The 65,825-nt window shown below is 31.1% G+C and overlaps 9 protein-coding genes across 14 annotated transcripts; 5 read left to right on the top strand and 4 right to left on the bottom strand.

Moving 5' to 3' along the window:
• Positions 1-2,543: 2,543 nt before the first annotated feature.
• Positions 2,544-3,191, bottom strand: LOC112492262 (uncharacterized). Its single transcript, XM_025075411.3, has one exon. The coding sequence runs from the start codon at positions 3,189-3,191 to the stop codon at positions 2,544-2,546; it is 648 nt and encodes a 215-aa protein (XP_024931179.2).
• Positions 3,192-5,163: 1,972 nt separating this feature from the next.
• LOC107423504 (probable beta-1,4-xylosyltransferase IRX10L) lies at positions 5,164-7,946 on the top strand. Its single transcript, XM_016033072.4, has 4 exons — positions 5,164-5,612; positions 6,406-6,794; positions 6,875-7,116; positions 7,257-7,946. Exons 1-4 carry the CDS (start codon positions 5,507-5,509, stop codon positions 7,768-7,770), a joined length of 1,251 nt encoding a protein of 416 aa, XP_015888558.1. The 5' UTR covers positions 5,164-5,506; the 3' UTR covers positions 7,771-7,946.
• Positions 7,947-13,738: 5,792 nt separating this feature from the next.
• LOC107423511 (uncharacterized) lies at positions 13,739-15,226 on the top strand. Its single transcript, XM_016033081.4, has 4 exons — positions 13,739-14,145; positions 14,314-14,372; positions 14,771-14,888; positions 15,022-15,226. Exons 1-4 carry the CDS (start codon positions 13,889-13,891, stop codon positions 15,098-15,100), a joined length of 513 nt encoding a protein of 170 aa, XP_015888567.2. The 5' UTR covers positions 13,739-13,888; the 3' UTR covers positions 15,101-15,226.
• Positions 15,227-15,545: 319 nt separating this feature from the next.
• On the bottom strand, positions 15,546-19,600 carry LOC107423507 (chromophore lyase CRL, chloroplastic). The gene is made up of 9 exons (XM_048477367.2): positions 19,023-19,600; positions 18,861-18,910; positions 18,404-18,464; positions 18,269-18,304; positions 17,926-17,976; positions 17,503-17,595; positions 16,218-16,322; positions 15,954-16,046; positions 15,546-15,848 (listed from the first exon to the last, which is right to left on the bottom strand). Exons 1-9 carry the CDS (start codon positions 19,221-19,223, stop codon positions 15,708-15,710), a joined length of 831 nt encoding a protein of 276 aa, XP_048333324.1. The 5' UTR covers positions 19,224-19,600; the 3' UTR covers positions 15,546-15,707.
• Positions 19,601-21,629: 2,029 nt separating this feature from the next.
• Positions 21,630-24,046, bottom strand: LOC107423506 (succinate dehydrogenase assembly factor 2, mitochondrial). Its single transcript, XM_016033075.4, has 5 exons — positions 23,783-24,046; positions 23,477-23,587; positions 23,230-23,356; positions 22,114-22,182; positions 21,630-22,019 (listed from the first exon to the last, which is right to left on the bottom strand). Exons 1-5 carry the CDS (start codon positions 23,911-23,913, stop codon positions 21,873-21,875), a joined length of 585 nt encoding a protein of 194 aa, XP_015888561.2. The 5' UTR covers positions 23,914-24,046; the 3' UTR covers positions 21,630-21,872.
• A 3,305-nt stretch (positions 24,047-27,351) lies between these two features.
• LOC107423516 (methylenetetrahydrofolate reductase (NADH) 2) lies at positions 27,352-33,969 on the top strand. Its single transcript, XM_016033090.4, has 12 exons — positions 27,352-27,522; positions 28,599-29,031; positions 29,118-29,178; positions 29,290-29,372; positions 30,146-30,319; positions 30,931-31,104; positions 31,213-31,313; positions 31,439-31,550; positions 32,571-32,651; positions 32,737-32,914; positions 33,109-33,443; positions 33,582-33,969. The coding sequence occupies exons 2-12, from the start codon at positions 28,627-28,629 to the stop codon at positions 33,663-33,665; spliced, it is 1,788 nt and encodes a 595-aa protein (XP_015888576.1). The 5' UTR covers positions 27,352-27,522; positions 28,599-28,626; the 3' UTR covers positions 33,666-33,969.
• Positions 33,970-35,200: 1,231 nt separating this feature from the next.
• On the bottom strand, positions 35,201-38,173 carry LOC107423505 ((+)-neomenthol dehydrogenase). Its single transcript, XM_016033074.4, has 4 exons — positions 37,930-38,173; positions 37,004-37,262; positions 36,669-36,863; positions 35,201-36,159 (listed from the first exon to the last, which is right to left on the bottom strand). Exons 1-4 carry the CDS (start codon positions 38,019-38,021, stop codon positions 35,764-35,766), a joined length of 942 nt encoding a protein of 313 aa, XP_015888560.2. The 5' UTR covers positions 38,022-38,173; the 3' UTR covers positions 35,201-35,763.
• A 6,102-nt stretch (positions 38,174-44,275) lies between these two features.
• On the top strand, positions 44,276-48,052 carry LOC107423500 (uncharacterized). Of its 6 annotated transcripts, none has more exons than XM_016033069.4 (5): positions 44,276-44,429; positions 45,291-46,149; positions 46,734-46,895; positions 47,012-47,257; positions 47,698-48,052. In XM_016033069.4, the coding sequence occupies exons 2-4, from the start codon at positions 45,298-45,300 to the stop codon at positions 47,255-47,257; spliced, it is 1,260 nt and encodes a 419-aa protein (XP_015888555.3). In that variant the 5' UTR covers positions 44,276-44,429; positions 45,291-45,297; the 3' UTR covers positions 47,698-48,052. The 6 variants fall into 6 exon arrangements, with proteins under 6 accessions (XP_015888555.3, XP_015888557.3, XP_015888552.3 ...); XM_016033071.4 differs by having other exon boundaries at positions 44,280-44,429; positions 45,288-46,149; XM_016033066.4 differs by having other exon boundaries at positions 44,420-44,559.
• Positions 48,053-59,261: 11,209 nt separating this feature from the next.
• LOC107423512 (uncharacterized) lies at positions 59,262-62,520 on the top strand. The gene is made up of 4 exons (XM_016033082.4): positions 59,262-59,439; positions 60,158-61,010; positions 61,690-61,851; positions 61,970-62,520. The coding sequence occupies exons 2-4, from the start codon at positions 60,165-60,167 to the stop codon at positions 62,198-62,200; spliced, it is 1,239 nt and encodes a 412-aa protein (XP_015888568.2). The 5' UTR covers positions 59,262-59,439; positions 60,158-60,164; the 3' UTR covers positions 62,201-62,520.
• Positions 62,521-65,825: the final 3,305 nt, after the last annotated feature.

Raw genomic sequence — 65,825 nt, 5'->3', positions numbered from 1 at the left:
TTCAATTCTTGTTATGGTTTTATTTTGATTTTATTTTTTTTAAATGTTTAAACAAAAAAATTGAAAAAAAAAAGAACAGGCGACGCATTTGTTGAGGAATGCGTCGCCTGTTCTTGTATTTGGCGACGCATTGTTTGAATAATGCGTCGCCTAACACTATATTAGCCAATGTTTGCTATATTAGTACATATAAGTGATTTGGCATAGTGGTGTGGATATTTCCTGAGAGTGTATGAGGTCTTGGGTTCAATTCTTGTTATGGTCCTGTTTTGATTTTATTTTTTTTAAATGTTTAAACAAAAAAATTGAAAAAAAAAAATGAACAGGCGACGCATTCAACAAATGCGTCGCCTGTTTTTGTATTTGGCGACGCATTGTTTGAATAATGCGTCGCCTAATACTATATTAGCCAAGTTTTGCTGTATTAGTACATATAAGTGATTTGGCCTAGTGGTGTGGTGATTTCCTGAGAGTGTATGAGGTCCTGGGTTCAATTCTTGTTATGGTCCTATTTTGATATTTTTTTTAAATGTTTAAACAAAAAAATTGAAAAAAAAAAAAGAACAGGCGACGCATTTGTTGGGGAATACGTCGCCTGTTCTTGTATTTGGTGACGCATTGTTACAATAATGCGTCGCCTAACACTTTATTAGCCAATTTTTGTTGTATTAGTACATATAAGTGATTTGGCCTAGTGGTGTGGTGATTTTTTGAGAGTGAATGAGGTCCTGGGTTCAATTCTTGTTATGGTCTTATTTTGATTTTATTTTTTTTAAATGTTTAAACAAAAAAATTGAAAAAAAAAAAAAGAACAGGCGACGCATTTGTTGAGGAATACGTCGCCTGTTCTTGTATTTGGCGACGCATTGTTTCAATAATGCGTCGCCTAACACTATATTAGCCAATTTTTGCTGTATTAATACATATAAGTGATTTGGCCTAGTGGTGTGGTGATTTTTTGAGAGTGTAAGAGGTCCTGGATTCAATTCTTGTTATGGTCCTATTTTGATTTTATTTTTTTAAATGTTTAAACAAAAAAATTGAAAAAAAAAAGAACAGGCGACGCATTTGTTGAGGAATGCATCGCCTGTTCTTGTATTTGGCGACGCATTGATTCAATAATGCGTCGCCTAACACTATATTAGCCAATTTTTGCTGTATTAGTACATATAAGTGATTTGGCCTAGTGGTGTGGTTATTTCCTAAGAGTGTATGAGGTCTTGGGTTCAATTCTTTTTATGGTCCTATTTTGATTTTATTTTTTTTAAATGTTTAAACAAAAAAATTGAAAAAAAAAAAAAGAACAGGCGACGCATTTGTTGAGGAATACGTCGCCTGTTCTTGTATTTGGCGACGCATTGTTTCAATAATGCGTCGCCTAACACTCTATTAGCCAATTTTTGTTGTGTACATATAAGTGATTTGGCCTAGTGGTGTGGTGATTTTCTGAGAGTGAATGAGGTCGTGGGTTCAATTGGTCTTATTTTGATTTTATTTTTTTTAAATGTTTAAACAAAAAAATTGAAAAAAAAAAAGAACAGGCGACGCATTTGTTGAGGAATGCGTCGCCTGTTCTTGTATTTGGCGACGCATTGTTTGAATAATGCGTCGCCTAACACTATATTAGCCAATTTTTGTTGTATTAGTACATATAAGTGATTTGGCCTAGTGGTGTGGTGATTTCTTGAGAGTGTAAGAGGTTCTAGGTTCAATTCTTGTTATAGTCCTATTTTGATTTTTTTTTTTAAATGTTTAAACAAAAAAATTGAAAAAAAAAAAAAAGAACAGGCGACGCACAATCTTATTGGTGCGTCGCCTGTGGGTCGCCTGTTAAACGTATAACAAAAAAGAAAAAAAAAAAATCAACCTCAGTTATGTTGCTCTAATATCTTTATGGGTTATTTGTTGTTAAATTAAGATTAATTAAAAAAGAACTAAAAAATTGATTTTTTTTTTAAATGTTTAAACAAAAAAATTGAAAAAAAAAAAAAAGAACAGGCGACGCACAATCTTATTGGTGCGTCGCCTGTGGGTCGCCTGTTAAACGTATAACAAAAAAGAAAAAAAAAAATCAACCTCAGTTATGTTGCTCTAATATCTTTATGGGTTATTTGTTGTTAAATTAAGATTAATTAAAAAAGAACTAAAAAAAAAAAGTGGAGGAGAGAACAGGCGACGCACAATCTATATAGTACGTCGTATATTTATTGAATTTTTACTGACGCATTAACTTCAGAGTCGCGGTTTTGTTTTTTCAGACGTGTTTGTTTCGTAACGTCGCTAAATAAGTGTCGCTAGATATCAATTTTCGCGTAGTGTTTTTATGTAACAATTATTGTCCAAATTCTAATCCCCTATCCCAACATATATATAAATATTTTTTAAAAAAAAAAAAAACATGTTACATTTAATCCCAATAACAACACAAAAAAAATTTGGTAGCAAAAGTAGAAAAAAATTTCCACATTTTTTTTTTTTATAAATAACAAAATAAAATATAGAAAATAAATTCAAAATTACTTAATATTCTAGATCTAGACTAGCTACCATAATGTGCGTCTACAAAGAGGACAAGAGCTATTTTGATGAAGCCACACGGCAATGCAGTTTGGGTGATAAAGATGGTTACAAGGAAGTAAACGAATCAACTCATCAATACCATCACAACACAACTCTTCCAGGCAAACACTGCAACACTCATCGCCAAATTCTCCATTATTATTCTTCACAACCACCTTCTCATGCAAAATCATGTTTAACCTCGAAACGTCGATTATCACATCTTCTTCTTCATCCTTGTTACCAATCACTTCCAAATATGCTTGGATATCGAATCCCATACTTGAATCCTCGCCCACAACCGACAAAACTGCGGCGGTGGATACGACTTCGAAAGCCAGTCGATCGATGGCTACAGGAGGGGGATTTAAACGGTAGGAGCGTAGAATGTAGGTAAGATGGGACCGACAGAGATTTGGAGATTGAAGAATATGGGAAGGGACGTAGGCGTAAATATTTTTCTCAGGTACAGCTGAATATTGATTCTCAGACTGTTGAAGATCAAGACGATCTGCAGTGAGATTCCATAGCTGATGAACTCTGAACTTCTGGTTGAATATGATGAGGAGTTTGGCGTTGGAGAGAAAACCTGGAATATGCCTTCCATGGACGCTCATATTCACAGCCGCCATTGATATGAAGATATCGAAAAAGAAGAAGAAGATCAAAAGAGATACTTATTCTTATTATCACAGGTCCGCGTTAAAAGTACGCGCGCCATTGCATCTCTCTTCGTGTCCCAAGTTATAATTTGGAAAGCTTATAGTTTCCAAATTTATTTTATTATAATTATTTTTAAAGTTTTAGGGAAAAAAAAATGGCTTGAAAAAGACAAAAAAACAAGTTAATTTCGGAAAAACTATCAAAAGTAATCTGTAATATTATTATTATTATTATTATTTTTTAGAACTGAGAATGGAGGTTAAGTTAAATCATGCCAAGATATTAATTTGGACAAGAAAGAAACAAGAAACTTAATTCAAAGGAAATAATATATATGTAGTATTAGGTTTTGTTTGGCCCATATGTTTAAAAATCTGATTTATGTTGTCGAAAACAAAAATTTGCTCTCTAAAACGAATGGTCACTTTGAATTGTTTTTAAAGATTTGAAAAAAAAAAAAATGTGAAAGAAAAATTTGTTGGTACAAAAACTCTCTCGGTTGCCATGTTTTCACCACACAAGATTCCAACAATTTTTTTTTCTTTAAAAAGGAAACAATTTGCCAGATTTTTAATTATAGTTAACCTCTTCAATTATTCTTTTTTTTTTTTTTTTTGGTCCTCTATACTATTAATTTTCTATCAATTAAGTTCATTCCTGCATTTTGACGACATAAAAATTGATGCAATTAAATGTGCACAAGTCATATAACTATGTTAGATATTATTTCATTATATTTTATTTTACTTTGACCAGCATACAAGACTAATATTGCTAAATTTATTGTGGAAAATTATATAATTAGACTAACCAAGGAATATAATATATATATATATATATATATATATATTGAAAAGGAAAGGAAAAGAAGTAGTTTAGAAGGTAATTTTAAAAGGTTTTGTAGTTACCCTTCAGAAGTTCAGATTCATAAAATGATTTTTTTATTCTCTATTTTGAGAACCATCCCCAGCGAAAAAAAAAAAAAAAAACTTTTAGCTAAAATTCAACTAGAATGTTCATGTATGTAATATATATATATATATATAATATTAATACAACAGATAACAACAATCAAACAGAAATGCCATGCAGCAGGTCAATATATTAGTTAGAAGCTAACAAGGCAATAATAAGGGATATCAAAGAGGGACACCCCAAACAAATTGAGAAAAAATAAATAAATAAAAGGAAGGCCTTGAAATGCAAATAAATTAAAAGCTTGAAAAAAAATATAATATATTAATTAGTTGGAAAAAATAAAAATAAAAAAACAATTTAAAAAGGCAACATGTGCGGTGGTTGTTGCTGGCAGTGTGGAAGGTGATATATGGTATTAGAGATTTCTTCTCCGAAAAATATTTCTTTCATCTTTATAAATATTTAGATTTTGTTAGTCATGCTTATTCTTCCTAATAGGTGGTTACAAAAATTTTGTTAAACAATATTATATTATATATAAGTTTATATGCCATTTTTTTTTTCTAACCAATAGTTTAAATATTAATTTTATAAAAACTTAACAATTAATATAATCTCATTTCACAATTTGTATGCCACCTGATGTGAGGAAAAAAAAAAACACATACTCCTTTTTAATTTGATGTAATATAAAATTTGTATATAATTTTCCCACTCGACAATTTTTAAATCCTCTTCTCGACGGCAACCTTTTCCACTTTCATATTTTTGAATAGAGTAATTTTGTCATTTTATACTTTTAAAAATATGTTTAAACGGCCTTTTCAAAGAGGGGGAAAATAAAAAAAATAAAAAATAAAAAAGAAGAAGAAGAAGAAGAAGATATTTTAGACATTTAAAAACATTTAAAAAGCTGAAATTTTGAATACTACTTAGAATTGAAGGTTGGTGCACAATTTTTCATTTTTATATTTTTTTTTATTTCAAATTTGGTGTGTGTACAAATAAATAAATAAAATAAAAGGTTAATTAGTTTTGGTTAGTAGGGAATGAGAAGGACTTCCCATCGAACCCCGACTCGTAGTCAGAAGATCAAAGAAAGAACAATACCAAACGAAAGAAAGAAGCTCCTCCTATCTGTCGCTGTCTGAGATCTGAGCTTTGCTTTGCCTTTTCTTACTTAATTTGTTTATTCATTCGGATTTTCAAAATACTAATTAAGCTTGTTCATTCTTCCTTTCACTATTTTTCACTACCTTAATTCTTCTTTGTCTTGTTCTTCTTCTTCTTCTCCGGATTTTCAGAGACAAATAAGTTTGATATCCTTAGCAATCTTCTCTTTCTACTGATTACCCACTTCAGTAAAATGAATATCTGCAACTGGGTTTTCTTTGCCCTTCTTTTTTCTGCCTTTGTTTTGGCAAGTGCTGCTGTGGAACATGGCCGGGCCCAACCGACTGAACGAATTTCAGGTGAAATTAGAATTTTCTTTCTCTCTCTCTCTCTCTCTCTCTCTCTCTCTCTTTTTTCCCTTAATTCTATTTCCATTTTGTTGATATAATTGACTTGGGTTTTTGTTTTTCTTCAGAATTTTATGGTTAACTTTTGGACTTTGTTAAATTCTTGATTTGGTTTTCATTTTTGTGCTTCAATTGTTTGTTTCGCTTAGGGGCTATGCTTATTATTGTTGGGTAGGGATGTTTCGATTTTAGGATCTGCTCTTTAAATTGAAGATTTAGACATGTACCCTGATGAGTTTTGACTTGGCTCTTGTCGTCTGAATTGTACATTCGAATCCCAAATATGGTCCAATCAGTGTGTCTTCTTAGAATTCTTTGACATTTTGTCTTGTTAGGATTTGAAGGAAGAACCTTTGGTCATTAATCCATGAACATTTGATATTCAGAAATGATTTCTAGTGAATAGAATGATATCACCAAATTGGGTTATTCATACAAGTTGCGATTTTAGGCAAGCTACTATGCTTTATCAGCTGGAGTCTGAAAAGTGATTCAAGTAGTTGTTGAATTTAGATTCAAGAGTAAGCAAAGTTAAATTTGGGATATAAACCTTGTCTTTAAATTTCATTTCTAATATGTTTAGTTTTCCAAAATTCCTGTGGGTTTCTTGGGCTCTATGTTTGTAATGCTATCTTTACCGTCAAGAGAAAAATTAGAAGTATTTGAAAACTATTGAAATTTAAATTTTCCTGGAAATTGAATTCTGGGAGAACATTATGTGTAACTGTTAGTGTTTGAAATGCAGGTAGCGCTGGTGATGTCTTGGAAGATGATCCAGTGGGAAGGTTGAAAGTCTTTGTGTATGAGCTTCCAAGCAAATACAACAAGAAGATTCTGCAGAAGGACCCGAGGTGCCTGACCCATATGTTTGCTGCTGAGATCTTTATGCATCGGTTTCTCTTATCTAGCCCTGTTAGAACCCTTAATCCTGAAGAAGCTGATTGGTTCTATACCCCTGTATACACCACGTGTGACCTGACACCAAATGGCCTGCCTTTGCCTTTTAAGTCACCTCGGATGATGAGGAGTGCAATCCAGCTTATATCTTCAAACTGGCCTTATTGGAATCGGACAGAAGGGGCAGATCACTTTTTTGTTGTGCCTCATGACTTTGGAGCATGCTTCCATTATCAAGTAAGGAGCTTGGCTTTCTTTGTAGAATCATTCTTTTATATCTACTTTTAATTATTTCCTATTTTCTCTTGTCATTGTAGGAGGAGAAGGCAATTGAAAGAGGAATTCTGCCCTTGCTTCAACATGCTACCTTGGTTCAGACTTTTGGGCAACGGAATCATGTTTGTTTGAAAGAAGGCTCAATTACCGTTCCTCCTTATGCTCCCCCACAGAAAATGCAAGCCCACCTGATTCCTGAGCAAATTCCTAGATCAATCTTTGTTTATTTCCGAGGCTTGTTTTATGATGTGGGAAATGATCCAGAAGGTGGTTATTATGCAAGGTAACCCTTACTACTAATACCAAATGTAGAAGTCACTATAAAATAGGTTTCTTCAGTTCCATGTTCTAATCGGTAATTTTAAGATAGGATAAGTTCATGTCAAGTAGCCTCTAGTCTAACTTTATTCTATGACATTACAGAGGTGCACGAGCAGCAGTGTGGGAGAATTTCAAGGACAACCCGCTTTTTGATATTTCAACAGAGCACCCTACCACATATTATGAGGACATGCAACGAGCTGTGTTCTGTTTGTGCCCACTCGGCTGGGCTCCTTGGAGCCCTAGATTGGTCGAAGCAGTGATTTTTGGCTGCATTCCTGTAATCATAGCGGATGACATAGTTCTGCCTTTTGCTGATGCAATCCCATGGGAAGAAATAGGGGTGTTTGTAGATGAGAAGGATGTACCAAACTTGGACACAATACTCACATCGATCCCACTTGATTTAATCCTAAGGAAGCAAAGATTGCTTGCCAACCCTTCAATGAAGCAAGCAATGTTATTCCCACAACCTGCTCAACCCGGAGATGCATTCCATCAAGTTCTGAACGGACTTGCTCGAAAATTGCCCCATGACCGGAGCATTTACTTGAAGCCGGGTGAGAAGATCTTAAACTGGACTGCAGGTCCAGTAGGTGACCTGAAACCTTGGTAGCAGGTTACCTCATGTATCTGGGGTGTGATAGGAACTCTCTTTCATTGTATCCCTTAGTCCTGCCTCCAAACATTACCAAAAGATGTTGTTGTTGTAACTGAGGTGCTGACTTTATGGAATTGTAAATGCCGTTTTAGCCAAAAATGAATCCATTTTTACACATTCCTTTTTACACAGATCTAGGTACGTTCTCCTGTATTTACCTTTATTTTACTTTGGTTAGTTAGATACAATTTTTCTCTTGGCTAATGTGGGGGTGATAATTTCAGTTGAAGGCATTTCCATATCACCACTTACCTAAGGTAAAGTAAATATCAGGGCATATATATATATATATATATATATATGTATATATTATTTTTTCCCATAAAAGTTAATAAAGAATAGTATTATGTAAATTTTGGGGATCTGTTTGTACGATCAAAATATTTCTAAATACATTGTAGATAATAGAATTGTTAACTTCTAATTTTAATTATTACTGCTCTATATCAGCTAAGCCTTGTTAATTAAATTACAGAACTTATTACCCTGAAAAACCAAAAAACCATGTAGCCATGAGACCACCCGAAAAGTTGGCTTGCAAAAACTGTAGAACCGATATTATACATTTTGGCTCTTTTAGAGACAAACAATATTATACATTTGAGCTCTTTTAGAGACAAACTTAGATGGTTTTCACCTAGAAACTAAAAATATAAATAAATAAATAACAAAAGAAACTTAGATGTCAATAATCATTAATATTAGATTTGGAGTTGAAAGACAAGAAGACAGAATCAATATATTTATATAATGTTGGGAACCAAAAAAAAAAGGAATAACGTGTATATTCAGCTTGACAAAGGAAATTTTAATTGGCGTGTCGATCTTGAAAGGCTAAGTTTGAATATTCTGGTTCTCTTTCTCCTTTGTGTGGACTTTGTTGTGGAAGGTCTTGTGTATTAATCAATCATCATATATGCCTTATATTTTCAGACAAATCTTACCTTATTTCTTATTCCCATCAGAAATCCAAAGAAAGAGAATATGGGCAACTTTTAAATATATTATATCTTATTATGTTCGCAATGATAATGTATACATAATGAAAATAAACGAAAAATAATTAATAATATTTTGTATGTGAATTATTTTTAATTTAAAAAAATAAATAATTTTTTGTTTCTAAAATTTGAATAAAGTTTGCCAATACACGGCTAAGTTAAAAATGTCACATACTTTAATAAAAAAAATAAAAAAATAAATTACAGTTTCTAATATACATATATAACTAACATTTTTATACTCTGTATTTCTTTTTTTTTTCCTTCTTGTTGGTAATTAATACAAAATCTACAAACATAAACTAAAATTATTATTCAAAACTAAAGAAATATAGAGCAAATATTCAAAGCAATTAATCCAAACGAGGTTTATGTTATTGAAAATTAAATAAATTAAGAAAGAAAAACACAACAATCTACAATAGTTCACCAGCATACACAGATTAATATTTCTATAAACAAAAATTTCCTAAACCAGCTTGGCCTTCTTGATAGGGTGACATGTCCCAAAACCAATCCAACCATTCCACTTCCATATCCAAACACTACTGGTTTCCAACCAAAGCCATTTCCTGATTCAACCTCGCTTTGGTCAGAAATTGGTGTGTCCATTTTTTCATCTTTCTTAGACAATGAGCCAAATAGTCCTGGATTTTCTTCAAAAGATGAATTTGAAAATGTATCAAACTGTCTTCCTTGTGGAATTTGGCCTGCAAGCTGATTCTGGGACAGGTTTAAATACTCTAAGAAGAAATGTGAGATATGTTAATTCTTCAGGGATTCTACCAAAGAGCTTGTTTTTCAAAAGAGCTAACAGTTCAAGGTCACTTAGATTTCGTAGAGATGATAGAATAGTACCAGTGAAACTGTTGCTAGACAAGGTGAGCACGATTAAAGACCGAAGATTTCCTGTAGTACTTGGAATTTCTCCGTTTAATCTGTTATTTGAGAGGTCAATGGACATCAAGATGGTTAAGGTCTTGACAAGCATTTCTAGCCTCTTATTCATCACCGTCATTGGATAGTGCTCTGTATAATAGTTGGACAAATAACCCATATATTTCAAGTGTGACATATTTGCATTTTCCATGCCACTCCAATTTCTAAAGTATTCTGATGATAAACTTCAAACTAAAATTATTGAAAGATAGATCAATGATACGCAAGTTGACAAAACCTGAAAACTTATGAGGATGCCATATTGGACTATGAAATTTATTTCCTCCCAACACAAGAACTTGTAGATTTGGCAAATTTTGTGACCAAAACGGGAACGTCTCACTTATTCGATTGTGTTCAAGATTTAGAACTTCTAACTTGCTACAGTTGATCAAAGTCTTTGGAACTTTTCCTTGTAACTTCTTGTTTCTTTGGTCCAATGTCAACAAACTGTTCATGCTTTCATGTAAACATCTGTATAGGCTTCCATGAAAGTTGTTACCCTGCAGGTTCAATACCTGAAGTGAACTACCAAAGCTTCCCATCCATTGTGGAATGGTTCCATCGAAGCGATTCCTAGACATGTGGAGGACTTAAGATTAGTCCAGTTACGAAACAACTGGTGAATTCTTCAGGTCAAGTTACTTTCCAAGATGTAAAAGTAGGATATGAACGGTGTTGGAACTTAAGTGAACCTTGCAAATTGTTGTGAGTCAAGTCTAGATAGCTCATCAATTTCATTTTCTCTATGGAAACCCATACCCAATTTGGTATTTGACCTTCAATTCTGTTACAGGAAAGATCTAATGACTCTAATTGATCTTGGGTCTTTGAGGAATTTGAGAAATTCAACAATGTTGCATGAAAACAGAAGCAAGTCTTGAAAATTTGGAAGTTCAGAATTTATGCTTAATTCTGTTATAGACAGACCACTGAGTGAAAGGGAAAGAAAATTTAAGCTTGCCTAATTTGAAAAGTTTCAATTGTTACAATCAAGGTTAAGAAATGTTAGGTTTGTCAACTTGAACACTGAAATTGAGGAAGAAATCCAGTAAGAATATAGTTACAAGACAAATGAACATAGTGTAACTAGGGAAACAACTAGGGAAACAGAAAGATTTTCACCGGGAATATGCCATGTAAACCACAACCACCAAGAGCAAAAGATGTCAAGGAAGACAAATTTGCCAAGGATTGAGGTATTGAAGATGAAGTGTTAACTTGTTACGAAGTTTCCTTGAGGTTGCCATGTTTTCGGTGAGATTAATGAAATCTACTTATTTGAGATATAAAAGACCAGTTGCATCATTACTTTCAAAAGAAGAGACTTCAAGGGAAACGAAATTGGTTAAACAAGAGATGATGGGATGCTCCCAGAAAACATAGAAAAAGAGAGGTTGAGATAAGTTAACCTTGAAATCCCACCGAACTTAGAGGGGATCGGAAAGAAACTGAAGTTGTTGAAGGCAAGGTTGAATTTTTGAAGGTGATGCAACTTAAACAAGCTGCTGTTAGAACCCAAAGTCCCTTGAAGCCTACTGTTTGCCAAGTCCAAACCAACAATTTGTCCTGTTTTCTTGTCACAAGTAACACCATCAATCCTTATCAGCAGCATACCAAGACTTCATCTTTGGATAATAGGTCATGAAAATCGTCATAGGAATGGTTTCCATACACAGAACGATGGTACTAGTAACAACTGAAGTTGGGTTTATGAAATGCAAGGTCTTGTTTGAATTGCAACAGAGCTGTGCCTTGATCAGGAAGGCAATGTGTTTGAATACTTGTAGAGGAAGTGGAGGTGGAATTAGAAACATTAATGGAAGAACACGAAACAGAGATGAACAAAGAAGAGAAATTTAAGATCATTATAAGGTAAAAGCTGAACATATATTACGTATATATATATATATATATATTGGAGTGTTGCAGGAATTAAAATGTTATGAGGCTTTATATATACACATAAATTAATCCTAATTTCGCAATATTAATATCTTTATTTTATAGATATGGTTTTCTAGGGGCCTGCCGTTTGGAATTGGATGGTATGGAATGGGAAAAGGTCCGTGCTTTCGTTTTGCCGTGTAGAAGGATGGTAATTACCAGCGTTCATCATTGATTTTGATGAGAGAAAGGATATTAAGGAGGTATTTCTTTGTCTTAAATATGACTTTTTCCTTTATATATATATATATATATATATATATGTATATATGTACATCAATTATACATATTCTATTCTTTTTGGAAATTATCTTATAATATAATGGAATATGGTGATCAGAAGTGAACAATATTATTTTTCACTGTCACTACTAATGATCTATTATCAAAGATACTTATTCTAAATGGAAGATAGTTGTTAAGATAAAAATTATTTTATATATATATATATATATATATATAGAGAGAGAGAGAGAGAGAGAGAGAGAGAGAGAGAGAGAGAGAGAGAGAGAGAGAGAGAGAGAGAGAGAGAGAGCGTAAAGTCCTTAAATTTTTTTTTACTTATATACAAACACTTTTTATATTAAGTAAAGTACAAATGACATTTATTTGATATGCACAATTTAATTCTTCCAATCGTGTTTTTCTCTATTTATTTATTTATTTTTCTATATACAAAATAATTTTGTATAACTTTTTTTTTTTTTTTTTTGGGAACGGTATCAAATTTGTTCAAATAGTAGATATGATATATATGATATTGTTAAGATATATATGTTGCCACACACTTTTAATTATCATCTTAATGAATATAGTGTTTTTTTTTTTTCTTTTTCTTAAAATTAGTTGATACTTTGTACTACATATTATGCTAACACCTGAACTTAGAATATTGGTTCTATATATCTTTTTTATTTTTTATTTTTTGGGTCCGGTTCCATCTATTTATACATAATCTATTCTTTTTTTCTTTTTTTTTAAACTATATATTAAGCCTCTGAAGTAAATTTATGGCAATTTGCTTGCAAAATTGAATTACAGAGATTACTTTCATCCATATAGCTTCTAAAAATTAGAAAGAACAAACCTCATGCAATGATCATGTAGGAGTACGTTATCTTATTATAGAAAAACAAACACATTAGAAAAGAGAAATATGATTGAAAAAGTAATTAATTTATGCATATAAAATAAATGTCATTTATGTTTTAAATAAAAGTTTAGATATGATTATAAGAATTCTTTTAAAAAGAACAAATCTATACCATTAGATTAAATAAATTTAAAGATTAGGATTGTTTGTCAAAAGTATCTATCAAGAATCTTTGTATGGGAAGCTCCAAACTGGTGATTGTAAATTACAGTTTAATTGATTGTATTCATAAATTACAGCTTGATTGTATTCATAAGGGAAAATTTTATAAAAAAACATGTGCACAAAAAGAGTAACATTAAAATGAAAATAAAATATAATTCAATTGAGTAGTTATACAATAAGTCTTACTATTTGCCACTATTAATAATAGAATATCATATATTTTAATTGAAATATTTAATTTTATTATTTTGTATACTAAATTTTTAAAAATAAATTCTTTTAATTATAAGTATTTAAATTATCATTTGATATGTTTATCTCACTAATAATCATCTATGATGGAAAATAGCATTTTATTTCCACAAATGCAAAAGCATTTATGCCAAAATCAATAAAATTCGTTCATGTAATTCTTCCAATTTAAACAAGTGAAGGTACCTTTTGTAATTTTATTTATTTATTTATTTATTTATTTGGTTGGTAGCAGGTAGTTTATATTTTAAATGGGAGGTAAAAACATATCAAACTCACAAATTTTACAATGTAAGAGTGAAAAGTTTACCACCAAACCAATCTTACTTAATAATAGTCTTTCTAAATTTGGGCATCCATAGATATTAGAACACAACCACAAAATATGAAATATATAAATAAAAAAGTAATAAAAAAAAGAAAAAGTACATAAAAAAGGTAAGGGATATAAACCAAACAAAACCTTAGTAAACCTTAGTATTGTGTGGGGAGTGTGAAAGCCACGCTTGCACCTAATAGTTTATGACCCTCTGTTTTCTCTTATCTTCTTATATCTTCTTCTTCTTCTTCTTTCTTCCTTAGCAGCTAGTTAACTAACATACAAATCACAATCACAATGGCCCTGCAACTGCAGGCAACCATGTCAACTACAAAAACCGTACCACGATTATCTCTTCTAGCTCCGACCGGCAATAATGCCGGGCTCCGAGCACCCTCCGATGGTTTTGCTTTGAAGTCTTCCTTCTTCTCTCCTTGTGCTAACCTGTTAATGGTGTCTACTCACCATCAACAGGCCTCTATTGCTTCTGCAGCTCCCAGGTTCTCTATGCGTGTGGCTTCCAAGAAGCAGGCCTATATCTGCCGTGATTGCGGGTACCATATATATAATATATAATATATAACATATAATACTTCACTTTTTACTTAATTCCCTTTCTTTCTTTCTTTTTTCCTTAATAATTTTTTCTATTTACTATGAAATATTGAAGGGAAAATTAATAAAGATCTGGTAATTTTATGTATGTATATATGTGTCTGCAGGTATATATATAATGAGAGAACACCCTTTGAGAAACAACCTGATAACTATTTCTGCCCGGGTAAGTTTGATTTTTAATTATCAAGTGTTATATTTTATCATCAATCAAATGTAACTAATGCATTTTATTAACACACTATATCATCTTTGGGCATCTTTTCTTGTAAAACTTCAATATTAAATTTTAAATTTTTAGTGTTAGTTAATTAAAGATTATTTTTTATTGGCTTGTTTGTCATTAAACTTGGGAAAGTTATATATACAAAAAGTAAGTTGTATATGTTGACTTGGAAATAATATATGAGGAAAGTGCATGGTTTGTTTCAGGAGTGTGTATTGCAAAGACTAAAAAAAAATTTATATTTGTTTTTGTGAAAACTAAGAAACTCAATTGAATTGAGGATTAAATGTAAAGATTTTGATTATTAAGTAGGCAATAATTTTAATTTTGTGCTGCAGTTTGTGGAGCTCCAAAAAGGAGGTTCAGGCCATATGCACCTGCTGTGACCAAAAATGCTAATCAAACAGATGTGAGGAAGGCACGAAAAGCAGAGATTCAGAAAGATGAAGCAATTGGGTAACTATTTTATTTATTAATCTCCATTTTTATATAATATATGTATATATTTCTTCCTATATGACCAAATTTTATAAGGCGGAGAAAATTTAAATTTTTGAATTACTAAAAAATAGTCATTGAACTGGTGCAGGAAAGCATTGCCTATTGCAGTTGTGGTTGGAATTGCTGCACTTGCTGGGTTATACTTCTACCTCAACAATACATATTAAATTGAAATTTGTAGAAACTCCTTTTTCCACTTTTGGAGTGGATGAACCAAAATTTTCTTCTAATTTCAATTTGTGTAGGACAAAGATCAATTATATTTACTCCAATTTTTTGTTTTCGTCTAAAAACCCCTAATATGGTCCTGGTTTAATAGAGAATAGGCTACTTTTCAAAGATTTACAATATAATACTTATATGAAGGTTATTGAATAATTTTCAATTAATTTTTTAATGTTAAAAATTTTATCAGATGAATCCTTAAGGAATAGAAACAAATTTGATAAATTTAGAATACTTCCTAGAAGGCAAGCTCAAGTAATGCCCATTTCAATATAAAAAAACACTAGTTCTTTGAATCAAAATATATCTCACTGTTTACCATGTCCAAAAAGAAAACAAAAATCCTCACAGTTCAGATGTTTTCTTGAACGTATATACTTGAACCCATCTTTAATATGCTATCAGATAATATTTATTGATTGTGAAGTATAACTTGTGAACAATTCTACAAACCAAAATTGATGAGGCATAGAAGGTAATTCACACTGAACATAAACCAGTAAGTTTGAGGTAAACCAATTTACATGCTGCAAAAATACTAACAAGTGTTCAATCCTGCAAGACGAATGAACCCTCTATTCTTTTCTCAATGGATTGCTGAATAGGGAAATTGAAAGGAGAAAACATGTCATTATTACTAGAGGCCGGCGCAGGCTTGAATTCGTAAGGACCTTCCCTTGGTCCCCAAACCTATAAACACACAAAAGCAACTTAAATTACCACCAAATCAAAACTACTGCTGCCAAATAACCATCAAGGTGATTTAATTAATGTATCTAGATTAGAAAATTTTACATGATTTCCATCATCGTCATAGCCCCTCTCCCAGATGTGTATCTCATTATTTTTCAAAACTGAAACTTCAGAAGTACAGTGGCTTGCTCCACTCTGTCAAAAAGAAGAAGATACTGTCAATGAATACTAGTATTCCAACCCATCAACATGCCACTGAATCAAGCTAAATATGATATGTTCCCTCAAATATTTCTATATCAGAAACAACAGAAGTGAAAGGAAAAAGTAACTGGGAAAAAATAGATTAGGCTCAAAGGCGATTACCCATGAATTAGGAAACCCTTCAGGTGGAGTTGAACCTTCATATAAACAGCGTTTCCCACGGTCACAGCGTTTAAGATATATGGTTGTCAAATGTTCAGCAATGTCCTGTAATCACAAGAAAAATAGATGATGGGTTTTTCCTTTTCCTTTGATAAGATTTGGATCTTCTGAAATTCAAATGAACAATATTAAAATCCAATCACAAAATGAGATCAGAAACCTCACAGACAAGGTCAGTATAGGCTGGTAAAATTACATCAAAATCCAAGGTTATCAGTATCCCCAAATTAAAATATCGAGCTCAAAAACATCAAGCCAGGTACTTCATGGGTTTGATTGAGCCATAAGAAATTGGTTCTCCACAGTAGTTAAGTTTTAGTGAATCAGTTCAATCACCACAAAATTTATATTGAGGTTCATTAATGACAGAAGAACAGATTTTGGCATAAGCTGAGTATCTGGTGAGTTCAACTTCAAACCAACGTTTACAAACATTTCTCTGACCAAACTCCACAGTACTCCAGACATATATTCATTTCCCTATATTTCTTAAATTAATAACACTGTGCTGCTTTTCATCATATAAACAAAACAGACAAATTTATTAGTGATGAAGACATGCAAGCAGGACTAAAGCTGCAAATGAACTACACAACAAAAAAGCTTTTTCAAATTTTGCACAACTTCCAATATTTTATATCATAATGCCTTGAAGACATTATTGTCTCCTTTCCTATTCATTCATATACTCCGAAAGAAGAGGATAAAGGTTATGTGAAAGCAAAAAATTTAAAAAACATTTAATTTCATATTCCAAAAGTCATTTTATCAATAGATGATTTTAAAGTGATTACTGTGTCTCTGACTCGCCAACGCCATTGCCTAACCTTCAATATTTAATGTAGTACCATCTAAATAACATAGTTAGAGTGGGTCACAATCTTCTGTCACTCCCTGCTCCAAATTTTTAACCTGTACCATCTCAATTAATGTCTTTCTTTATCCTGTCTACATGTCCACCCACTCTATGCTTTGGGATTGTCGTCTCATTTAAAGAACTCTTAAATCATCTCACATGACAGAACATTTTCTATTTTTGTAAGCCTTACGTAAGTTAACAACCAATCCAGAAATTCAAAATACCATTTCTTAACATGAACTTTAAACTGAACAAGCACGCATCAGAAAATAGATAATGTGTCCAATAAAGGAAAAAAAAAAAAAATGAATCTCCTATAATGCCTTCCAAAGCAAAATAATGAATTTGAAGTGACTGAATGCTTACTCCAATAACTTCTTCAGGCAGTGGGCGCTGGTCCCTTGGGCGGTCACAGAAATTCTTGTACTCTTCTACATCTCTAATGGCATATGAACTTAGCTGCCAATTGAAGAGAAGTCAAACTATAGAATAATATTTGAGTCCATAAACAGATAAAAGATATGCCATCACCATGATAAAAATGAAAGTCTAAAACAAAACTTCTCACTTAAATTGAATGGAAAGCAACAGTTACATCTTATACATACATCACCAACTACCAACTGCTAACAAACAGGAGCAGTAATGGAAGTTCTAAGTAACATGTGAACATACTAAAAGGAGAAGCAGTTTCCAACAATCCGACTGACAACTAGAACACTTTTACGAAAACATGGAGAGGAACAAAATGCTTTTCAAACTTCAAAGTAAAACAGACTAAGTTCTCACCTCCACATCACATTTCAACTCTTTTGGGCAAGGCTTCACCATATAAAATCTCTGCAACCAGAAAGCAGCCTCAATCAATATATGTAAGAATCATCTATATATGCAATCTAAAAGCTTAAATAACAGCTTCATCCGTTGAGAAATTTCTGGGAAAATTCAGTCAGGATTAAGAGATGCTTCCATACAAAGGAGAAAATGACAAATTCAAATAAAAAATTCAGGGGAAGCCTAAAAGAGAATGAACAAAACACATTAGGAACAGAGAATTGAGAAAGGTGAGAGCAAAAAGGATTGAGAAACCAAGTTAACCGTGTTTTGCAACCATTTACGGTAATCTGCATACCTGCCGAAAGGGCTTCTGAGGAGTTCTCCTGAATGCCTACCAACAGAGAGAAAATTTGTGAAGTATAATTAGGCATATAATCACTGTTTACTGAAACATAAAAAAACTATTAGATAAAGAGTGGGTCCCACTCACTTGTTCAAAATATAAAACCTTTGAACCATCAACCATCTCTGCAGCTGGGCATGTAAGCATTCTACAGAAACATAAAGATGAAGCTATAACACATGGTTTTTCATTGGCACTAAAAGAGACCATCTTAGTATGTCAATGCTTATGAGAGCTAAGGACATCAATTATCACTTAGGATCAACACAACATCTAGAAAAATGGTCCTTGGTTTTTGGTAGTGAAGTCAGCATATAACTTACTTCAAAAACAAATGCAACAAACTGCTACATCAGAATATGATAACAATTTACTTTCAAATTAGCCCCAATGCAGAATGTGAAAAAGCAATCAAAGTAGTCAACAAAAATAATACATACATATATATATATATATATATAAAATTGAATACAAAGGCATAATAATCACACACAAAAAATAAAAAATAAAAATAAAACTTTTTGATGAGGTATAATAAGGGTACCTGATATTGAAGTAATTATCAGGATCTCTGGATGCTTGCTCCGTTGAAATCTATCCCCAAGAATTTTTTTTAAAAAAAATGGATACCCATATTAATTATTTTGTTAAATATAATTTTTTTAAAAATAATTAAAGAAGAAGGAAAAAAAAAGAGAGAAAGTGCCTTTTCGCCAGAGAAAGAGCGAGCAACGAGACGGGCATGGTCCCAGCGAGTAGTGGACTTGGTGAGACGCTTCAGCAAGAGAGCACCTCCTAACAGAACAAGGCTCTTCATTACCAACCCTCGAGCCGCACTCCATCCCCCAGACGACGTCGGATTGGAGTCGGAGTTGGAGTTGCTGGACTCCGACCCACCAGTAACCATAATTTTTTTATGTAAAAAAATCCAACTTTATCAATTTTTTTTTTAATTTTCAGCACCGAAAAATACCCAATCCCACACTTTTATTACCAACTAAGCTTACCACTACTTTCCTCTTCGTCTTCTTCAACCATATCTCCATTTCCCTCTCTCTCTCTCTCTTCTTTTTTCTCTTTACCCTCTGGAAATATATATATATACTGAAAGCAAAGAAAAGCTGAAGACTGGGATTTTCCCGAGAAAACTACCACAGAAAGGAAAAAAACAAGACTGTTTTTTCTTGGGATTGAATCGGTGTTTTTTTTTTTTTTTTTTGAGTGTTGATGTTGAGCAGAGCAAGTGAAAAAGAGACGGGAGTCACTTTGATTTCTTAAGGCTTGTCACGTGTCCCGATGGCCTACTGTCGAATTGAGGAGATCGATTTTGTTTCTCAAATTCTCTTCCAAAAAAAGATAATACGGTAAAAAAAAATTCTCAAATTCTCACCTTTTAATTAACAAATAAAATAAACTATATTTTTATTATAGTTTAGTTTAAAAGGACTATATTTAATGTTTTTATTGATGTAGATAAAGATAAATTTACATTTGCAATTTTAATTTTCCCTTGGTTGAGATAAATTTTATATCAACTATTATCTTTTTATTCTCATTTATTACTTTTCCAGTGTTATTTTTTCATATTTTATTTCACACACTAAGGTCCATTATGAACTATTTTTAATAATTCTTTCTACTACTGCATTTTAAATTTATTTCTAATTTATAATCATTTTTTAACCTTTTTTTTTGCAATCATTTTATTATCTTTACTTTTCTTTCAAAAAAATAATGAAAGAAAATACTCCCAATCTATTCTATCTTCAGACTCCATACATACATAGTTTCTCCAAAATTCTGTCTTTTCACTTGTTTGATTTTGATTTTGGATAAGCTAAACTCATGCTATTATTGAGCTTGTATAAAAGACAAAAGTAGAGGCATGTGAAGAATTGTTTGTCATTTGATATTTGCACATCAGCTTAACGAATCTGAAGCCATAATGATTATAAAAATGTTTAGAAGATTTTCCAACTCTGAATCAGCAGCAGGATCACCAATTTATATCCAAATGTTAGTTCATACCTTGATAAGAACATAGATTTATACTTCGTTAAATAACAACAAAACCATAAGCATTTTCTTGAGGTTATTGAATTTTGTGGAACCTTGAATGTATGTCTATAACAACCTCTTTTATTTTTTTATTTTTTATTTTTTTGGTGAAATAAATGTCTATAACCCCCTACCTAGCAGGTAGAACAACTCTTATCAAGTCAGTTTCTTATACCCTGCTTCATTATATACAATGAAGATGCTTAAAATTCCTCCCTTATACTCCTATGAAGAGAGACTCAATTGAGAAAATTAAGGATCTTGTGAATTCGGGATAATGTTTCCAAACCTAGATGTTGCAATAGTATATAAATCAGGAATATAATAGTAACAGCAAAGAATTATTGAGAAATTCAATTCCAATGTCTACTAACAGATTTGGTGTCCAAAATTGTGACAGTAATGGCAGTGGTTGCAACTCCTAGCGTCTTTTATATGAATAGGCACTTCCCATATACTCCAATCAGCTTACAGATGATTGGCAACTAAAGAATAGGCAACTAAAGACTAACCATATACTTAAACTGGATAAAATATAAAGCTAGAAAACCATTTTCTGGTTTTAAATACATTAATTTGTTAAGAAATGTTGTTTTCAGGACCAAAAACAGCTTTTATTTCATGTCCTGCCAACCAAGCTATTAGCCTCTTTTTCTTTTCTTTTTCTCATTTCCCAATTCAGTTTAGATGTAATTTTGCAAGCAAACAAAAACCTAAAGTACAGCAAAGTTTAAAACCATGATAAGGCAAAAACCGACAGCAAAACTAGGCAAGTGATAAATCATACGTATTGGGAACACAGATTGGCAACCATCTTTAATGGCCAAATGGATAGAAGAACAACCTTCAGCCATAAGACATTGAAGCAAAAATCAACATAATGAACACAAGACAGTGAGGGAGTTTCACAGCTATCCTTTAACCCTACCCACCAGGGATTCACCAATGTATCCTCCCTTGCTACTATAACTCTCAAGGTTCCATTTCCATCTAGAATTACTGGTGAAATTTAGTTCCTCCCCAACAACTTTGGTGTCTCCTCTTTTCTTCTTAAGTTATTTGATGTTTTTCTAAATAAATAATATTATATATATATATATATACACACACACACACATATAAAAACAACAAGAACAACATTATAAAACTTTTACGAATAGTTTTATAAGAATTTTTGTTCTATATGAGAGTTGATCTCCAAAGGCCTAATATTCTTGATAACCTATTTTCCATAAGAGAGAGTGAGAATAAACAATAACAAAAACATAATGTATACTCTTCGTATGTAATATAGATTGAAGTCATGTGATGTTAAGAATTAATACTACAATATATTACATTATGAACAACTAATTTTGAGAAACGTCTCAAACAATACCTCCATAGCTACAACTTATTTGTGAACAAGCACATATTGCAAGGAAATATGATTTACTGTAACAAGCATTATTCATCCCCTTTTACAAGGGAAAAACTAACTTATAATGCTGAAAGCATACTATTGGTTTCCCATTACAGGGCTATCTCGACCTTTCTTAAAATCATCCCATCCCCTTACCCATGGCTGACCTGGTGTTGCCCGTGTCTCAGGGGATGCGTGGGTGTTAAGGTTTTTCATAACCTTGTCGCGAACTGCTTTAAAGACCTAAAACAGCAAAGAGTTTGAATGAGAATGGACACGGAAAAGTGAAAAAATAAAACACAGAGATAAAAAGTTCATATTTTAGATTATATCTCACGGGATTAGTTTCAATTGGCTCAGGGGGTTGCTCCTGACCAGTCAGCCATTTCCAAAGATCTGGGTTTTCCTGCATAACAGAAGCAAAAAACTTGAAAAGGGACTCAATAAATTAATTAATCTCCCTCCTTCCCATTATTCTCCTCCTTGTTATTCTCGGACAGTCAAAAGCTACTGAATACTTTGGAGTCCTTACTTCTCATTTAGCTCACCAGCCACACTTTTTATTTAACTTTTACCAGGGGCATAATAACAATGTTGCAGTGGGTCAAATCACAATGTTGTTAAATTGCATTTAACCAACTAATGAAAATGAAACTTCTCTGTATCTAAAGAGTAGCAAAACCATAGTGTTCTTAAATCCGAAACTACGAGCTAAGAAATACTTCAGTGTCCTATAAACAGACAAATGATTGGTGGATGTTGTATAGGTTGACCTTCCAAACTAAAAAGATATATGCAAGGTGAAAACTTAATTGAATAAATCATAACTGGAGGATGAAACCTAAGTGATGCTGAATGTTCTTTTTTTCTCTTCCTAATACAGCTAAATTGTTAAAGGTAAGATACTCAGTTGGAACTTCATGTTTATACTAGTTTCTCTATACACAAGGAAAAAGAAAATTTGTGTCAAATCATTTTTTGCCAAATTCAATACAGAAGTATTTCACCTGATGCAAACTGAGAGATTAATATACACAACTAATAACTCTCATTCGAAACTAAGAGAACCAGTAATACCACAATGGACGGATGTAAACAAGTATAACATCAGAATTTGTCATTTTTCTGTCAGAAAGAAAAACAAAACGAGACCAGTGTTTCTTTATACAGGAATTTTTTTTTTTTCTTTTTTTATATGTCTTCGAAATATTGATTTGCGCGAGCTTCCAGACCGCAATGCACTTATATTATATATGCATTAGCCATGAAAACTGAGGCAGTTAAATTAATATGCATTTTATAATTTGTCTCCCATTAATTCAAAAGTACAAGTTTTACATGATGTAAAGTGGAATATGCACCTCAACGTCATCAACTACCTCCTATAAAGCTTACCCCTAATATATACACATATTTATAATATATAATGCAAGAAACAGAATAGTACAGTTACCAGGTCAAGGACATGGCAAAGAGCTTTGATTCCTTTTTCATCCATAGAGTGGATATGCTCCTCCACCCATTTTCCCAGAACCAAATCCAATTCCAGAAACCCACGCTGTCTGCTCCTGTATAGTAGCCTACTCCCACCCCCATCCAAAAAGAAATCAAAACATGATCATCAACATCAAAATCCAAAAACCCAAAACGCAATTTCCAAATATTAAATAAATAAACAGAGCAAATAAAAAAGAAAATACTTGTTGAATAGGCGCCTCTTGCTCTCTTCGTCTGAGAGATCGATAGCCAGCGGGTTGAAATTGTTCGAATAGAAACGATAAAACCCAGCATTTACACAACCCAATTGTGGCCTGGACCCAAAAATATAAAAAATAAAATAAAAATAAAATAAAAATAAAAAAAAAAAACCAAAAATTGCAAACCCACCTAAGAAATTTAGAATTTCATTGTTATTTTCGACTTCTGTTTTATACTTATACTTTTTATCCATGCATAAGAAAAAAAGATTAAAAAAAAAAAAGGGAAGAAAGGGCATGAATGACCACCGGAGCAGTGTCTCCATGGGAACAAAAGAGGAAGCTTCGGCTGCTGTTGCTGCAATGGAGGTGCGGTGGATCGCGGCCGTCGATTTTAGAAGTCGATCGACGGTCATCAACGCCCTTCTCAAACTCGCCATTTTTCTTTAGTCGGAATGTGAGAGAGAGAGAGAGAGAGAGAGAGAGAGAGAGAGAATGCGAAAGCCGTCGTGTGCTTCAAGTTTAGAATCAGGCACTAACCATAAATGACAACGGCATGTATATATGGGCCTCTGTTAGGCTTTGTGTTGAGCCTTGAGTTTGTCCCTCCTTCCTTCTTCTTCTATTGGTGAGCTGTGGCCTGTTTTTGTCCTACGTGGCATCAATTCCAAGCATAAGTTCTTTTCAAAATGTTTGAAGAATTCTTTTTTTTTTTTTTTTTTTTGATAAAAGAATTCATTTATGTATATTGTACAGCTCCTACCTACCCATTTTAGTTTTTTTCTTTTTTTTTTCTTTTTTACATTAATGATAAAAAATTTGAATTTCTAATCATTACTGTACAATAATAAATTTATGGATGAATTATTACTAATTTTTTTTTAAAAATTTTGATATTTATGATTTTAAAAAGTTTTAAATGATTTATTTATCTATATATATAAAATAATATTAATTTAATATTATTAAAAAATTATCATATAATTAATTATCAAAATTTTAATAAAAAAATTTAATATCTATAGCATTTTACTGTATTATTTTATTTATTTTCATAAGACACCTATCAATTTTTATTACATGGTCAATCAATGAAAAACCAAAAATGACACGTTTTGTTATCAATATAAACGTGTATGCGCCATGATCAATCAATAAAAAACCAAAAACAACACATTATCATCGATATAAGCGTTGGCCGATTCAATATAGGCCTAGTATCCTCAACTGTATTTATATATACATATATAATATATTCTTAATTATTTTTTAAAATCATACTTTAATTTAAAAATCATAAAGATTTTTCATACATAATTATTAAGCTAATACAGCAATTTACATACGTGACCATTGCATTCAAAAATATATTCCATTATACAATAGTGCCCCGTAAGCTAAACTTATAAAACAAGATTAACACAATTATTATGATATTCCGCTTGTATTAAAATTCAAATACCATTCACTTTTTTTTTTTTTTCCACCTTATAGTAAAAATGAAAGAATTCAAACTATGAATAAGATTTTTATTCATAGATACAATCAAACTTTAGATAATACAGTAAGTGCTATATGGTTATTGGCATCTAAAAATTGTTTGATCCTTATTTGAAAAACTTTTAGATTTCTTACCTTCTTTAATAATTTCTTCATCCAGTTCATTTCATTTTATGTGTTTGCGCTAAAATGCAATACATCACCATAACATATTTTTTATCATGCCCATGCCTTGGCAAAATCATGGTGAGAAAAGTAAATGATTAGTTAGAAAACATGCATCTAAACTTTCACATAAAAGAACTTCATGTACACTTCAGGACAAGCACCCAAAATGTAGAATAGGATGACCAAAAAAAGGTTATATATAACCAAACACATTTTTTTTAAGCACTTTTTAACAAAAGTTTTTGATGTAAAAACATTATTAAACATATTGATGGATCTATTGGATTCTCAAAAACAACCTAAAATAAAATTCATAAAGTATGCTCATCTTCTAACAAGATTTAATTTATAAAAACAGGCCAACTAAATAGACAAAACTTGAAGAGTGCAGCCTTTGGCCCCATTCTAGATTGTTAATAAAAATGGACTGCATCCTTCCTGCGTCAACTAGTACTAGAGAGAATGATGTAAGAACATTATTGGATAAGAAAAACTTGTATACAACGATGGTGCTTGTTGATGCAAAAAATCAATAATTACAATTGTGTATCACATTTCATCATTAATGAACTCATAATACATGCAGAATTAAAAAAAATTTAAAAAAAACATCGTTAGAAAGCCTTTAGGAAATACCGATGTAGCACTGTTTAAAAACCCTTTGACGGTCAAGTCAGAAGACAAAGTTTGGATGCCAAAAACTATTCTGCACTGGACCATAAGATCAAATAAAAAGATTAGTAGAGTGATTAAATATACTCCCACACTATTTGATAACTTTTGTGATGCTTGTAAAATAAGTGAAAAAAACACCGTTAGAAGGCCTTCAAGGCCAGCAGTGTAGCACCAATCAAAAGAGAGAATTTAAATATCAAAAGCTATATTAGGTTGCACATTATGTTGTATCTTAGTTGAGATACATTATGGTGTACTTTATAGTTTATGCATAAGGTTTCCTAAGGGATAAAAGAAACAGGCTCCATTCTTAATGATCTAGACCATAGGGTCAAATAATGAAACTAAGAGTGATGAAATGTACTCCGTTTTATCCCTCATCACTTCTATTAATAATATGCAATGATAAAATAAATATGTAAGCTTTACAAAATATTTTTTAAATGTCATTTCATAAATATTTCATTATACAATATTATTCATGTAATAGTTATATATAAATTTTTATTTTGAACAAATGAACAAATCTATGTCGAAATTTTTATAAAGATCTGTGAAATCTTTCTTAAGATTTATCCATATTTTTGCAAGATTAAACATAGGCCTAATTTTTGGGATATAGTCTATAGGAGTTGATATGTTTTTGTTTCATTTTATTTATTTATTTTTATCTTCCTACATCAAAATTTTATTTTTAAAAAAATACAACCAAAAATGAATAATAATAATAAAAATAAAAATAAAAATAAAACGGTACAAAATACTCCGTAGTAGTATGGTAGTAGTAGTTTAACAAACAAACAATTGTCGTAGCAAGAGAAAAAAAAAAAAAAAGCATTTGGATATTGAGTTAAAATCATAAAATACATTTTTGAAATTAAATAGGAATATTTTAAATATGAAATACAAATACATATATAAAGGAGAAGCACCTTAACATTACGTTCTTCCAATCAAAAGAATCACATTTTTCATTTTGTCAAACGCATTGCGAGTTTTCAATTTTTTTTTTATTTTTTTGTTTTTGTATCTTTCTTTTAGTGCTTTTAGAAGTTTGAAAAACACTACCAAATATGCTAATAGATTACTAAACATGAACTAGAAGTTTGGAAAACACTACCAAATACGTTATTAGATTACTAAACATGAAGAAATTCTTCTTCGACTGACATGCTCATTATTCTACTTTTTGCCCAATAAAAAAGTGATACAACCTGATTTACCAAAAGGGCAAAAAACAGAGAACTGATAAAAGCTGAGTTTCGTGGAATTGGCCTTAAAAAAACAAAAAAAAAAAACTCATTCATTCAAATCTAAAACAGATTTCCAATTTCCACGGTGTCGGTTTGCGGAAAGCCCACATCCATGTGTCAACATCGTCCCCTACTCCCAGTGGCCCCACTTATGTTGGGTTGGTGGGTGGGACCCACATCACCAACCATACCATACCCCTGCCCAAAAGAATGGAAACGAGATACAACCTTGAGACTGTGTTTGGTGAAGTTGGATAGAAGTGGAATTAAGTTTATTGTGTATCAAATTCTCACTCACAACCAATAAAGTTGTTTTGCTCCTCCAACCAACCCACGCTCGCATAAATACTCGCTGTCCCAAAACCAAAACCTGCCATATTGCATTTTTGGATCCAATCTTCTTTCCTCTCTCTCTTAAGCATTTTGGATCAAATTCTTCCTTCCTCTTAACTGGTACTCACTCCCTCTCTCTCTCTTTTTCTCTTTTATGAACTCGAAGCTTTGTCCATTTTGCAACTTTTTTTTTTTTTTTTAATCTGGTTTTGTTCTTTTGTAATTTGTATGTAATTTCCCAGATCTGTTGTGTCTTTCACATTCATCGAGTTCAGGAATTGTTTTTAGTTATGTTGGTATGTTCGGGTTCCAGTTTTGCTAGTTGAAAATCTTTTATCCAGTGAGAAAACTATAAATGGACGTATGCAGAAGTATGTATGCTAATGGAAATGACAAATAACGTTCTAATTATGGCGTCTTTTGATTTAAATCTTTGGAAATTTGACATTTTTCGATCTGGGTTGTTTTTAGCGTGGCTTGTTTGTTTGCATATTAGCTTAAATTTAACTTTTTTGGTGCTGATCTGATTCTGGGTCCATGGACGGAGTTCCATTAATGTGAGAACTAAGTCCACATTGTTTGGGAAGCTAAAGAATGTTGAATTTAAAACAAAAGGAAGTCGAGAATTGGTTAGTTGAATGAGTTGAGATTTATGAAAGTTGAATGAGTTTCTTAAGTTACCTGAAAATTATCAGATGTTAATAGCTGGTGTCAATATCAATTCTTATCTTCTGATCAATATGAATTCTTATCTTCTGAACTTCAGAGTTTATTGGATCTTTGACTGTTGGCTTAAATCATGTGTATTGGGAAACAAAAGATGATTAAGATTAAGATATATGGATGTAAATTGCTGGATGTGTGTTTCTATATACCCACCAACTCACACACACACACACATATGTTGTTGCTATGCATTTTGATCTCTTTCTCATGATATTTATTGCCTCTAAACAGCATATTCTGAAAAAGTCTTAGCCACAAATTTAAACTGGCCATCCTTAGATTTTTTTTCTTTTTTTTTTTTTTTTTTTTTTTTTTTGAGAAGTGGCCATCCTTAGATTGGTTGATATAACTTTAGCATGATGTGGGTTAACGGTCTTGTGTGTGTTCTAAACGAACTATACCAATTTGGAATTGTGAAAAGATAAATAAAATTCAGACCATGAAAACCGCTAATTCATATTTTTCCTTAGATTGGATAGATAAAATTGATAAAGAGAAATGAAGGTGATAGAGAAGATCCAAGATGCATCATTGGATGAGAAGAAGGTAGTTTTCTCGTTTGAATTCTTCCCTCCAAAGACCGAGGATGGGGTAGACAACCTCTTTGAGAGGATGGATCGCATGGTTGCCCACAATCCAACCTTCTGTGATATCACCTGGGGTGCTGGTGGCTCCACTGCTGATCTCACCCTGGACATTGCCAACAGAATGCAGAATATCATCTGTGTGGAGAGCATGATGCATCTTACCTGCACAAACATGCCTGTGGAGAAGATTGACCATGCCCTAGATACAATTAAATCCAATGGCCTCCAGAATGTCCTTGCTCTCCGAGGTGACCCCCCTCATGGCCAGGACAAGTTTGTTCAGACCGAGGGCGGGTTCGCTTGTGCTCTTGACCTGGTAATTTTCTATGTACATCTTATAAACTTGATGAATATTCCAATGGTGCTAATAAGTAATATTAATTTGTTTGCTAGTTTTTGTAGGTGAAACATATCAGGGGCAAGTATGGTGACTACTTTGGAATAACTGTTGCTGGTTACCCAGGTTTCTTTACCTTTACTTCTTATTTCAAATTTATTTGGGATTAAATTTTTTTCCATCTCAAGTAGTAATCATCCCTGCTGTCTGTTTACATCTCTTCCTTTTCCTTCTCAGAGGCACATCCAGATGTGATAGGAAGTAATGGCGTGGCTTCCCTAGAAGGATATCAAAGCGATCTTGCATACTTGAAGAGAAAGGTCCTCCTACACTTCTTCATTAGCCCCTTTCTGACCTTATCTCTCTATTATTTAATGTTTTGTATTTTCCACAAGCATTGCAATTGCAGATTGATCTAAGTGCCACTTTTGTTCTCATCAAGTTATAATATAAACCAGTTAATTTTTGCTAGAGAAGAATAAAAAGGAAATAAGATAAAGGAAAAGGCTTCTGTAACAGAGCCCTTTTCCTCCTAAAGCTAGTTCTATGAGATGCATGTAGATCTGTCCTGAGTCTTGCCTTGATGCCTCCTCAAGGTGGCCGAAAAGCTCACTCCGAATGTCTTTTGACTTGGAATTGATGAACTGGAATGTGACATCCATTATACTTCTGTTATGTCATATTTGATGCTATATTAAATCCTTGCAATGAAAACTTTCATTCTGCATGTCCATTCTAAAACAATGCTGCCTCCACCACCTCCTAATATGTTAAAATAGTATTCTCACATACATATGCATCTGTAGCCTAGAAGTAATTGGTTTGAGCATTGCAATGCTTCTTTAGATCTTTTTCCCCTTCCTTTTCTCCCATACGAAAGCCAAAGCACCAAAGTAATTTGGATGAAGACAAATATTTATAGCAGGGAATGATAGTCTGAAATGTTGTCCTACCTTATTAGGAATGTGTCATTAACATTGCATCAAACATTGATTGAAGCAGACTTCTGAGTTTCTTGATTTGGCTGCTCTCTTCTTTCCTATACCTTTTAAATCATCTGTTAGGTTGTTCTGATGATATGATTTGTTTGTAGGTTGATGCTGGAGCAGATTTAATTATCACTCAATTATTCTATGATACTGATATTTTCCTCAAATTTGTGAATGACTGTCGCCAAATTGGAATCACTTGTCCCATTGTTCCCGGAATTATGCCCATCAATAACTATAAAGGTTTCCTACGCATGACTGGTTTTTGCAAAACGAAGGTATGCAAATTTCTACACATTAACCATTTGTTCAAATGGTTGTGCTGATGTATCTACTGTATTTATTTTGTTTTTCGATTTCTAACGAAAGAAAGATTCAGAGTTAATGCTATTTTTGTCCAGTTTGTCCATGTTGCATCACTTGGTTTTGCTAGCAGCTAGGTTAGTTACCACTCTATGATTGATTCACAACAAACCAATTTTTGACTCGTAGAACTTCTTGAGTGAGGACTGGGAAAGGGAGAAGATGACACAAAATGTACACACCAGCATAATGTGGAAAAAAAAAAAAAAAAAGAAAAGAAAAAGAAAAAAGATTTAAAAAAAAAAAAGAGAGAGAGAGAGACCTTTCTTTTATTCTCCGACTCAGAGTGTATTGATGTGAATTTAGAGATGTAACAGTTATCAAATTCTTGAAAAAAAATTGTCTTACATAGGAAGAGTTCCACTTTCATAACTGATTCATGGCCAGTTCAGTATCTGCTATTCAACTGCTTTTTTTGGGTTGCTCTACAATTTCTGCTATCTTTTCCCCTTTTTTCAGAAGGGGAATTTTGATCTTTTACTGTCTGATCATATTGTATAATGTTTATGGTAATTATATGTTATAGATACCGGCTGAGATTACTGCTGCATTGGAGCCTATCAAGGACAATGAAGAAGCTGTAAAAGCATATGGGATTCACCTTGGAACAGAAATGTGCAAGAAGATTTTGGCGCATGGAATTAGAACTTTGCATCTTTACACTCTGAACATGGAGAAATCTGCACTGGCTATTTTAATGGTTTTTTTCTATACTTGTTACTATGACTTGAGATATGTATAATATAGGTTGCAATGTTTAATGTTTTCTGATACATGTATGTCCTGATAAAGAAATTTAAATTGGCAGAATCTTGGATTAATTGAAGAGTCTAAAATACAAAGGCCGTTACCTTGGAGACGTCCTACAAATGTTTTTCGAGTTAAAGAAGATGTTCGTCCAATATTCTGGTATGCAATCCCTGAAGCTTCAATATTCTTAACCAATGATCAGTACTAGGTCTACGGTGCACTGTGTAACACTGAAGTACATGAAACATTGCAATTATTCTAATCTTTCCAACAATTTTTTGTAGGGCTAATCGCCCAAAGAGTTATTTATCAAGGACTATAGGTTGGGATCAGTACCCACATGGTCGATGGGGAGATTCTCGTAACCCTTCGTATGGAGCACTTTCTGATTATCAGGTGCAAGTTGCTGAACTTTTATTTTTTTATTTTTTTTTATTTTTAATTTCTAAGCCTCTAGTATATTTAAACTTCCTTTTCTTATAAGTATTTGAGTTGGAGAAATAGTAGATCTATCAATGGATTTTGTAATTCAATTTATTATGAACCAGAGAGCACCAAATTTCCTACGAGAAATATTTTTACAGACAACCATTAGGACAATTTGCTTGTGCAAATTGCATAGTTAATCAATTAATAACCTCATGACATTATCATTTTCTATTGTTTTCACAACCTTATGTTGGGATATTCTTAGAACAATGCCCATTTAGCTTAATTGCTTAATAGCAAAACTTTTATAGGGATGAGTAATCTTTTCTGGAATCAAGGCTTGAGTCCTGATTTTAAATCATTATATTTCAAACCATGTTTCTGGTTTAAAAGTATTTGGTTGGTAATCAAAATTGTTAACGAAAATCAAATAATATCAATAATTAGACCGACCCTCTTGAACCATCTCAAGTGAAATGCTATAATCCACTTATAAACCAAGTTATTTCAAAATGAATTGATTAAATTTATAGCATAATATATACAGTTGGATCCATTAAAGTTGGTGGCCCCTGCCATCTTTAACTAAATTAATCGTTAAGAAAGAAATAATTCTGTTGGTGATTTGGTATGTGGAATTCAAGATGATGGCTTGTGAAGGATCTTGGTTGGCTAATAAAGTGGCTTATAGCTAGTATGGATCTTAACATAATATTTGCGCCAATTTTCATGGTGGATAGAAGCAAATTTAGACAATCAGGTTCCATTAAAAAAATTGCTTGTTAAACCTTTGGTTTTAAGATAAGATAGATACACATTGCTGTTGCATAATGGATTTTTTTTCAAATAAATGGCATTTCTTTAGTTTGTTGCTTTTTCCGCTTTGCATTTTGAAATCCATTTCATTTTGTTGAATTGAAGTTTTCTATCACTCATTTTACTTATTAAGAGAGCATGTCTTATTTCAATTTGTATTTGTTTCAACAGTTCATGAGGCCACGTGCTCGTGGGAAGAAATTGATTGAAGAATGGGTGACACCCTTGACTAACATTGATGATGTTTATGAGGTATTTTTGTCATTGCAGAATGTGCCATGGCCTTTCTCTGTATCGCTCTGCTAAAAATAAACATGTTGATATTGTTTTCTGTCAGAAATTTAAGAAATTCTGCCTTGGAAAATTGAGAAGCAGCCCCTGGTCAGAATTAGATGGACTTCAACCAGAGACAAGGATCATAAATGATCAGTTGGGAAGAATTAACACAAAGGGTTTCCTTACCATCAATAGCCAACCAGCAGTAAATGGGGAAAGGTCTGATTCCCCGGTTGTTGGTAAGTAATTAGTATAAGAGAATGTGTCTGAATTTGTTTGCATTTAATTTATAAATTGTTCAGTTTACTGTTGTTCGATGCTTAATGATAGAGTTAGATATTGGCAATGGTTTGATATTCATTTGACACCTGACCAATTTTAACTTGATTCAGCACAAGCATTTAGATTTTGATATGTATTATTTGTTCTTCAGGATGGGGGGGGCCAGGAGGATATGTTTACCAGAAGGCCTATCTAGAGTTTTTCTGCTCCAGGGAGAAGTTGGATGCTCTTGTTGACAAATGCAGAGCTCTCCCATCTCTAACCTATGTGGCTGTAAACAAAGAAGGGAGTTGGTTATCCAATATCGGTCAAAGTCAAGTGAATGCTGTAACATGGGGAGTCTTTCCAGCTCGTGAGATTATTCAACCAACTGTTGTGGATCCTGCCAGCTTCATGGTGTGGAAGGATGAGGCTTTTGAAATCTGGTCCAGGGGATGGGCTCGTCATTACCCCGAGGGTGATGCTTCCAGAAAATTGCTTCAAGAGGTTGATTCTGTTTCAAACATGTCCCATATTCTTAATTGTTTTTTGATACACTCCTTTCATTGCGTACCTGCATGTGCAATCAATGAATTTACAAGGATTTAGTTTAGTTCTAACTCTACCGTTTTCTTACTTTTGCAGATAGAAAATGCCTATTTCTTGGTCAGTTTAGTAGATAATGACTATATCAATGGCGATCTTTTTGCTGTTTTTGCTGACTTCTGAGGTAAGCTGCCTCGGTCTGTTATTGCACTTGCGAAGTCGGCACAAGTACTCAAAAATGGTGCTTCTACAGCTAGTTGAATTATAAATTTATTGTTACTGCGATGTTATAATAACAGAGTGGGATCATGACACCTCCATGTCCTATTTCAATCTCCTCTTGGCAACATCTTCTTAGGAACCAGCACAAATAGCTATATTTCTATATATTGAATCTTTTGGTTATTTGTTGTCATTGTCATTGTATTTTTTATCATTAAAACTATTTTATTGTACTAATGGCTGTGTTGGATTGTCCAATTTGTTACTTGCTGTCTAATGTTGCTACTGTTGTGCAGATATATTGAAATCACTATTGAAAATTGAAAAAAAAAAAATAATAAATCTATATATATAGATAAATAGATGGATAATATTTCAATGCAAAATCTTAGTCCTTAAAGATTTAATATTGAAACGGTTTACTGATCATGTTGTACTCTACCTTTGAGCATTTTGATGCATACAATGATTTTAGTCTAAACTCTAGACAGTCCATGGAGCTCTTCACGTTTATCAGGGACCGAGAAATTTGGACAAATAAAAAATTAAAAAAAAAAAAAATCCACATTTTCTCAAGTTCCCAAAAATCAAAATCTGGCTCCTGTCGTTTGGCTCAACAGCTTCAATAACACGAGATGATACTGATTGCGTAAATAAAAAAACACTTAAAATTTATTTTTTTGGCCACATTTAATTCTTAATTTAAACACAATAAAATATGCAAAAATATATCCAGTACGGAATTTTCTAGCCCTTAAAACGCAGTTGTATGTGCCTGAGGTTATGCTAGATAAAATTGGACTTGTATGTCTGCAATCCAAGGTTTACATGTCCAATACTCTATTTTGGGGTTACCTAAAACCTAGCCTGAGCGACCCCAATTTTCCTGAAAATTTGTGGAGATAATCTAGCATATTATGCGAATATCAAATCTGGAAACTTTTAACTTCACAACTATTATGCATGGGGCCAGGAATAGTTTCAAAAATTATGTACTTTAAACAAATATTCCTCAAGTTTATTCGCTTTTAATTAATGCTGTAAATTGAGTATATGATTCAAAATTTGCAATCTAATATGCTTCTTCATCAGAGAAACACAGAAACATGACATTTGCATGTAAAGGTTTTGAATTTATATTTTTAACAAACAAAATCTTGTACCAGGAAACACTTCTTTACCAACAAGTTTAAGCCTTTTGAATATCCAGGAATTTTCTAACAAAGTAGTTTTGCCGCACCCAGATTACACAATGCAAGATTCTATCACTTCACACTTTTTTTTTTTTTTTTAAATTCTTTTTTTCTTTGTTTTTCGCTATTGCAAATCTATTATCATCTTCATTCTTTCCCTTTTCTGTTATTATTATTTTATATTTGTTCTCTCTGTTTCTCTCCCAAAGCTTTTCTCCTATTCATTACTTCTAATAAGTCTAATTATGCAGTCATAGAATAGCCTGAGGCCTGACACCATCGAAGAGGATAAGACAACAATAATAACCATCGAACTACAAATAATAGATTTTCCTACCATTATTAACTTTGTTAATCACAAAATCCGGAAACAATGACCTTGCATCTAATAGAACCTACTTTTCTTCGAAACTTCACAAGTTAAAAGATAGCTCTTCCAACATGATAGAGAAATTGTTCAAATACAAAAGAAAATTCACTTCGTTTCACAGGTAAGCCTGAGCAAAACAAACCAAGGCATTATATCACTGAAGGGAAGACTCCACAAATATAATATAGCCTTCATTTCCCAATCACTTGTGCTGGTAGGAACTAAAACTGATGCTTCAAAGTAAGCTGACTTCTGCTGGAGTGTGATTTCAAGTGCTTGAAATAACATTTTTCTTGAGATCAAAGAAATTGGGAATCCATCATTTCCAACTCCATTCCCAAAAATTAGTATAATCTGGCTCATCTTTTGAATGAATCCACGAGGCTCAACCTTTTACCATTGCTGCTGTTTTAGGACAATCTTTACTTGTGTTAAAAATGAAAAACAATACAATTGATTCTCCAAACTTCATACTAGTCTTAAGCCAGACCAAATGCTAGAATCTTACTTCACGTCTCTCTGCAAAAAACTTTCCTGTTATTGCCTGATCCGGAAGTAACACAAGCCATACAGCAGTATCAGCTCCTTCTTCAGCTGAGATATTCCCAGCAAAACCTGTCATAGCAGTCTTCACCCAGCCCGGGCAGTAGCAGTTGATATAAATCTTTTGGCCTTCTGGCCGTTCAGATAGTACCTTTGCCATTACCCTGGTATAAGCATTAACTGCAAGTTTTGATAGTGAATAGTCAGTGAATGTTTGAGGCCAGCCACCTGATTCCCAAGTGCCATCTTCTGCTTGCTGTACGAAACTATTTACAATCTGGTCGATCGTTTCCTCGGTAAGCGAGTCTATATCACTTAGTTGTTGTCTTATAGTCACATCTTCAACTCTCTGTCAGTTAAATCATGATTAATATTGATATGAAGCAAAAGTGTGTAAAAAGAACATTCAAGCCAAAATAAATTTTGATTGGTACATTAATATCAATGTATTATAGTAAAAATGGAATTATACTACAAACATTATACACCATTCACAAACAGTCTACTGTACTAATGAAATTAGAAGAGAGATGAAGAGAAGTATTCTCAGCTGCTTTATCCAAAAATATCAACCAAAAAGGGGGTGAATGACAGTCCTGCAAGGTCTAGGATTTTTTGATAATGATTGGATAGCCCATAAAATGGTAACCCATCTAGAAATTCAGCATATCAAATGCAGGGACTAGAACCATGCATAGTTGAGCAACAAGAGAAGGTAAAAGGGTTGTGATTTCCCCTTAGAGGAAAATAAATAGAAAAGTGCTCAAAAAGATACCTACTTCACTTCAGCCATAAACCAAAGAGGCAATTTACTCACAAAGAAAAATTGAAATAAAGTAAGCCAAAGATTTAACTTACATTTCTTCTGCCATGTATCCTACCCAATCTGGAGCTGACACTAACAATACGAGAACCAGCAGCAGAAGGTTTCATCAATGGGATCATAGCTTTAATCATGTTCTTGGTTCCATAATAATTTGTTTCGATAACTGTCCGTGCATGTTCAACAGAATTTTCATTTCCGATATTGAAATTAACAGCTGCATTATTTATCTGGAAAATTTATAAAAATATGCATTAAAATTAGCAACCCTATGATTTCACATAGAAATGGAAATAGGATTGGAGGCATTAGATGAACAAATTTTTGAAAAATCGACTAGGACCAGAAATCTAAGATATGGACAACCTACCAGAATATCCAAACCACCATAATTTTTCTTTAACCAGTCAGCAAAATTACTCATAGACAAAGGGTCTAAAACATCAAGTTGATGGAAGAAAACATTAAGACCACCTTCTTGCAAGACCTTTGCTGCTTCAAGCCCAACATTTGTGTCTCTGGATGTCAGTATGACTGTCAACCCATGTCCTGCAAGCTGCCTAGAAATCTCAAACCCAATTCCCCTATTTCCCCCAGTTACTACAGCAATGGTTTCTGCAGACCACCACCTACAAACATAGCTTTGTCATTGACCCACCAAAAATAATAAATAAAGGAATATTGCACCGTTAACAAACAAATATGAAGAATCTATTGAAAACGCACTAGGGTATCCAAATCCAATCCAAACCCACCTTATGAAGCTAAATTTGGAGCAAGGATTCGACTATAGAAACGAAAACAAAGGAGAGAAAAGGAGTTCCATACTTGTTTTCTATAGAGAAATATACATTATATTCTTTCATTTCCAATAAGTTAAATATCATTTTCTTCACAAATTTCTCATAAACAAACAGCGGAAACTCAAAATGATTACTTTTTTTTTTTTAATTTTTTTCCGTACAGAATGAATTTAACTTCCAAACAAACATGAAAAAATAAATCCAGCAACAAATGGGCAAAAGGGTATCAAAATCAAAATTCAACCCAACACAATAAACTCAAATTACAATGTAGAAATTGAAGAAATTAAGGAACTTGAAGAAAAATAAGAAAAAAAAATAGTAACTAAATTAAAATTCCAAACAAACATGAAAAACTAAATCTATAAAAAAAAAAAAAAAGGGGGAGAAGGGTGTCAAAATCCAAATTCAACCCAATACAACAGACTTAAATTACAATGCAAAAATTGAAGAAATCAAGGAACTTGAAGAACAATGGAGAAAAAGTAGTAACCTTTGGTGATCGGAATAGGGTATGGTCCTGAGGAGGGAAATCTCTTGGCGTCTCTTTTCTCTTCGCTCCTTTGCCTTTTCGCTTTTCCCCATTCTTCCTCTTGGTTCTTTCTTTGTGACTCAGAGAGAGAGAGAGAGAGAGGAAGAAGAAGAAGAAGAAAGACTCTGAAACTTTTTACCACGTTAAACAAATGGATGTGAGAGAGAGAAGAGAGAGAGAGCACTATGTTACCGGGAGAAGGTGATGCTCCCGGTTAGCCACGTGACCATGAAAGAGCGAAAGAGTTATGAAGTTGACCGGTTCCAATGGGGTCAGGTGGGAACAAGAAACCGGATGCTGACACGAATTTACAAATTGATTTTTTCCCTCAAAAAAAAATTTATAAATTGATTTTATATATGTGGGCTGTAGTAATTTGAGGTGGGTCACGTGATGAAGAACTTTTCTTTCAAAATTCACCCAAAAAAAGAATTTTTATAAGAAATAAATTAGCAAATTAAAGCGATAGAGTAACTCTACAATATTGAAAATATTAAAAGTATAGTTAGTTAAATACAATAAAAAAAAAACATAAATATTATGTATGTATATAAATTATTTTATTTATTCAAAAATATGGAGCAAAATCTAATAAAAAAATATGAGTTTATAAATTTGATACATATGTTTATAATAAATATAATTAAAAAATATGGATATATATATTAAAGTTAGTTATTTTTAGTATACTTTATAAAAATAAAATTATTGGTAAGATAGTAATAGTTTAAAACATTAAAAAAATAAAAAAGGTAAATAATAGAAAAAAAAAAACAAAGACTAAAATGAAGCAATCTGTTATATACAAATTTTTTATTTTGTCATAAAAAATAATTGAAAATATTTATCTTTTAAAAAGAGTACTTTTTTGTTTTTTTTTTTTTTTTTTTACTTGTATAATATGGCAATACTTAAAATTTTTCTCTTCAAAAAAATGCCTTTTTTTTTTCCCCCATAAAATTGAAATTGATATGGAAAACGAAAATATGTATAAATGCATATTATTTGCCAATTTAATAAATATAGGTAAAAGGTGACATGTAAATTATGTTTTTATTTTTCCGGTGAATATGTAAATTATGTTTTGATGTTAAACTTATCAGTTCGTTATTTTTATTAATATAACTTTTTTCTTTCTCTTCTTATATTGGAACTAGGTGAAAGGATTCACCTGGACTTTTGTAAGAGTAAGTAGTATATCAATTTAGTTTGACAGGTGGTTATTAGAACAATACAATTACATAAAAAATTAAGATAAATTATATAATTGGTCTTTAAACTGTACTGTTATTTATATATTAGTTTTTAAATAATTGTTTTAGCATTTTAATTCTTAAACTTATCAAAATGTTGTATTGTTAATTTCTGGATATTATTCTGTCTAAAATCTATTATTAGATGTACGTGACACGCACGTGACTTTAAATAAAGTGTAAGTCTCTGTTCGCATGCCTTTTAGGTGTTAATTTGTAATATAGGACATTGTTTGAAGATCATTTATAATATTAGACATAATTTAAGGATTAAATATGTAATCAATTCATTATTGATAATATATATTAAAAAATAATATATTCTTTTAGAAAAATATTAAATAAATATTGTTTGTTAAAAAATGTCAAAAATATTATTTTGTTCAAAAAAGTTTCTTCAAATTATAGTTTGTTCACAAAACTATTACAGATAATATTTTGTTAGAAAAATAAAAATACTATTCTCTTTCCAAAATGATTAAAAATAATATTTTCTTCAAAAAATATGAAAATTAGCATCTGCTTAAATAAATGAAAATAATATTTTCTTAATCTATACTAAAAAACAATATTTTCTTAAAAATTGTGATATAATTAATTTTAATAATTAATTATATTTTCACCAAAAATTGTATTATTAAAAATATTAAGATTAATATTTCTTAAAAAAAATATTAAAATTAACATTTTCTTCAAAAATTGAAAATAATACTTTCTTCAAAAATATTAAAAATAATGTTTTCTTAGAAAAAATTTAATAAGAAAAAATCAATGTTAATAATATTTTCTCCAAAATTTGAAGAAAATAAATGTTTATTTGGTCATTTTTTTGTTTTCTATTTTCAAAATAAAAAATAAAAAAATAGTTTTCTTGATTTGGAAATATAAGGAAAAATACGGGGCCTTTGACAATCCAGAATCTTCAGCCCGTAATGGTCCCCCCATGTGCTCAACTTGTTAGGACGGTCTTGGGTATTCGGCCATTTGAGTGATTCTATATATTGGGCATGTTCGTTTGGTCTTGAACTTTGGATCCACAGGCAGTTTTTGGGCATTGGGGCCCATTTAGGTGTTCCCGAGCTCTAGTCCTAAGAGTAGACATGGATTGCATTGGTTCGATTTTGAACTGAAGTATAACCCAATCCATACATATCGATTTTTCTAATTTACAATCCAAACTAAACTATTAAAAAATTAAATCCAAATCAAACCAAACCATTTATGATCGGTTTGGTTTGGATTGATTGATCGGTTTGAAACTTATTAATTTATAAATATATAATATAAATAAAAAAAATTTCAAATATAAAATATAAATAATAAATTATAATTATCCACACATAAAATACAATTAAAATAATACAACATAGTCTATAATGAAAAATAAAAAAGAAAATGTAGCAAATGATACACATTATACACTTATTAAATAATAAATATTAATGTCATCATCTCACTCCTATAAAATTAAATTAAAATTGTTAGAACAAATAATGTAAAATAATACATTCGTCAAAATTCATTCACTCAAGAATCAATGCATAATTTTTTTTTTAACCTTAAAACTTTGGTAAATCATAAGTTAATCAACGTTGACAGGTTCACTAATTTTAGTTGATTCTGTAAGCTCTACGAAGATTAAAACAATAATATTAGCAATAAATTATATTTAAACATTTATATATATATATATATATATAAGTAACAATTGGATACAATATATATAGATATATATATATATATATATATATATATATATATGATGGGGATGTAAAAAATATATATATATTATGGTGATGGTGATGGACTAGTGGTGGGCGGTAACAAAGGTAAATGTTTAGTTTAGGGTTACAACTTACAATTTGATTTGGGATTTGGGATATGGGGATGTAAAAGAAAAAAAAAAAAATATATATATATATATATATATCAAAAATCAATATATAAAAATGGAAAAAAAAATTAAAAATTAATATATAAAAATGAAAAAAAATACTAAAATTAATATATAAAAATGAAAAAAATAAAAAATATATAATTTTTTAGTTATATAATATATTATTTGGATTGGATTGGATTTATATTTCCAATCCATAACCAATCCAATCCATACAATTTATAATATTTGGAACCCAATCCAATCCAATTAATGTAAAAATCCAATCCAAACCGTTAAAAATGGATTGGATTGGACGAATTGAACGGGTTAAATTGGATTTTGCCCACCCCTACTTAGTCCTGCTTGAGTAGTTTTAGGCCTCAACCATGTTTGTGTGATCCCAGGCGTCAATCTTATTGTGTGGTACCAAATTGGTGATTTGGAGAAATATGATTATTTATTAAAGTTAATAATATTACAAGTTTTCAAAAAACATTATTTTTAATATATATTGATAAAACATTATTTCATTTATTTAAGAAAATGCTAATTTTCATATTTTTTGAAGAAAATATTTTTTTAAATTATTTTAGAAAACATATTATTTTTAAAATATAATTGTAATATTTTTGTGAACAAACTATAATTTGAAGAAATTTTTTTTTGAGTAAAATAATATTTTTGATTTTTTTTAACAAACCAAAATTTTTAATATTTTTGAAAGAATGTATTATTTTTAATATATATTATCAATAATTGATTAATTACATATTTAATTATCAAATTATGTCATGTCTTACAAATTGATCTCCTAACTATATCCTATGTTATAAATTAATCTCTAAAAATGCATGTGAAAAGATAAAAAATTTATTCTTCATTTGAAGTCCATGTGCATGTCACATGCATCAACGGTAGATTTTGGACGAAATAATATTTAGAAATTAACGATACAAAGTTTTAATAAATTCGAAAATTAATATATTAAAATTTTTGTAGCGACTGTTTTATAAATAGCAATATAGTTTAGGGATCAATTATATGATTTATTTAAAAAATTATCTAACTAACTTATCAATAATACTTCTTAGGGTCAAAAATGATTGTTAGCAAATTAATTCTTCAAATATTAAATTTTAGAAATCAATTTTCTTCAAACATTGGACATCTTCCAAAGAAGGCCTAATGTTTAGTCACATGCATCATTTTTTATTTCCTTTAATTACTAAATGCATGATAAAGGTTTATTACTTTATTTAGTTAAGCATATCTCCAAGATCAATTATGTATAACACAAATATATCTAGAAAAACATAAGTTATATTTAAAAATAAAAAAATTGCTATGATTATGGACCAGCATAGTAGGACTGCTATTTTAATATATCTATAAAAAATATAAAACTATGAAATTGAGTACAGATATTTAATATATCAATCAAATATTAAACTATGAAATTGAATTGAATAGTTAATTGCTTGTGATTGAAACATTTAAGTCATGTTTCGGATAATTTTTGCTTTTTCTTTCCTGCCTTTTGTTTTTCCGAAGAGCTTTCTAAGAAATTATTATTTTTTATTTGCTTTGATGGAAAACTCTTTCGATGGCCTGAAGCTTTTGAAGAAAACATATAGATTTTGTATGGAAATAAATTTTCTTAAAAAAATTGACATGTTCCAGACTAGGTTTATTTTTTAGTCACATGCATCATTTTTTTCTTTGATTATTAAAGTATGATAAAGGTTTATTACTCTATTTGATTAGACATATCTCTAAATCAATTATATATAACACAAAAATATGTAGAGAAAGTAATGTATATTTAAAAAAAATTGCTTTGGTTATGGACTTGCATAGTTGGACTGGTATTTCAGTATATCTATCAAACATAAAACTATATATGAAATTGAATAGCATAGTAGGACAGATATTTAATATATTATCAAATATTTAAACTATGAAGTTGAATTGAACAGTTAAGGTCTTAGTTGGGATAAATTTTATTTTTGCTTTAGCTTTATTTACTTTTACTTCTGTAGAGAAGCTTCTTAAGAATTTTAATTTATTTGTTAATTTTGGTTAAAATCTCTTTTGAAAGCTCAAAAGATCTTTAGAAAACTGTCCAGACTTTTTCACAAACTACTAAGTCTTAAAATTAAGCTGGAAGTAATTTCTAAAAGGTACTTCAAACAAATTTAAAAAAAAAAATATTTCCTATTACTTTAATAATAAATAAATGATAACCATTAATTATTTGTCAAAATACAAGTAATGCTTTTTACCCCAAAAAAAAAAAAAAGGTAATAATACGAATAGGGGATGAAAAAAATCACAAGAAAATAGATATAGAAAAGCCAAAAAAAGTGAAATAAATTTTTTAAAAAAAATTATAAGAAATCGAAAAAGTAACATTTCAATAGTAAAACTAGTAACAAACCATATGACATTTTTAATATTCGAATTTTCAATTTTAACATTTATATTACTTCTGACATTTAGAAAAAAAAATGTATTAGTAGTCTAATATAAATTTAATTAAATATTAAAATTCAATTTGAACAAAATAAATTCAATATCGATCAAACAGTCCATAAAAAAATTGTGATAATAAAATTATAAAAATAAAATAAAATTATGATGGTAAAATTATTAAATTGACTTAATATCAATCTTGTTATTACCATGGAATTCCAAAATCTATAACAAATACTATACTACCTAACATTGATGCTTCTAATGGATATCAAAAAAAAAAAAAAAAAAATGTTTTTAGTGGATGTCAAGGATTTGTATAGAACACCAAAGACTTACTAAAAAAATAAATTCAGTTTCTAGTTCTATTCGTCATCAAAACAAGAAATTCAACAATTATCAACAAAAAAAAAAAAAAAATCAATAAAAATTAAGCGAATAGGAAAAAGTACCACTCCAAGAATAAAACACAAAAAAGAAAAGAAAAATCAATATATATATATATATATATATATATACAAACAAAAACAACCAGCTCTTATATACTAGAGAAACAATTAGAATAGCCTTTCTAGTTTCAACACCAAAAAAAGAATTAAAAAAAAAACTCACTTTATATATATTTTCACGTTATGGCTGAGCAGAGGAAGCTATAGATTTTATTGGATAGAGAATTGAAAAAATTCTTTGAAAAACGTCAAAATGAAATGAAATTCAAAGGATGATGTAAGCACTGCTCTCATTCCCTGGAAAATTCCACCACACTTTTGTTTACGCATATTGTCTTATATATACAATACCACCAGACCCAGTTGTCGCACACTCGCAGTGGCTGTAGCTGGTTTTCATTTGTTTCGGTGGGTTCATTTCCATTCATTTTACTGTCCTTTTGTTTATATGGATAATCTAAGCTCCTCAGTCTGCATCTCACAAGCTTTGGGACATGAAGAGTTCAGGATAACCTAAGCTCCGTCTCTCATAAGAAAGGCACTTATAGACACATATATATATATATATATATATAGTTCTGGCTTCTGGGTTATTATATTGTATCATTTCCTTTTGTCTTTCTCAGCTTTGATTTTTGCGTAGAATTGTATTTTTGTGTGCTTATCTTTTTTTTTTTTTTTTGTTTTTCCAAACCTCTTATGGTTGTGAAAGACAATTCTTGTATTCTATAATATGTTCGTTGTATGAATCCCTATTCTATAATATGTCGGTTGTATGAATCCCTATTGTTCATTTGTTCTTCATGGACGTTGATTGGTTATGATATTGTCTGGTGACTGATAACTTGGGGTAGATTTTCTGAATATTTCTTCACTTTCCCACTTAGTATGATCTTTGAGCTTTTATTACTTGAGTATGGAATTTCATTTCAGCGTAGGAAGTTTGAAGGCTATGAAATTAATAGTAACAATATTAGAAGTTTAGAAAAAACAACATTAATTATTCTTTCAAATTCTACTGTCTCACAAAATTTTGGATCCACTTTTTTGAAAACAAAACCAATTTGTAACTGTCAAAATGATATCTATTATGTTAGCATGACTTATGATAATTCAACATCTTATTGAAGCTCTACTGCGTTGTGTTCTAATATATATACTTGCATCCACTTTCTGACAGGACGATAATAACTTTATACTCAGAGGCAGAGTTTAGTGTTTGTTAATTCCAGAATTTTAGTTTTAACTAGAATGTTCTTATAATAGCAGGTGCAAAATGCTTGAGAGTTCTAGAATTTGGTTGGTTTCCTCAATAATATTATTATTGGGATTGACCATACCATGTTCATGTTCTTCGCTGAAAAGCATAATCAAGACGAAATCTGCAGTTTTCTTGTCCCCAAAGTTTGAGTTGGAACCTGGATCAGTGGCAGACAAATATTATTACAACATTGATTTCCCAAGAGGTCATATTGCCCTCAAAAGTTTTAATGCTGAAGTAGTTGATGAAGAAGGAAATTCTGTTCCTCTTTATGAAACTTATCTTCACCATTGGGTTGTTAAGAGGTATTATCACCGTAAGAATTCCTTAGAACCAGAGGGCCCTCCTTTAGTGCATAACCATACAGATTTTTTTATGGTAAGAAACAATGGATTATGCCAGAGAAATGTTCTTGGACATTATTATGGAATTGGATCCGAAACACGAAGAACAGCAACACATGTTCCTGATCCTTTTGGGGTTGAAGTTGGTAATGCTGCAGAAATCCCTTCTGGTTATGAGGAGAAATGGTTGCTCAATGTTCATGCCATTGATACTCGCGGTGTTGAAGATAAATTGGGATGCACTGAATGCAGGTGTGATCTGTATAATGTTTCGAAGGACGCAGATGGACGACCGTTGAGTCCGGAGTACAAAGGAGGTCTTCATTGTTGCTATGATGATACGAGGTGCAGGATCAGTGAAGGTTTTGGTGGTGGCAAGAGAGGTCTCTACCTGAGATATACTGTGAAGTGGGTTGATTGGTCTGATTCCATAGTTCCTGTTAATATCTATATTTTCGATGTCACTGATAGTCTGAAGGCTTTGAAGGGTTCGACTATGCAGTCTGCTGAATATAATTGCCAGGTAATAATATGTTAAGAGTTGCTGTTTGAATTGATGTTTATTCTCTTACTTTTACTTTTTCTTACTTCTGTAACAAAATATGTGAAAATATGATTAGATTTGGATACATTTTTGTTGCATCCATTTTCTAGTAGATAGGATATATATCATTTGAATGTTGGTTATGCTTATACATGTTTTGGTGAGAGTATTAAAGAAAAAAGCCAAAAAAAAAAAAAAACAGAGAATTGCTGATGCTCCTCAGAAATTTAATAGACTCTTCAAAACTTTTCCAAAGGTTAAGCACATTCAATTTCAGTGACTCTTCCTAATCCCACATCAGTTCACCAAAGGAACCTTTTAGTAATTGAAATGCAGTTCATCTTAGATTTTCTGGATAATTGATAATCACACAAACACATATTATGCCATTAAGTGCTTCAAAAGTAAAGAGCAACTTCTGAGTCTCTTTAAGTTTCAAAAATGGAAGAAAGGGAATCGAATTGGAACTCAATTCAACCAAAGCATACCATAACACATTGTTGACAGGCTTTTTGCTACTTCAATCCTCACTGTGACTGATCCAATGGTTTTCTTTTGCACAGATCGAGTATGACGTCGAAAAATCTTGCAGTCCAAGTGGCAGGACTAGTAATGCCTGCATTGACACCAAAAGGACAAGTCTTACTCTCCCTTCTGGGGGATATGTTATCTATGCTGTTGCTCATCAGCATACTGGAGGAATCAGTTCCACACTATACAGACAAGTAAATTTCTTTCTACAAACATTCATCAAAATCCTGTCAGAAATTTTCATGTAACTGCATTGTAAAATGAGGAGTTTAATGAAGTTATTCGTTCTCCAATGATTTTGTTACTCTAGGACGGACAAACAATATGTTCATCATTGCCAATTTATGGGAACGGGAACGAAGTAGGAAACGAGGCTGGTTACATAGTTGGAATGTCCACTTGTTATCCTCAACCAGGCTCTGTCAAGATCAATGATGGGGAGACTCTGATTCTGGAATCCATTTACAGCAGCACACAATCACACACAGGATTAATGGGGCTGTTTTACATTCTGGTTGCAGACCAACTGCCAAAATCCATGCTTCCCTTCTATTGAGTAAGATTTTTTTAACTCCTGAGATTTGAACAATCATTGCTGATACCCTACATCTGAATAATTCTTCATTTAGCACTCTTCAAGTTGATTTTGACTGAAGTATGCTTATGCAATGTCTATTTTCCCCTTCTATATCAAGATAAATTTAAAATCGTTACTCTTATTTACATTATAATAATGTATACTTAAAAAAACCATTTAGCAGTGATTGCATTTTATAAAGTGACTTCCCATATAAATAGAAAAGTCAGATGAGGTTGGTTTGGTTGGTAAGTTAATGTTCAAGACATAAGATGAAGGGTAAAGTTTTAATTTTTATTTTGATGTTGAAGGGCAAAATAGACTTTTTATAAACAAAGTTTTAATGAATTTCATTAAGCACCCTTAAAAAAAAAAAAAAGCTTAATTATGGTCTAAAATGGCATGCATTGATGGTTTAGCGGAAATTGATGTATCTGCTGGATGTTACGTTGGCACACAATCGATATATGGGGGGACGAGTACTCTTAGGTTTGTGTCAGCTGCATGAATCTTTTGCTCTCGTGGAGGTATACTTTGGCGTTTATTGAGCTGCGTTCGTGGGGATTGTATATTTTTATCTTGGTTGGATGTGGTTTTTGTACTTTCTTTGTGTTTGTACGTATCATCTGGTACTCTTTTTCATTTAAAAGGTTTTCCTTACTTTTAGAGTTTTATTTATTTTTTTATTTGTGTGTCTTGTAAGACCTTGATCGTATTTTGTATTAATTTTTATTTCCTTGTTAATATATTAGCTTGTTCGTTTCACGTTTTCAATTCGGTGCCAATTTAATTGGGATTCTCTGATACCTATTGCTCTCAGGCCACATTTTCTGTTACACAATCTAGGAAGTATTTCCAGGGGCACTAACAGATTTCCGAGAACTATTATATAATAAAATTTGATTATTCTTAATTTATGGCATTGAAAGATGCACACGTATTAATAATACAATATCTTTTACTATGTTGTAGTCCAATTAATTAGAGTATTTACTAAAATAATTTTTGTTTTTTAACCCTAAATTTTGAATTTATAAAAAAATGAAGATAAAATAAAAAACATGGTTATGTTAGGATTTAAACAACTAGAGTAATAGAAATCTAGAAAAACGAATCAACAAAAACAAATGAGTAATAAAACAAAAACAAAATTATAGCAACTAACTTTCTTATACTTAAAACTTGTCAGTATGAAATTTCATTGCCTAATTATTGTAAATAATTGATTATTCTTTTTTAGGATGGATAGTAAGTAATTAATTGTAGTTGATGTTATTTCTTTAATTATTTTGTATAAGTCAATATTTTTATATACCTTTTGGATGGAGAACAAATCATATAACAGAATATTATTTGAAATTCCTAGTTTCTAGATGGTATCAAAGCATTGAGTCTAAAAAACATTCATTTAAGAATTGTAGTTTGAATTTCACAATTCTCATCCTGAATGAAAGTTCTAACTCAAACTTTTTTTTTTTTCTTCTTTCTTTTTTTTTAAAAAAATTTGAATTAAAGGTTTTTTTTTTTTTTCTCGAAATCCCTATCTTGAATATCATATTCACTGCATATTCATTTAAAGTGTTCATTCTTAAAAAACATTCTAGTGCAAATCAAATTTGAATTCTGAATCTTTTATCTTGAATATTGTATCCACTTATTTCTTATTTCAAATCCTCAATCGATCATCGAATTAAACTTTAAATCCCTAGTCAAATTCTCATATAATTTTTTTGAAAGCTTGTTTATGATGATTAATCCGAGCCAACAATAACCATCATCTAGATCCTCCAAAAAGGGAAGCTATAAAGAACTTGGAAAATTCGTTGAAATGATATCTGGCAGAACACCATCCGATGGAAAATGATTCGGCAATTTGGTATATTTTTATTGTAATGAAACAAATCATTCAAAAAAAAAAAAAAAAAGATGTTATAAGATTATTGATTATCTAGATTGGTGGAACTTCACTGAAAAACCCCAAAAGCATATAGGACAGATTGCTGCAACTACTACTCAGTTTGTGGAAAATGTCAAGCATCCAAATATTGTCAGTAATGTATTTGCTTTTTCTACAAACTTTAAGAATAGTACATGGATTACTGATACAGGTGCATCGATCATATGGTCAATGATTCAGGCTAGTTACCATCTATTTTGACCTTTTTTTAGTTTGTCATATCCACAACCAATGCTAGTATCTTTTTTGATTTCTCGAGAGGGCCCTGTAATTTTATCAAATAATCAGAAGTGATGGAGTGAACAAAGCTCGAGAAACTATTTGGTTATGGCATCAGAGATTAGGACATTTGTCTTTTAACTATTGTCAAAAATTACAATCTAATATGCTTTTGAAAGTAAGTGATTCCAATTTTCAATGTGAAATTTGTGAAGAGCCACCAAATTTCTTATTTATCAAGCCTTAATAAATGCTCAGAACCTCTCATAGTTATTCATTTTGATATTTGAGTTCCTACAAAAATCCCTTCTTTTTCTCAAGCTCGACATTTTGTTACTTTCATTGATCAATGTACACAGATGACTTGGATTTCTATTCTTAAAAATAAGTGTGATGTATGTATAGCATTTTAAAAATTCCATGGTATGCTTGCTACTCAATACCAAAAGCATATTAAAAGTTTTCTAATCTAACAATGGCGGAGAATTTATGAAGACATCCTTAGGAAAGTTCTTGAGCCATTGTAGGATTCATTACCAAACCTTTTACATCTATATTCCAGAGTAGAATGGATTGGCATAAAGGAAGAATTGACGGATTTTAGAGGTTGTTCGTGCTTCTTTGTTTGGCATGAGCATGCCTTGATTTTATTAGGGAGAGTTGGTGAAATCTGCTATATACCGCATTAACCGAACACCATCTAGAGTCATTGATTTCCAAACTCCAAAAACAGAAGATGCAATTCTTACTTTCCATTCCTCACCAACCAAATATCGAACCACAAATTTTTGGTTACATAGCATATGTTGATCATCACAAAAGTCAGCGGAGTAAATTGGATCCATGTGCTAGAATGTGTTTTTTTATTGAATATTTTGATTTTCAAGAAGGATATAGATGCTATGATCCTCAAACCAACACGATACATGTACCCTTGAATGTCTCAATTCATGAATCAGAGCCTTACTACTTAGGGAGAGCTTCTATATCTTCTCTTCATGGGGAGAACTATAATGAAGAAAACATATTAAATGGTAATAATCCAGTGGTGAACTTGGAGTTTGTGAAAGGTTAGTGCAAAGTATCTGCAATGAGTCTGGAGGCTTAGAATCTGACAGTATTTTATCCAGTGCTATTGGAAGTGAATTCGAATTGAATCTGACAATAAGCCACTTAATGAATCCGATCTTAACAATTGATCTAGAGGTCATGAATATGGCAACGTGCCATAAATTGACTTTGATGTTGACAAGGTCCAAAATCTGATGTTCCTAATGAATCAAATGTTCCTAACATTTATGAATCCAATTTTCTTAATTTATCCGACCAAATTGTAGAATTGCTATTGTTGTCAACACTAACAGAAGATTCTACCCAGAGTGTTCTTTCTTGCTAACTTTAAATCCCATTTTTAATGAACCTAATAATTTACCTATAGTTACAGGAGACATGGCACCTAATATCCACAAAGAAAAAACATAAACTTGACCTCAAATCCAAAGCTAAATACCCTTAGCAATCATGTACAAATTATAGGTTGTCTGAATCATATACATTGATTATTAATTATTTATTTTATATGCATATTTTTAATAGTATGCAGAATGCATTGGTAGATCGGAAATCGAAAAAGATAATGAACTAAGAATGGAAGTTTCCCCATTATTATTCAAAAAATAAATAAATAAATGGATGTAGATGAATATTCTGGTAACATTGACAAATATAAAAATAAGGTTAGTAAAAAGAAAAAATATATATATATATATATATACAGTCCGTTTATGATGCGGACAGTCTTCGTATGGATCACAGTATTGGTGATAAATTTTCATAGTATTGGTGACGATTTTCTAAAAAATCATCGTTAATACTATAAAAAATCATCACTAATATTACAGTCCTCATACAGACTGTCCTCAGCATAGAATTTCCTATATATATATATATATATATATATATGCAAAAAATACAAAACGGATTATCAAAAACTTTTGCTTCTGCTTCAATAGGCAAGATCAATACAATCACGGAGGAGATAATGTTCCCGATCAGTGATGTGACGATGACAGATATAGAATTACGGAGTTGACCAGTGCCATTGGTTCAGGTGGGCAGAACTGACCTGATGCTAACACGAAGTCACAGATTGATTTTTTTTTCACCCAAAAAAAAAAAAAAGAAATTATAAAATGATTTTTTCACGGACCAAAAAAAAAAAAAAAAGAGAAAATTTACAAATTGATTTTTTATAGGTGGGCTGTAGTAATTTGAGGTGGGTCACGTGATAAAGAATTTTTCTTTTAAAATTCACCCATAAAAAAAAAATTCTTTAAGAAAATAAATTAGCAAAATAAAGCTATAGAATAACACTGCATTGTTAAAACAATAGTCTGTTAAATATGATCCGGCAGGAGTATATATGTGTATAAATTATTTCTATTTGTTTAAAAAATAAGGAGCGAAATTCGACTAAAAAATACATAGAGAGTTTATAAATCTGACACATAAGTTTATAATATATTATAAATTAAAAAATAGGGAAAAAATATGGATATTATATATAAATATATATATATATATATATTAAAATTAATTATTTTAATGTGGCTTATAAAAATAAAACCATTAGTGAGATAATAATAATTTAATACATTAAAAAATTTTAAAAATAAAATAAGAAAATAAAGAAATCGTTTTTATACCCAATTTATTTTATCATAAAAGAGAAAAATGATTAAATATATATATATATATATATATTTTAAAAATACATACTTGTTTTACTTGTATAATATAGCAATACTTTAAATATGTGTTTTAAATATGTTGCTTTTTTTTTTTTGGGTAAAATTGAAATTGATACTCGAAACAAAAAATATGTATTATGGGCGAATTTATTAACTATGGTTAAAAGTAGAAAGAAGGTGACTGTAAATTATATTTTTATATTAAACTTGTCGGTTCATTGTTTTTATTAATATAGACATTGAATCGGGGATTCACTTGGACATTTTTGTAGGAGGAAGTAGCATGTTATTGTAATTTGAGAGGTGATTATCATTAGAACAACCTAATTGTGTAAAATAATTATCTAAATAACTTATCAATAATACTTCTTATGGGTAAAAAATTATTGTTACCGAATTAATTCTTCAAAAATTTAATTTTGGAAATCAATTTTCTTCAAAAGTTGGACTCATTCCAAACAAGGCCTGTTGTTTAGTCACATGCATCATTTTTTTATTTAATTATTAAAGATAAGATAAAGGTTTACTATTCGTATCTCCATATCAGTTATATACTATTGGAGAAAAATATAAATCGAATAAAAGTTCATATTTTATAATTTTAAATTTTTAAAATTAGTGGTAATTCAACATGGTATCAGAGTTAGAGATCTAAAAGGCTTTGACTTCGAAACTTAACAACTCTATTTAAAAATAAAAAAATAAAAAAAAATTGTAAGGACCCAAAAAGAGCAAAAAAGCGGGCCTACATTTAAAGGGAAACATTGAAAAAAAATATAAATAAAATAAAAATTCATATTCCATAAGTTTAAACTTTTAGAATCAATAGTAATTCAACATACACCAAATGAAAACACGTTCTATAAAATTAAAAATTTTAGAATAAATGGTAATCCAATATACACAAAACAAACATATGTAAAAAAAAAAAAAAAAAAGTTATTAAAATAATTTGCTATGATTATGGGACCAGCATAGTTGGACTGATATTTTAATATATCTATCAAATATAAAACCATGAAATGAAACTGAATGGCATAGTAGGACAAATATTTAATGGATATGGATCTTCTGTCCCAATCATGTCATATCAATAAAAAATAGACATCTCGTTAAAATGTCAACTAATATATTCATATGCACTCTCTTTTAGGTTTAGCTTTCACACTTTTTATTAATTATACTAACAGGTCAAGCTTTCCATGTGAATGCAAAATACCAATTAAAATTTTAAAAGAAATCCTATGCCATTTTTTTTAAAAAATTTCTTGTGCAATTCCCTTGCCTTTCTTCTCTCCTACAACCCATAACTTTTATATTTTTTTAATTATTTTTTTTCTACTATGCGACACTGCACCATTAAAGCATCTTTCTCTATTTTTCTTTCTACTGAAGGCACTGCAACAACTTCTTTCTCTATTTTTCTTTTGACTTTGTGGCACTGTAGCAACCTACTCTTACAGTGTAATCCTTTTTAGGTTCTGTTTATGTACAACAAAATGCACCACACAAACTTTTATGGTTTGTTAAGAGGGCATAGTATATTATATATAATGAAACATTAATTTATAATTTCAATAAAATACATCTATCACCAAATATAAAAGAGTACCTTTTTTTTTTTTTTTTTTTTAATCTCTAAAGAAATGTAATAGATGTTTCTAAAGTACATTAAAGAGTAAAACAAATAATATAAAACTTCTTCTCAATGTTTTTATATCCCTATGTCAAACTTCTATATATTCCCGTTATTATCAATGATATGATTGCCATTGAATCAAAATCCTTGATATTCTTGGGAGATTGTATGCACATATGAAAGACACACAAATACATATAATTTCCTATAAAAAATAATAAAGACTTTAAAATAAAAAATAAAAAAAATATATTAAATAATCTTTTGCAATACTGTTCTAATAAATTCAGCATACTTGTTTTCCAAATCAAATTTGTTGAAGCATCATGACTATGAACCTAGTACATATAATTTTTTAATATATATAAAAAAACAAAAACATATGACAAGAAAATAAAATAATATTAATAATCTTTACCATTAAAGAAAAATGAAGTATGAATCACAAAGGTAAAATGTAAATTAAAAAAACATAGGATTACTGGATCACCATGATATCCAGGTGCAATCTTGAAGGGCAAATTTAATAGATCTTGTCTATTAAAATTAGATGAAACCTGCAAGTGAAAATATATGCGAATATATTAAATATTAATGTAATTAACATAGACAAAACTTTGGTTAATAATAATTATACCTGCATAGATTGGAATATTGAAATAATAAAGTTTGTTGGATTGAACTTAAATTCTTACATCATTCTGTGCTATTTCACTAGCACATGATTGTTGTTGAGACGGTTCTCCAAGTGTAACAATTTTCTTCTTTCCAGCCCTTTCATGAGCATTTCTTGGTCTTGTAGATTTTCCATGTACTCTTTTTCTATTTTTAATTCCTTTAATTTTCTCACTAGTACTTGGTATAGTTGTAGCCTCTTTGATATTAGAAATCCCAATATAATCGTCTTCTAAATATGTATCCACATCTTCTAAAATCTTAGCAAGAGTAATCCTTGCAATTTTATATGTTTCTTCTATTTTTTGTTGCCTTCGTTGGCACTTGAGTTTGATTTCTACAAAGATTCTTATAACGTCTTGCCAAACTTACTTTAGGTTATTCATTTATAGTCTTTGCAAATACAAAATCAAACTTTCCTAACTTTGCAGACTTTGTCCATCGTTTCAATTTATATTGTATAAGACGTTTCTTTATATCCCTTGAAGAAAGAACTTTAAGAGCTTGGAAGCACAAAATTCCTAGAAACTCAAAGTTTCTACAGCTGCAAATCATTATATTATTAGAAAAATCATATTTAACAGTATGCTGAATTTGTCTTTTATGACTGGTAAGTTTGTACGCTGTCACTGTCCCAATATCACCAAAATTTGCATAGCACAATCATAAGCCTTACATAACTCATCTTGGAATACCTTGAATACTGTTGGGATGTAAATACTTACTGCATCTTTTAGAATTTCAACTGGAAATCATAATGATAGAGTACTTTGAGTCGCTTTGAAATCAACTTTTAATTCTTAATAACTGCTATCTTCAATTAACCTCTGAAAATGCTCAAAGAACCTTAATAAATTATATTGATAGCTAATATAGTTGTAACAGCCCAATCCACTCATATAAGATATTGTCCGCTTTGGGTCTAGCCTGCATGGTTGTAAAAGACCTCTCAAGGGAAAAGTATTTACACCATCATATAAGGCATGCTTCGTTCCCCTTTCCAACCAATGTAGGATCTCACAATCCACCCCCCTTAGGGTCCAGCATCCTCGTTGGCACACCGATCCGGGTCTGGCTCTGATACCAACTGTAACAGCCCAGTCTACCCGTATGAGATATTGTCCGCTTTGGACCCAGTCTACATGGTTTTAAAAGGTCTCTCAAGGGAAATGTATTTACTCCCTCTTATAAGGTATGCTTCGTTCTCCTTTCCAACTGATGTGAGATCTCATATAGTTTTTAAACACATTATTCATATTCTCACTTGGTTGAGTAGTAGTGATATCTGCACAAAAAGTCTCTCTGCCATAAACCAATGCCAATTTCTTTCTCAAATCAAACATTCGTATAAGCCAATCATTATCTTTAAGATTATATATTTCAAGCATTGCATTCCAAGCTAGAAAAAATTCTTGTTCTTCTTCACAATCATATATGTAGCTACTAAGATCTTTGACAAACTTTCAAAATTTTGCAAAAACTCCAATAAGATGTTTTGCTGTATTTTGATACAATTGCCATATACACAACCAGTGACATGTTTCTGGCCATTTAGAAGTTAATGCTTTTGCCATTGCTAGATCTTGGTCAGTAAGAATAGTTTTTGGTTTTTTGCTTGACATTGTAAAAGTATCAAACAACCAGGTAAATGTCTTAGCATTTTTATCATAAAATAATGCAGCTCCAAACATAGTAGTTTGTTCATGGTGGTTCACCCCTAAAAACATAGCAATAGGTCGACTACTTTGATTTTTCCTATAAGTTATATCAAAGTTAACTACATTACCAAAATGAAAGTATGAAATTGTAATTTTTGCATCTGCCCAGAAAATATTTCTTACCAAATCATCTTGATCCACTTGTATTGCATTAAAAAAAAAAAAAATTAGGATCTTCCAAAACACCACCTGTCTCTCCTACCTTCATTTGAATTGTTCTTTTAGTTTTCAAGTAATTCTTGTAATCATCGTGAATAAATCCAAGATTTTCATATCCACCTACTCGCTTAGCCATTAACTCCAAACTTGCTTTAGGAGTAATTCCTAAACTATCAGCTATATCTATTTCAGCTACTTGGACAAAAGTTAACTTCCTCTGATACCTATGTAAATGACTTTTGTTGGGAGGTGACGTCACATTTATATGTTGGGTAATGAAATTAGTAATACAATATTTACCAGTTTGATCCAAATTTATTTTCATTCTAGCTAAAAATTTAACATTAATATTTCATCTATCCTTTTCCTGAAAGCCTTCACAACAACAACGAAAAGTTCTATTTTTCATTTTTCCACCTTGATCTTTATATCCCTTACTCCTTCGAATGCCAAAACCAACCTTTTAAGCATAAGCAATATAAAAGTTATAAGCTTCATCTTCACTTTCAAATTCCATTCCAACTTTTGATATCATTTCATCCAAAACTTTAGAATGAATCGCTTCTATTTTTTCTTTACCGATTATGTTTCCTCCATCTTTTTTATCTTCATCTTCGAATGACATATTAATATCTTTAGGCACACAACTATCACTATCCATGATCTTCAGCACTACAATTAAGTATTATAAAGTGAAAATGAGAATCATAAAAATTAAAGATAGTTGTGTATATATTAAGTATTATAAAGTGAAAATGAGAATCATAAAAATTAAAGATAGTTGTGTATATATATCGTTTATATGACAAGCTTAATTATATTAAAGGAAAATATAATACCAAAGCAAAACAAAAATAACAATAATAATAATAATAATAATAATAATAATATTTTGAACCCTCGAATATTTTAACTTATAATAAAATATTAGAATATCACAAGAATGCAAGATCATATTCTAAACCCTATATTAATAAAAACAAAGCATATAAATGAAAAAGTATATAATTGAATTTTATGTGTTTTTTCTACTGCTAAGATTGAATATTATGTGATTGAAATTGAAATCAATATTGAATATAATAATTACATAAATTTACTCACCAAGGTGGTCAAGAATGTTGATGAGGAGAGTAATAATCACTTGAAATCAAAACTTACTGATGAAGTATCCAAGTTATGATAAATAGAGAAGCTTTTTTTTTTTTTTTTTTTTTGGTGGATAATAGGTAGGATGATAGAGATTTGGCTAAACACAAAATGACAAAGATGCTTTGATGTTGCTACAGTGCTTCACAGTAGAAAGACAAGTAGAGAAAGAAGTTGTTGTACAGTAAAAAGAAAAATAGAGAAAGAAGCTTTAGTGGTGCAGTGCCGCACAATAGAAAAAAATAATAATAATTAAAAAAATATAAAAGTTGTGGATTATATGAGAGAAGAACAGCATGGGAATTGCATAAGAAATAAAAAATATATGTATATAAAAAGAAGAAGAAGAATGGTACAGGCTTCATTTAAAATTTTAATGAGGTGAAACCTGAGTGGTGTTTTGTATTCACATGAAAAATTTGACCCGTTAGTATAGTTATGGAGAGTGAAGGTTACGAACGTAAAAGCATGAGAGAGAGTGTATGTGCGAATATATTAGTTGGCATTTTAAATGAGGTGTTCATTTTTTTTTTTTTTTATTGATAGGAATTAAGGACAGAAGATCTGTATCCGATATTTTATATATCTACCCAATATTAAAGTAATGAAATTTAATTGAATAGCTAATGACTTATAATTGAAACACTTAGATTTCGTTGGAGATAGTTTCTGTTTTTGCTTCCTCTTCTCCTTCTACTTCTACTTCATTCCCAAAAGAAAAAACTTTTACTTCTTTGGATTTTTTATTGACTTTAGTTAAAAAAAATTTCAAAACCCTGAAACACTCCTAGAAAACTATTTAAACATTTCCACAAACAGCTTTTAAATCCAATTTTCCAAAAGATATATGCCAAACAATACCTTAAAAAAAATCATTTTCTATTAATTTAATAATAAAAACGAGAACATATATAATTCATGTTTTTCTTGTTTAGAAAAAATCTATTAGATAAGTAAAAACTATAATATTTTTTACCAAAAAAGACGGGTAACAATGCTGGTAGAAGATGAATACAAAATCAAAAATAGATATTGAAATAACGAGAAAAATGTGAAGTCAATTTAAAAAATTAAAAGTAATGGAAAAGTAACATTTCAATAGAAAGCTAGAAAACAAATCAAATATAATAGGAATAGTAAGGCCCAAGTAAGATGACTTAATGGTTATAACATTTGAATTTAATCTTAACACTTAAGTTACTTCTTAGACTTTTAAAATGTATTAATAGTGTAGTTTGGATTTAGTCAAATATTAAATTTTATTTGGATAAAGTAAATTCAATATTGAGTGCGCCGTCCATATAAAACAATTGTGATGATAAAATTATAAAATCAAGTCAATGTAAGTTTGGTTGTCAATATGAAATTCCAAAATTCTATAACAAATACTATGCTGCCTACCGTTAATGCTTTTAATGGATATTACAAAAAATTGCTTTTAATGGGTATCAATTATTTGCATCGAACATCAAGACCCGCCAAACTTACATATTTACACAAACCACTCCAAGAATAAAATAGTCAATGCATATTTACACAAACAAAAAAAACAACCAACTGATAATACTGCAGACACAATAATAACAGCTTTTTTCTAGTTTCAACACCAAAAAAATTTAAAAAATAAAAAAAATAAAAAGACCACTTTATAGATTTTAAACATTATGTCTGATCTGCCTGAGGAAGATATATATTTTATAGGATGAAGAAAGTTGAAATTCGAAGGATGATGTAAGTGCTGCTCTCATTCTGGAAAGTTCAACCACACTTTCGTTTACACACTTTGCCAATTATTTTAACTATGATATATTATATATATATAGTCATATATGTATAACACCACCATCAGACCCAGTTGTTGTAGACTCGCAGTGGCCGTGGCTGGTTTTCATCTGGTTGGTTCATTTCCGTTCCTTTTACCATATTTTTGTTTATGTACACATACGCACATAAATGCCCGCAAACTTCTAGTCCCATGGTCTAGTGGATGAGTTATGGTCACTGGATCATAGGTTCAAGAAGAGGCAGGCAAAAAGAACACGCATATATCGTTATTTTGTGCCTTTATCTGCTTCGATTTTTGCAGAGAATTGTTTTTTTTTTTTTTTCTTTATGTTTGGTGGGCTGATCTTTTTTTTTTTTTTTTTTTTTTTAACTTTCCCATTTAGTATGATCTTTAAGCTTTTGTTACTTGAGAAAGTTTGAAGGTTATGAAATGAATAGTAACAATATTAGAAGTTTAGAACAAACATTATTAATTATTCTTTCAAATCCTACTGTCTTACAAAATTTCTAATCCACTTCTTTTTTTTTAAAAAAAGAAAAAAAAAAACAATTGGCAACTGTTAAATTAATATCAATCATCTAGCATGACTTATGATAACTCAACATCTTATTTAAGCTCTTTTATTGTGTTGTGTTCGAGTATGCATAGTTGTATACACTTTCTTAAGGGAGCGAAGATAGCTTTATAGTCAGAAGCAGAGTTTAGTGTTTGTTTATATGAGAATTTTAGTTTTAACTTGAAGGTTCTTGCTTTAGAGTCAGAAGCAGAGTTTAGTGTTTGTTTATATGAGAATTTTAGTTTTAACTAGAAGGTTCTTATACTGGCAGGAGCAAAATGCTAGGGAGTTGTAGAATTTGGTTGGTTTCCTCAGTAATATTACTATTGGGATTAACCATACCATGTTCATGTTCTTCGTTGAAAAGCAAAATCAAGACGAAATCTGCAGTTTTCTTATCCCCTAAGTTCGAAGTGGGACCTGGATCAGTGTCAAACAAATATTACTACAACATTGATTTCCCAAGAGGTCATATCGCTCTCAAAAGTTTTGATGCTGAAGTAGTTGATGAAGCAGGAAATTCTGTTCCTCTTTATGAAACTTATCTTCATCATTGGGTTGTTTCGAGGTATTATCACCGTAAGAATTCCCCAGAGCCAGATCAGGATGGCTTTAATTCTACAGATTTTGTTATCGTAAGAAACGATGGAATATGCCAGGAAAATGTTCTTGGACAGTATTATGGACTTGGATCCGAAACACGAAGAACAGCCACGCAGGTTCCTGATCCTTTTGGAGTTGAAGTTGGTAACGCTGCAGAAATCCCGTCTGGTTATGAGGAGAAATGGTTGCTCAATGTTCATGCCATTGATACTCGTGGCGTTGAAGATAAGTGGGGATGCATTGAATGCAGGTGTGATCTGTATAATGTTTCAAAGGACGAATCTGGCCAGCCTTTGAGTCCGGAGTACAAAGGCGGTCTTTCTTGTTGCATTGATGGTACAAGATGCAGGCTCAGTGAAGGCTTTGAGGGTCCCAAGAGAATTCTCTACCTGAGATATACTGTGAAGTGGTTTGATTGGTCTGATTTCATAGTTCCTGTTAAGATCTATATCTTCGATGTCACTGATATTATGAAGGCTTCGAAGAATTCAACTATGCCGCGTGCTGAACATAATTGCCTGGTAACAATATGTTAGAATTGCTGTTGGGAATTGATGTTTAGTCTCTTACTTTTACTATTTCTTAGTTTTATGATCAAAATATTTGAAAATATGATTATATTTTGGATAAATTTTTGTTACACCCATTGTTTAGGAGATAGGGCATATATATCCTATGAACTTTGGTTATACTTCCTAGTTCTTTTTGATGCAGTTCATTTCTATGGACAATTTTTAAAAGTTCTATTTGATGTGGTATAGGAAAAATATTCATTAAATTGAAAATAGAGCTTGGATACTTCATGGAATTCTAGTCCATAAATTTTGTTTTTGTTACATTTGGAGATTCTAAATTGTTTGTTTTAGGATGAAATTGTTATCATGAAATAAGTGAATCCTATGAATATGCATGTAGTTACTCTACCTAATCCCACACCAGTTCACTGAAAGGACCTTTTAGGAATTGAAATGTTGTTCATTTTAGACTTTTTGGAGAATTGATAAATACAGAGACACATATTATGGCACCAAGTGCTTCAAAAATAACGAGACTTTTGAGTCTCTTTAAGTTTCAAAAATGGTAGAAAAGGGAATCAAATTAGGCCTCAATTCAAGCAAAGCATATCATGACACAGTGTTGGCAGGTTTTTGCTAGTTAAATCCTCACTGTGATTGATCCATCGGTTTTCTCTTTGCACAGATCGAGTTTCAAGTCGAAAAATCTTGCAGTCCAAGTGTTACGACTAGTAATGCCTGCGTTGACACCAAAAGGACAAGTCTCAGTGTCCCTTCTGGGGGATATGTTATATATGGTGTTGCTCATCAGCATACTGGAGGAGCTGGTTCAACACTATACAAACAAGTAAATTTCTTCATAACAAACATTTTATCTAAGTAGTGTCAGAAATTTTCATGTAACTGCATTGCAAAATGATGAGTTTATTGAAGTTATTCTCTCTCCAATGATTTTGTTATTCTAGGACGGACGAACAATATGTTCATCTTTGCCAATTTATGGGAAGGGGAACGAAGTAGGAAACGAGGCTGGTTATGTAGTTGGAATGTCAACTTGTTATCCTCAACCTGGCTCTGTCAAGATCAATGATGGGGAGACTCTGATTCTGGAATCCATTTACAACAGCACACAATCACACGCAGGAGTAATGGGGCTGTTTTACATTTTGGTTGCAGACCAACTGCCAAATTACTAAGATTTTTAAACTCCTGAGATTTGAGAAATCATCACTTACCTCTAGATTTGAATAATAATCATTTAGCACCCTTGGGGTTGATTTTTGAATAAAGTCGAACCTTTTTTTTCAGAATTTTTTTTTTTTAATATATTTTGAATAAAGGGCTTTCATTAGAAACCAAAGCTACGCCAAAGAAGCCACGAATCATGCAGAAGCCAACCGACCAAAGTTGACTTATGCAATGTCTATTTTCCCTTTGTATGTGAAGATAAATATAAAATCAGTACTCTCATGTACATTATAATAATGTATCCTAAACAAAATCATTTAGTGAGACTTTTTTTTGGTAATAATCATTTAGTAGAGATTGCATTTTTATATTGACTAACAATATAATAGAAAGATAAATGAATTGCTCTTTTTTTTTTTTTTCTTTTTTTTAATATATGTTGCTATGTGGAGGAAAGGATGAAATAAGGTTTTGATGTTTATTTTGGCATAATACCGTAAAATAGACTTTTTATAACTAAAATTTGTCAAAAATCAATCTAAAGAATGGTAAGTGATATTTATATAAATTTTAGAAGGGTAAATAATGATTTTATAGTTATAAAATAGACTTTTTATAAGTAAAATTTGTCAAAAATCAATCTGAAAGATGGTAATTGAATAATTATCCAAGCTTATAGAAGGGTAAACAAAGAATTTTTAAATTTCGGAGCTCTAAAAGATTTTTCATCAAACCTTTCGGAGGTAGAAAAAATTTTCCCTTAGAAAAAAAAAAAAAAAGAAGCTTAATTGTGGCCTCAAAATGGCTTGCAACGATGGTTCAGAGGATACTGATGTACCTGATGGATTCAAAAACAAATTTCCGAGAAGTATTACGTAATAACATTTGATTAGTCCTTTTGTGTTTTAATTTTTAGTACTGAAAGAAGCACACATATAAAAAATACAATATCTTTTACCATGTTTTAGTCCAATCAATTACAGTATTTACTAAACTAAGGCTTAAATTTTTGTTTTTATTTATTTTTTTCTAATTTATTTTGGAGAAAAGTACTTTGACAAAAGAGGCAATAAGTTGATTTCAAATTAAAAAAGTTAATGAGAATGGCAATGCTGCAGATTTGACCACCGCTCCAGGTGGCTTGGAATACTAGTTTAATTCAACAAGCTTTCCTTCTTCGTGATGCTTCCGTTATCTTAAATATTCCTAATATTGGTTTTATTTCGCAACCTGACAAATTAATATAGTTTTAAAATAAAAAGTGGCTGATATAATACGGCGCCTACCATGGATATTAATTAATTGGTTTGGTAAACACTTGAATAAAATAGAATATCTAGTTCACCTGCAGGGAATGAATGGTGGAATATATATATATATATATATATATATATATGGAGTGAGAAAGTGACAAATATGATCCCTGATTTTGAAATTTTCAAAAAGTTTTTAGTCAAGTTATTAATTCTTTGCGGAAGCTAGCTATAATTTTTTTTTTTTTCCTAACCTTGGAATAATGAACCTGCAAGAAGAAAAATAGGTGATCATTCTATCCAATAAAAAAATTATTTTAGTTCAAAATGATCATTATGTAAAGTCCCAACAAGTTTATTGCTGAGATTGACGTGGACAAATACACTCTAAATTTATTTAGAAAAAAAAGTTTGAAAACGTATTTATTATGACTTAATGAGAGAAATACATCACCTGCCACCTAATGTGTAGTATGCACCTAAATTTACATAGTAATGTCCAAAACGCAAAAACAAACTGAGGGCTCTAAATTTATACAGTAATGTCCAAAGTGCCAGTGCTGGTGCACAGTTATGTACAATAAATAAAAAAATAAAAAAAATAAAAAAATCTTTTATGGATTTATTCCTTTTCGGAAAGAACCCAAGCGCTGTTTACAGAAGGCGTCTTAATGCTTGGGGAACAGAGATTTACAATGTGGGGTTAACTTGCTGCCATGGCTTCCCTGGTCAACTCAACTCTGATCTCCGCAAGCTTGCTGAACTCACTCTTCATACTTTGTTTGTTGAGTGCGATCTTAGAAAATGACATAGACACTTATTCATAATTCCCACTCCAATTCAGGATATGCTCCGGAGGGTGAGAGTGAGCATATATATTTGTATATGCTGCTGGTTAACTAAAGGGGTTGGTTTTCGCAAACACACCGTTTCTCTAACAAAGGGCTTGCCTTGCACACACCGTAAATCTCCATTCCCCAAGCGTTCAAATGTGTTCTGTAAACAGCGCTTGGGCGCTTTCTACAGCACTACCATCCTTCCCTATCTGTTTTCTCTCTCTAAAATAAAAAGGTTACAAAACAAAGGCCAACTTGTGCCCCATATCATCGCACTGCAAAATAACTACCTTTCTTCTTGCTAATTGTATTAGGCCCAGCCGAACTAAATTTTAGAGAGAAACCTACCACCCACTGCCACTCTTCTCCCTCACAATCCATAGCATTTTATATTATATATATATATATATATATTGTGATTATCGTATCATCAAAAACACATAAACACACAAAATTATGAAAGATAAAAACACAAAAATATTGAAAAGGAAAAGATATATTAATTTTTCTCTTAAATTAATACAAAAAAATTTTCTAAAAAAAAATTCTCTTTGAAATTTCTAAAACTACTTGATACAAGATTGAAAAACTAGACAATTATTTATAAGATTTCTAAAATTACCTTTATTTACAAAATAACTTGCCCATGAAATAAACTTTAACTATTAAGTAGATTGAGAAAACAAATAAAAATTTTAATGGGCTAGATTTTAAGAGAAGGTTCGACCCTACATAGTTCACTGAGAGGACCTTTTAGGAATTGAAATGCAGTTCATTTTAGACTTTTTTGAGAATTGATAAATACACAAACACATATTATGCCATTAACTACTTCAAAAATAACGAGTAACTTGTGAGTCTCTTTAAGTTTCAAATATGGGAGGGAATCAAATTGGAAGTCAATTCAACCAAAGCATATCATAACACATTGTTGACAGGCTTTTTGCTACTTCAATCCTCACTGTGACTGATCCAGTGGTTTTCTTTTGCACAGATCGAGTATGATGTCGAAAAATCTTGCAGTCCAAGTGGTAGGACCCTTAACGCCTGCATTGACATCAAAAGGACAAGTCTCAATCTCCCTTCTGCGGAATATGTTATCTATGCTGTTGCTCATCCCTTCTGCGGAATATGTTATCTATGCTGTTGCTCATCAGCATACTGGAGGAATCAGTTCCACACTATACAGATAAGTAAATTTCTTTCTACAAATATTCATCAAAATCTTGCTAGAATTTTCATGTAACCGCATTGTAAAATGAGGATTTTAATGAAGTTATTCATTCTCCAATGATTTTGTTACTCTAGGATGGACAAACAATATGTTCATCTTTGGCAATTTATAGGAACGGGAAGCAAGTAGGAAACGAGGCTGGTCACGTAGTTGGAATGTCAAATTGTTTTCCTTAACTAGGCTTCGTCAAGATCATGTAAAGTATTTTCATTTATGTGTGAATGATTAGTGGGCTTTAATGGGCCTTTAATGGTATTAAATGAGTTTTAATGTTTGTTACATTTTGAGTTCTGGAGTTTTTTTTGGAAAA

The sequence above is a fragment of the Ziziphus jujuba genome, chromosome 3, assembly GCF_031755915.1.
Source record: "Ziziphus jujuba cultivar Dongzao chromosome 3, ASM3175591v1".
Taxonomy (NCBI): domain Eukaryota; kingdom Viridiplantae; phylum Streptophyta; class Magnoliopsida; order Rosales; family Rhamnaceae; genus Ziziphus; species Ziziphus jujuba.
The sequence above is the reverse complement of the archived record's forward strand: the minus strand, read 5'-3'. Positions and strand labels throughout refer to the sequence as shown.

What these genes read in the sequence shown, in the direction of transcription:
- LOC112492262 (XM_025075411.3), bottom strand. Translation starts at nt 3,191, where the DNA reads ATGGCGGCTGTGAATATGAGCGTCCATGGAAGGCATATTCCAGGTTTT.
- LOC107423504 (XM_016033072.4), top strand. Translation starts at nt 5,507, where the DNA reads ATGAATATCTGCAACTGGGTTTTCTTTGCCCTTCTTTTTTCTGCCTTT. An exon ending in ACCGACTGAACGAATTTCAG is followed by an intron (nt 5,613 to 6,405) that starts GTGAAATTAGAA and finishes TTTGAAATGCAG; the next exon opens with GTAGCGCTGGTGATGTCTTG. An exon ending in GAAGGTGGTTATTATGCAAG is followed by an intron (nt 7,117 to 7,256) that starts GTAACCCTTACT and finishes ATGACATTACAG; the next exon opens with AGGTGCACGAGCAGCAGTGT.
- LOC107423511 (XM_016033081.4), top strand. Translation starts at nt 13,889, where the DNA reads ATGGCCCTGCAACTGCAGGCAACCATGTCAACTACAAAAACCGTACCA. An exon ending in TGATAACTATTTCTGCCCGG is followed by an intron (nt 14,373 to 14,770) that starts GTAAGTTTGATT and finishes TTTGTGCTGCAG; the next exon opens with TTTGTGGAGCTCCAAAAAGG. An exon ending in CAGAAAGATGAAGCAATTGG is followed by an intron (nt 14,889 to 15,021) that starts GTAACTATTTTA and finishes GAACTGGTGCAG; the next exon opens with GAAAGCATTGCCTATTGCAG.
- LOC107423507 (XM_048477367.2), bottom strand. Translation starts at nt 19,223, where the DNA reads ATGGTTACTGGTGGGTCGGAGTCCAGCAACTCCAACTCCGACTCCAAT. An exon ending in GCTCTTTCTCTGGCGAAAAG is followed by an intron (nt 18,911 to 19,022) that starts GCACTTTCTCTC and finishes TCTTGGGGATAG; the next exon opens with ATTTCAACGGAGCAAGCATC. An exon ending in AAGGGTTTCCTAATTCATGG is followed by an intron (nt 16,047 to 16,217) that starts GTAATCGCCTTT and finishes TCTTTTTGACAG; the next exon opens with AGTGGAGCAAGCCACTGTAC.
- LOC107423506 (XM_016033075.4), bottom strand. Translation starts at nt 23,913, where the DNA reads ATGGCGAGTTTGAGAAGGGCGTTGATGACCGTCGATCGACTTCTAAAA. An exon ending in CCCATGGAGACACTGCTCCG is followed by an intron (nt 23,588 to 23,782) that starts GTGGTCATTCAT and finishes TTTTGGGTCCAG; the next exon opens with GCCACAATTGGGTTGTGTAA. An exon ending in TTTGCCATGTCCTTGACCTG is followed by an intron (nt 22,183 to 23,229) that starts GTAACTGTACTA and finishes TCTGTTATGCAG; the next exon opens with GAAAACCCAGATCTTTGGAA.
- LOC107423516 (XM_016033090.4), top strand. Translation starts at nt 28,627, where the DNA reads ATGAAGGTGATAGAGAAGATCCAAGATGCATCATTGGATGAGAAGAAG. An exon ending in CTGCACTGGCTATTTTAATG is followed by an intron (nt 31,105 to 31,212) that starts GTTTTTTTCTAT and finishes TTAAATTGGCAG; the next exon opens with AATCTTGGATTAATTGAAGA. An exon ending in CCAGAAAATTGCTTCAAGAG is followed by an intron (nt 33,444 to 33,581) that starts GTTGATTCTGTT and finishes TTACTTTTGCAG; the next exon opens with ATAGAAAATGCCTATTTCTT.
- LOC107423505 (XM_016033074.4), bottom strand. Translation starts at nt 38,021, where the DNA reads ATGGGGAAAAGCGAAAAGGCAAAGGAGCGAAGAGAAAAGAGACGCCAA. An exon ending in CCCTATTCCGATCACCAAAG is followed by an intron (nt 37,263 to 37,929) that starts GTTACTACTTTT and finishes CTATGTTTGTAG; the next exon opens with GTGGTGGTCTGCAGAAACCA. An exon ending in GGATACATGGCAGAAGAAAT is followed by an intron (nt 36,160 to 36,668) that starts GTAAGTTAAATC and finishes TTTAACTGACAG; the next exon opens with AGAGTTGAAGATGTGACTAT.
- LOC107423500 (XM_016033069.4), top strand. Translation starts at nt 45,298, where the DNA reads ATGCTTGAGAGTTCTAGAATTTGGTTGGTTTCCTCAATAATATTATTA. An exon ending in CTGCTGAATATAATTGCCAG is followed by an intron (nt 46,150 to 46,733) that starts GTAATAATATGT and finishes TCTTTTGCACAG; the next exon opens with ATCGAGTATGACGTCGAAAA. An exon ending in GTTCCACACTATACAGACAA is followed by an intron (nt 46,896 to 47,011) that starts GTAAATTTCTTT and finishes TTGTTACTCTAG; the next exon opens with GACGGACAAACAATATGTTC.
- LOC107423512 (XM_016033082.4), top strand. Translation starts at nt 60,165, where the DNA reads ATGCTAGGGAGTTGTAGAATTTGGTTGGTTTCCTCAGTAATATTACTA. An exon ending in GTGCTGAACATAATTGCCTG is followed by an intron (nt 61,011 to 61,689) that starts GTAACAATATGT and finishes CTCTTTGCACAG; the next exon opens with ATCGAGTTTCAAGTCGAAAA. An exon ending in GTTCAACACTATACAAACAA is followed by an intron (nt 61,852 to 61,969) that starts GTAAATTTCTTC and finishes TTGTTATTCTAG; the next exon opens with GACGGACGAACAATATGTTC.